The 72,089-nt window shown below is 40.7% G+C and overlaps 1 protein-coding gene across 1 annotated transcript; it reads left to right on the top strand.

Annotated features, from left to right (window-relative positions):
• Positions 1-19,707: 19,707 nt before the first annotated feature.
• Positions 19,708-66,379, top strand: LOC309673112 (mucin-5B; the record flags this gene model as incomplete). Its single annotated transcript, XM_082484826.1, has 47 exons — positions 19,708-19,789; positions 21,472-21,727; positions 23,181-23,295; positions 25,018-25,105; positions 27,070-27,203; positions 27,609-27,834; positions 28,631-28,756; positions 29,527-29,644; positions 30,840-30,978; positions 31,579-31,680; positions 32,631-32,700; positions 32,957-33,094; positions 33,797-33,961; positions 34,823-34,917; positions 36,259-36,385; positions 40,205-40,457; positions 41,512-41,564; positions 41,953-42,053; positions 42,332-42,483; positions 44,394-44,532; positions 45,260-45,370; positions 46,836-47,015; positions 47,413-47,649; positions 48,549-48,705; positions 48,895-49,023; positions 49,463-49,547; positions 49,751-49,788; positions 50,836-50,991; positions 52,199-52,291; positions 52,981-53,219; positions 54,207-54,384; positions 54,689-54,939; positions 55,362-55,545; positions 56,092-56,284; positions 56,928-57,106; positions 57,635-57,704; positions 57,858-57,979; positions 58,347-58,378; positions 58,847-59,024; positions 60,021-60,125; positions 60,793-60,833; positions 61,372-61,494; positions 62,432-62,527; positions 63,685-63,813; positions 64,720-64,759; positions 65,466-65,589; positions 66,205-66,379. The coding sequence occupies 47 exons, from the start codon at positions 19,708-19,710 to the stop codon at positions 66,377-66,379; spliced, it is 6,324 nt and encodes a 2,107-aa protein (XP_082340952.1).
• Between the last annotated feature and the right edge of the window lie 5,710 nt (positions 66,380-72,089).

The raw sequence follows: 72,089 nt of genomic DNA, 5'->3' as shown, positions 1-72,089 counted from the left end.
CAGTAATAGTCCTTGTTCACATCTCCTTAAGCACCACTGTTGCCACATTATAACGTTAAGCACATTGAAGAATTCATGGATTATGCAGTAACTAATAACGATAAATGTTTCTGTTTCTAGTGTGTTTCAGCCGTGCCATGAATTTGTCCATCCTGAAAAGTACTATGCAGCCTGCGTTTTTGATAGTTGTGTAGCTCCCAACTTAGGCCTGGAATGCTCAAGTCTGCAGATCTATGCTGCTACCTGTGCTGATCAAAGTGTATGCATTGACTGGAGAAGTCATACCAATGGTGCTTGCTGTAAGTATTCGGCCATTTATCTTAAGCTGTTAGGTAATCTTACATGGTACAGTTTCGGCAATAATGTCCTAACAGTAAGTCATATTACTTTCTGAGCAATGAAGACACCAATAAATCACACCAGCTGCTTTCCGTAATTTTACAGGTAACGTTTTTAACAATGGAAATGACAAATGAGCCTGCAAAAATATACATCTATTGACTGTGCCAGAAACATCTGTATCAGTTTTCTATTTTTGTGTACGTTTTTGTACACGGGCAGTTTTGTGTTTTGCATACATCAGCAGATCAGTTTGTATTTAGTGACATATGCAATCACAGAATCACAGAATGGTCAGGGTTAGAACAGACCTCTGGAGATCATCTAGTCCAACCCCCCTGCCAGAGCAGGTTCGCCTACAGCAGGTTGCACAGGACAGCATCCAAGCAGGTTTTGAATGTCTCCAGGGTCAGGGACTCAACAACCTCGCTGGGCAGCCTGTTCACCTGTAGTAAGAAGATGACAGAGATTAGGAATACACTCCTCTTTGAGAACTTGTGCAAAAGAGACTGAAATTATGCAAAAAAAAAAAAAAAAGTAATCAAGATGTAGACTCTTGGCTTTATCTCCTTAAAGTATGGTGTTATATCTCTATGGCTAAATTGCATAAGATAATTCCATTCAGAGACATGAGTCTGCTATCTGTTTGTTTTTTTTTTTCTCTTTGCTTCTCAAGATTGTCAATGATACATAGGAAAATGAGTAGTTAGTGTTCCATTTCTTGGCATAAGGTCATGGGGCTTTTATATGATATTGTTACTGAGCTCTTCCTCCTTTTTATTTTCCCATTCCAGCTTACGAATGCCCTTCAGATAAAGAATACAGAGCATGTGGTCCTATTAAAGAGATAACCTGCAAATCAAGGTAAATAATTCATTCACTGTTAGTTATAGCTCATACAACTGTTTTGTCATATCTAATGCATAGATGAATGAGGGAAATCAACCTCCTGTCATGTCTTAAATTGACTGTCAAATTTGGTAGCACTGTAGTCTTGATCATAAATCTGGGTGCCTGAACTGTTTATGATGTTTGGTTATACCAAACATGAACACTGACAATTCCCAAATTGCAGATGTGCAGATCACTTGTCATTCTGTCTTCAGTGAAAGGTTATTTGGCATAATGTTCCTCTGCGTGCCTATGACAGTAATGGTGTTTCTCTGAACATTTTTTCTCGTGCAGTCAACAAAATGAAACTTCAACTAAACAGGTGGAAGGCTGTTTCTGTCCTAATGGAACAATGCTGTATGACTCTGGTGTGGATGTCTGTGTGAAAACTTGTGGTGAGTTTTACTGCTTCACTTAGGTGCATGTTTATTTCCACTTTGTTGTTTTCTTCTCATGTATGCAACATAGATCTGACTGTATTCAGTACTCATACAGGTACTTGTATAGTAGAGATGTCTACTGTTATATGAATGGTAATGGAAATCTATTTTGATATTTTCACAGGCTGTGTTGGAGTGGATAAGATACCAAGAGAGGTATGCTGCCATATGTTTTGTATTTCAAGTAGAGGCTGGGGGTGGGGAGAGGAGAGTGGTCTCCACTGGTGAAGTCTTATTCTGTGGTCTCCCAACTTTTCATTTCTGTTTTTACTTCTGTTCTTTTTAATTCATAACCATGCAATCACTCACTTTATTTTCTTTAATGACAGTTTGGGGAAAGGTTTACAGTAGACTGTCAAGACTGTATTTGCCTGGAAGGTGGAAATGGCATTGTATGTGAGCCTCATGAGTGTCCCAAACAAAATAAGACCACTTGTGATGGAGAAGGCTTCTATGAGGTCAATGAAGTCAATTCTGAAGACTCCTGCTGCCCCATCGTCACCTGCAGTGAGTTTATACTTTTGTTTCCAGTCTTTCTATACCTTTCAGGAATAGAAAGGAAAACAGAACTGATTTAGCACCAGAGACCTGCAGCGAGGAGTCACAAAATAGTATCTTTCCTCATGCTTTTTAAAAATCAGCTTGTGCAGTGTTAAAATATGTTTTAATATTGCAATGACTCAGCATAACTGAATTTACAATTATGGGACATAACTGAATCTATAGTTCTTGCGTTCACAACTATACTTTATTCAAGTAAAATGCAGATAGACTATGGAATTCTATGTGGATTTTCATTTTGTGTCAGTCGACTGCAACATTGGAGAGAGTAACAGTTGTCCACTACTTGTCTGCAAAGATAACTTGGTAATTACATAGAAAATGTTTCATAAACTAGTGCAGTTCCCCAATCCAGTGCCTGGATTCACTCAGAAAAATGTGTTCTGTTTCTTGAATCTGTTTCTTTGAAGATGATCTGGACAGTTACTGAACAATGGAGTCTATCCTAAATGCTTTGATAGGTGCCTCTTTCTAGTAGCCATGATTTAGTGTACTTTCTGGCTTTAATCCCTTTTTTTTTTTTTTTTTTTTTATAGAATGCAATACAAGCTTGTGCACAGCTAAAGCCCCCAAGTGTACACTGGGATTTGAAATTCATTCTTATATTCCCAGTGGTCAGTGCTGTCCTGTGTACCAGTGTGGTAAGTGCCTTGGAAATATAATACAATTATTAGCATTATATATTAAATAATTTATCATCATACTGAGTAAGACTATGCAATAGCCTACTGAAAGAGGTAATAAACACAGTCAGATTCTACAAATTGGTTACTAATAACATTGGTTGCTACTGCTATGGTTATGACAAACAACTAAGAAATCGGATATAGCTCAGGTGGCTCAAGTTCAGTTTTCCTGGTTGTAAGTACATGTAAGAACAGCTGCAGAATTAACTGGGACAGTGATTTCAGCTTAATCTAGCAAAACGTCCCTGTAAGCATGCCCAATAGAAGATAGCTTTACAAAGTCTGCTTTGTTCTTGGTAATTGAAACAAGGAACTACTTGTGCCTGTTAAGAGGACATTCTTGGCTATGAACTGGACTGTATATATTGGGCCAAACCTTCCTCCCTTTTTGCACATGCAGTATTTGTTCTTATATTTTATATATGCCATGTCTGTTTTGAGAAATGGGGAACAACCAATGTATTTGACCATATGCATTGTGATTTATTGTGGAAGAAATGAATTTGACTACAGTGGGGTGAAGACCATTTTTTTTTCCCCTCTATGTAACCACCTAACTCCTTGCTTGTTAACAGTTCCCAAGAGGGTTTGCGTACATCAGAATGCTGAGTTCTTGGTAAGTTCCTCTTTCAACAGTCTTCTGAAAATGTTTAAAAGACCATTTAGTATACTTTATCAGAATTTCTATGAGGTTTTTTATCTAGTACAATCAATATTTTAGAAATTTTCAAATTCCTGTCAGTATTTCATCAATTTCACAAAGCCTAAATCTTTTCTGAAAAGGTTGCTGTGCATGAAAGAGACTGAAGAGTTGTTTGTATGTCAGTATCAGAGAGAGATTTGGGTTTAGAGTTAAGTGTGTATGCATTTTAAAAAGTCAGTCCACATTTACTGTCAGCACATTGTTGCCATTTTAAAACTCTGCTTTCAAAAATGAAAATATTTGTAAATAAGTATTATTCTAAACAGACTTAGATTCCTAATAAATTCTGTTGAGTCTAGTAATTGTTATTGCAGCTATTTGTATTACATCTTTCCTTTTAACATCTGAGTTTATCATTGCTATACAGGACTTCAATAAAGAAACGTGTTAAATGTAATTCAATACTTAAAACGTTGTCTTCAAAAATGGCTTGCTAAATAGCTGTCCAATAGTGTTTATGATTGTTTCCTTTTCCATTGCTTGGTTTATGGATTTTTTTGAAATTAAATGTTTGTCATACTTCTCATATCTCATTAATATATGAACCTTTTTTTTCTTAAAAATTATAGCCCAATGCATCAGTCTTTGTTGATAAATGCCAGAATTGTTTCTGCACTAATGAAGTTAATGTCAGCACTCAATTGAATATCATCTCATGTGAACGTGTTCCATGCAACACATATTGTAAACCAGTAAGTAACAAACTTAAAACAAACCAAATAAATCCCAACACACACTTGTGTGTGAAAAGCAGTTTGATTAATGAGTGGTGTAAGCAAAGGACAGGGAACAGAAATCCAGAGTCCAACTCCAGTGTGGATACCAGCTATCCTTGAGCAATCTATTGCACAAAGCTTGACTGTGTAACTTACAGTATTCAGTTCACATTGGGAGGATTAGCTGGGGAATTCCTGTAGAGCACTTAATGGAGCGATATTTAATTTTTAGGCATTTTTGTTGTAATGCTTTAGTTTATTCCATCTATAGCCTGCTTTTATTACCTGTCTTCCATCGGGTTGGGATACAGAAAGGCACAGAAACGCACAAATCTAGAGTGCACTTCAAAGCACAATCAATTAATGGGATAGTATGTTTTCAGTTATTTCTAAAAAAAAAACATCTATCACAGTGCTTTAGTTTTTAATTAATTTTAATTTCTAGGGATATGAACTTCAACCAGTGAAAGGTGAATGTTGTGGAAGATGTGTGCAGACTAAGTGTGTTATACATACAGCAGACAATTCTGAGCTCATATTGAGTGTAAGTATGCTCTACATCTTACATCTCTACTAAATTTATAAAGTTCCCTCTTTGAGAGAGGGAACATCTTGTCAGAGGTCAGTGTAAATTTGCACCTGAAAGATCAGAGGCTCACCTAAAGCAAAGCCTATCTACAATTTTTTGGCCTGAAGGAAGGACTCATGAAATCAAATTTTCTGGAAGACTCTTTTTGGAATGACAAATCCAGTACCATTGGAAGGGTTTTTCTTGTGATGTCTGGAAGCTTGGGCTTTTCTCTATTATTTGATTTTTGTGTACTGCAAAACACTAGTAAAGCCTGCAAATGAAATTATTTTATTGCCCCTATAGGGTGAAAATTTAGGATTGTTCTTAATTACCATGTAACAGTTTTGCTTACCCTAGGCAAAATCCATTGGCATGGATGATTTTGTTAATAACTCTAATATACTCCACATACCTCAGAGGGATTTTTCTTTTCCAAGGGAAATCCCATGTAAAACTGAAGAGTCTCTCGACGTATGGCATACTGCAATGCATGTACCCAATATCTGTATCTAAAACGGCTGTTAACCTGAAAATAATTGTCTGGGAAACAAGAGGAATGTCATTGCCAGAGGACAGGAAAATTTCTGTCCGAGATCTCTTCAGCTTTCCTTACTACATTTTGTATTTTTCTTGCAGCCTGGAGAGTTTAAAAATGATCTTTCCAACAACTGCACCATTTATAGCTGTGCAAATATCCACAATCAACTTATCTCTTCCACATCTGAGATTACCTGCCCAGCATTCAATGAGGAGAGCTGCAAACCTGTAAGTAAATATGGAAAACTTACCCTCTATTCAATGCTTAGATTACTTCAGCTTAATTCAGCCACCTAACTAGAAACAGGAGTAAAATTAAGCTCTGATGATCTTTCACCAAAGTTTCTCAGTCCCAACGGCAAAAGTTTCTGCTGCATTCATGCACAGACCTATGGAGTATATAAAATAAGATACCTGGGTGAGAGTTCAAGGCTTATAACTGGCAGCTGCCTCTCAGTAGCCAAAACACTGGTCAGCGCTGAGATACAAAGTCCTCACTGACTGCTTTGGGCAGGGTCCTGTCTGAACAGGAATGGTACAGAAACACAAGCTGTTCAGTCACTAGGCTGCCAGTAACACCGTGCATACTCCCCATTCAAATATAGAAGTCTCTGAGAAAACATTTTTTTGGAATTGTTTCTGAGGAAAAATTGCATGATGTTAACTATGGACTTCCTTCAAAGCATTATCTTTATTTCTAAAATCCTTTGTAAATTGGTAGATTTCAAGTCCGGAAGAGACCATTATCTTTGTTTATTCAGATCAATGCTAGAGTTTTCACGGGTTATTTCCAGCCTTTGAGGAACTGGTCTCCTCAGTTATTAGTCTAAAAGCCTCTTTAATACAGGGAAAGAAAATAATATTGTTTTTCCTGTTTCTTTGTTCTTTTAGGGAACTATTACATTCTTACCTAATGGTTGTTGCAAAACCTGTAAGTATGCAAGTGTACTTGAATCAACAATACACAGAATGAATTTTCTTCTTAAATCAACCCACTTTCCAGACATAGAGGCGTATATGTTTGTTTTTAAATAGATACTTTTATATTTATGTTTGTTATTCCAAGCATTCACTGTCCCATCTCTCTGGGAAGGTTTAAGCTGAAGCAGAAAGACCACTTAAAACAATTCTTTGAGTGCACTAGTGAAGCCCAGAGAGTGATGAACTGTAAGGAACTTCTGGAGCTGTTTCACTGAACGTACTCTGTGATCTTTCCTTAAAGGTGCACCTCTGGATAGTCCCACACCATGCTCTGTCCGTGAAAGAAAAGACTTTATCACCTATAGGGGCTGCCGTTCTATGGACAGAGTTGTCATGACTGAATGTGAAGGAACATGCGGAACTTTCTCGCTGTAAGTAAACTGATTGGACAATGAGATTTGAATTCTGCTGGCACTGAGCTTGTTTATATAAAAGGAACAATAAATAGGTAGACTACAGAATGGTAGAAGACCTGAAACTATCAGGTCCCCAAATCACAGGCACAAAATGATGAAATCTGTGAATGAACAGATGATTTGTCCTAATACAAAGCAGAAAAGTGTACTAAATTGCCTTGGGATTCAGCCAGCTATGATAAGGTCTGTTCATCCATTTAGAGCTGGCTTGTCTGTCATTTGTATCGGATCAGCTTGGCTAGAAATCACAGAAGAACATGGATTATTTCCTGTAGTGGGAACGAGCCCAGAGAGCAACCAGACCTGATACTCATAAGCTGAAAAGCTGCTTCCCAATAATCAACATCTAAAATGAAATACAAATACATTTTTTAAAGGAAGATTCAAACATGCACAGTTTTTATACAGTAAAGAAATTAAAACAAATGCTTTAGGGATGGTATTAGTAAGGTAGATTCACTGTACGTTTTTCTCTGAAATGAGAGAATCTACAAGAAAATGGCTGTAAGAAAGTGGCTAGTAGGACACCTGGTAGTGAGCTATTAAAACACTGGAAAAACATAATTCTAGCTCCCCAAAGAAACTGTCGTTTTCTGCCTATCGCAGAACATGCCACAGGGCACCTTATATGGAAAAAATCTGATCATTAGTCTCAGACTGAACCCCAATTAGCCAGTGGGTTTATTAGTATTTTGAAATACCTTATCATCTTTAAGTCTTGCTGTGGTTGCCTCTGCACACAAATAAAAGAAAAAGATGGTTCTTCACACACTTTATAGCTTGATATTTACAGATACTGCAGGTTAGGAATGGTGTTTGGGAAGCTGATGAACACAAGGCTGCAAAAAACACTTGGCTGTGAGATAGGAACAGAAAGAGCCGCTGCTTCCTCTTCCTGTTAACACTGCCTGGCTTCGGATACGTACATTGATTCATGTGATGCAATTGCAGCCCTCGTAGCCAAGTGATTGATGTGATGTCATCGTAGATGGCACTGTAGCCACCTGTCTATGCAGTTTTCTTATTCAGGTCAGGGCTTTGTCTGCCCTTAATTGTTGATCTGGTGTATTTAACATTCATAAGTGCTGGAATGATGAGAGGAATCTAAGGAAGATGAGTTCCTAGAACTCACTGGGCTTTTTTTACTAGGACTTTGATACTAATTGTTTTACCAGAAAAAAAAAAAACTCAGCAAACGCAAAGAATTTTAAAAACATATTGTTATAACCACTGCCCTGTCAGATGAGCTTAGCACTTTCATTAGCCGCAACTGTGGCTCTTCTGTGTGTTTTTCCAAACTTATCACGGGAGTTCTGTACCTGATTTCACCCTCTCCTCTGTACACTGCCTTCAGGCACAGAGTAATGTTGCCATTTTCCATGTTAACAGATACTCTGCTGAGGCTAATTCTATGGAGCACAGCTGTTCCTGCTGCAGGGAATCAAGGACTTCTGTGAGGAAAGTGGAACTGAAATGCCCCACTGGGCATTCAATTTCACATAACTATATATATGTGGAAAGCTGCAGCTGTCAAGATACTGAATGCAGCAGCTCCCAATCCAGTGAGTCACTGAGTACAGAAGAAAATGACAAGGCGACAACTCTGAACCATATCAAGAGGGCCATCAGTTTAACATCAAAATGAAGTGGAAAAAACCTAGCAGCATTCAACTAAAAGGGCTATGCACCGTTTTGATCTTCCTTGACTAATTTTGAACTTCTCTCTTCCCACTTACTGTACCCTGTTCTCTGATGATTGTTAACACTGCTCTATTTATTTGTGCACAAAATAAGAACACAAATTTGTATTCTTCTAAGTGCACAGCCTTTTGAGTCCTTTAATAATCAACTTATTTTCTCTGTTTGATTAAAAACACATTGCAAAAAACATGGGTTTTGTAGTTATTCATGTTCTGTCTTGATGAGCCTGAGTTTTAAAAGAGAAGAAAAGTTTGTTTCCAACTTACAGGAAGTCAGCTGACATATTTCCTAATTTTTTTTTTATTATTTATTTTTGTTTCCTAAAAACGGAAGTGTCAGAAATATCCAGAAATATCTGAAGGACCCAATGTGTAAGGTGGGGCAGAAGTTCATGTTGTCTGCCAGAACAAAGCCAAAGATGAATAATGCATCATGAAGTCATGCAGATGACTCAGGGAAACTCCTAGTTCAGCACCAGACCCCTTTTGAGCAGGGCTGTGTATGTTAGAACTGTTTCAGTTCATCACAATTATGTATTTTCACTAAGAAAATAGTCCCTCAGCTATGAGAATATGAAGTTCATTTACAGTGCTTGAGGGATGTATATTTAGTACGATAGCAAGAGGTCTCCAAATTCCAATGTTTTCAAAACAGATGCCTGTCTCTGAACTAGTAATTGTAGGCTTCATCTACAGGAAATGGAGAGAAACAGCATTTTTCAATATTCATTTTTCACACAACAAAGGACATATCCAAAGGAGGTTAGCTGAATTGCATTCTAAAGTGCCTGTTTATCTGATCTTACTGTAAGGGGAGCTGAAGGAGATTAGTTGAGAGATGGTCACATCTCTTGAATCATCTGAAGTACAATGAGGGTAATCGACACCTTGTGTTGTGTGTGAAAAATGCTTTTGATATTATTTTGTCTCTGTTAATGAACACTAATTGTGCTTTACCCTTCTGAGAACAAGTAACTGCTTAAGCCACAGCCAACCTGAATACAGACTTCTTTGCTACGCAAAGAATTGGGGGCACCATTTTGGGCTACTACAAGCCTTGCCAAATATGTTGCTGCTTAGCATGCAGATACTGGTAGGAATGCACAGAAAAATGAAACTCCAGAAGTTTTGCATCATTAGAATACTATGATTAGAGAGATAATTTCTGGGGAGGGGGAGACATAACTGATCTAAGAAGAAGGGGGTTTTGTCAGTTTACCAAGCAAGCTCCAGAACTAATGAAGTGGGTTTTTTGCTTTAGTATGGGTTTCTAAGGATTTCTATCTCTAGGTTCACTGTGAGATGTGACTGAGACTTTTCTCCTGGACCATTTACAAGGTCACTCTCCCCTGTGGATTCTTTGTTTAATAATTTCTGTGCTGACACTACAGCCATACTTTTCTTTGAGTCGTTTGCAAAAAAAACCCCACTTTTCTCAAAATTTGTTGACATTTAGCTGTCTTTGACATCTTAATTTTTGCAGTTATATTTAGCTGAAGTCAGCAAATAGCTTCTGGAGACAAACAGATACAAGGTGTGATTAAATCTGCCTTGCTTCCTATGAAAAAGAGAGAAAATATTCCACTGAAGATTAAAATCTCTCTTGCTTCATTTTTTTCGTTTGTTCTGTAGTTTGCAAGGGCTCTTTCTGTCCCTTCTAATGATGGGCAAACTACTAAATAAGGAAGGTAAAAGATCCTGTATAAAAGTCAGTAAGGCTGCAGATCTTGGCTTCGCCACTGCAGGGCAGTCTATGGCTAAGAATGTAAAATGACTTCAGCCACAAAAAAGCAAGCTCCCTCCAAAAAGTATCAAGTAGAGGGTTTTACCTCTGAGAAGAGTCAATGCTGGTATTTTCCCACAGACACTTGTATCCTTTTAGTAAGCACTGAAAAAAATTATCCTGACAGGAATTTACATGCATGCCAGGATGGTGTTCCTTACAGTGGTCTGAATTATAGCAGCCATTTCAGTTTTGGTGCTGGGTCAGTGCTGCTTATACGCAGGCTCCCAAGCAGGCGCTCTCAGAGAATTCTTATTTACAGGTGCTTGGCAGTTCCAGGTCAAACTGTACGTGTCAAACTTCCACCCCTTTCTGCACTCTTAGTGACCTTAGAACTTTGCAGGTCAGTTCGCACCTGTTTTTCCATTGGAACTGGATGACAAAATTGAACAGATTCATGTATTTCCAGCAGAGAAATCCACAAATAGTCTTTTGAAAGGAAAGAAACTTTAAATGTGTACTCCTGCAAAGAGAGTAGTAGTGGCAGTGAGCAACACTTTTGCTCCTTCCCACAACCCTCTTTGAAGTAAATGGAGACCTGTCCTATCTGATTCCATGGAGCATTTTGTTTCTTAAGCAAGAGCTATTGGGTCTGCAGGTCACAAGCAGAGATTCATCTGGAAAACCCAGGGGACAATCGAAAGAAATCTCTCACAAGGCAACGTCAGCCCTTTAGGGGCTCAGAGGAGCCTTCTGATCCAATTGTCTCCAGGCAGGACCTACTGCAAGGGGCACTGACAGCTTCATAGAAAACATTGGTGCTAGAAGGGAATGGACTTGACTCCTTCTGTCCTCCAAGAATGACCCCGTTCTCCAGAAATGTCCTTGTCTTCTGGAGTGTAGCAAGAAGGGAGCAGTAGCAAGAGCCCCAGCAGAGTTCAGCTGTGTGGCAGAGTGGCTAAACCACTGTCATGTCTCCATGCCTGAGTCCTGTATTCATCTCCTCTTAGACTTTAGAGTCCCACTTTCATTGGTGACAAAGACTTTCTTTTTGGTTTGTTGCTTTTGCTTCATCTCCAGTTACTTAGCGGTTTTACTTTTGCCTTGAAAAAGGAGGAAGCCTTCTTGGGAGGCAAGTGGGACTTCTAGCCACACAACCTTTGAAGGTACCAAAAGTCAGGGTCTTAGCTTTTGGTCTCCAAGAGCTGCTTGGTTTGGCCTCACTTTGTCATATTGTCCCTAAGCAAGAGATGAGCAGAGTTCTAAGCATGGGGTTTGAACATGTCCCTGAGACCCTCAAAGAAGTGCTTGAACCTGCTTGGACATTCTGGTGAACAAAAAACAAAACAAATCATGGCTTTATTGCTGCTTTCCCTAAGAGAAGAAAGGGTAGATACAGGCAGGCTGAAATTCCCAAGTACAGGTTGAAGCTGGGATTTACCTGTGGAGCATGAGACTCTTAATTTCAGGGTCGGGGATTCGAGCCCCAAGTTGGGTGCCAACTTATTACTAAAACAACTGAGGCCAGCTAACTTTGTTAGCGTTGGAGGGTCGGAAGCAGAAAAGTGTAGAGGGGTCCCACTTGCCTGGACGAGCGGATAGGACAGGTGACACAAAACTGACCAACAGGGTATTCCATCCCATCTGCATCATGCTCAATATAAAAGCTGAGGGTTCAAAGGGTCAGCCCTCTTTCTTCAATGGCCAGCGTCTGAGGAGGACTCTGTCTGTTCATCTGCCTTTGATCCCAAACCTGAATCCAGATCTGGAATCCAGTTTCCATCTGTCACTGAGTACATTCTGGGACTTTCCCAGTGCCAGCCGGTGGTGTGATTGTCATCCTGGGAGCTTGATATGGTTTTGTATATGTTTCATTATTTTCTTTTTAGTTTATTATTAATATTTAATTCAAGTAGTTTAGTTCCTTCTGAACTTGTAAGTATCTCTCTCCCTCCTCTGCCTCTCTCTTTGAAGAGGGGTAAGAGGGAGCATCTGTCGCTCGCCCAATGGCCAGTTTGGCCTAAACCACAACATATGATTATTGCCTTGGTTCCCCGAGGCTGTGATTTTGAGTCCTCACCTCAGGTTCAGGGTCTTCAAAGGCAGCTGGAAGCTCAAGCAAATCCTTCCCAGGCAGCCGCAGTCTCACAGGACAGAGCTAGCTGTAGGAGACCACTGCCAAATGCTGAAGCAAACCTGAGTGGGTTGGCTGCAGCTCAGGGAGGGTGCTGTTGCCAAAAAAGTAAAAAGCACTGCAGCAGAGAGCCTCCAGCACAGCTCTTGACACTTTTGGCCACTCTAATAAGCAAAAATAAAAAGCTCATTGTCTTATTGCATGTGTCCATTTGGGGGGACACACACACAAGTATTCCCTCAGATGCACCCTGAACCTTCCTTATGGGTAGGTTGCATGCTTCCCTAGAAGCAAGGTGTTTGTGACGTGCATCTTAACTGTGGAATTACATAGGTTTAATTCCCAGTCTTCTCCAAGGCAGTTTGAAACTCAGAAAATTTCTTCCTGATTTCCTGAAAGTGCAGTGGAAACTCAGTGTTGTTCATATGACTCTACAGTAATACAGTGACAACATTCATCTGGAGTTAAAAAAGAGTTCTCAGGAGATTTGCTGATAAAGTGAGCACAATTGTTCTATGAACCATTACTGGACAAATGTTTTGAAAACACCAGGGGCAGAAAGGAAAATGCTTGTTAGCAATATGGAAAAATCACTGCTACTATCTGAGGTGTGGCAAATGGGATTCAGAAGGAGGGGAAAAAGCCACATGCAAATCAAGAAGAACCCTCCCCAAAATGATACAAGGTAGGGATTTTTGATCTAATAACTACCTTGTTTAGTGATGTAACTATGTGTTATGACATTATCATTATGTGCTGTAGGAGAGGAAGGGTAAGATAAAATTTTCAGTATGTTTACTGTTGGACTGTACTTTGCTAAACCACGTTTCACTGAACTAAGCACATACAACTCTGCACATAAGCCCTAATGAAAGGACTTCAGCAAAGGCGAAGCCCTAAGTAAATAATCATGTAGTTACTGTGCTTGTTATACACTGTTTGAACTTGTGTAGCAAAGCAAATTCAGATACTGTGAAAAGAGGCAGAAATAGACTGACAAACTCTAAGGTCACAGGAAAGAAGATTTTTGTGAACTTTAGGTCCCACAAAAACTGAAATACATTTAAATAACTGTAACATGGATATACACTTTCTGAAATGTCATTACTCAGAAAAAGCTTTGAGGAGTCGGGGTATTTTAAGGCAGAACAAGGTCTTTGAATTAAGCAGTCCTCTTCTTAGGCCAATTTTCCTAAACTAACTCAATCTTTTCAGACTACCACAAACAACTGTATTCTTAACTGGCAACATACCAGACTAACTTCCAACCAGGCCACGTAAGCCATATTCCTATCACTTATGTAGAAAATCCTGTAAAGTTTTTTTCAGCATCACCCATTTAAAATCTGGTATGTTCAAACTGAACTTCCTTTAATGTTCCAGTTTTTCAGCATTGGTATGCAAGATTCTTGAATTCCTTTCACAAACTTGTCTTGTAGAACAGTAGAAAACACCACTGTATTTTTTTCCTCAAGACTTTGAGAAAACTCACCAAACATAGTAGAACTCATAATGTATTTTGACATTGCTTCAGTGCAACAACTTCCGTCTCAGAACGTCTTCCTGTTGCATCGTGGTTTAAAGACAGGAAACACTTTATGTTACCTTTTTCTGTGCTTTTGTTATGCCTCTCCACATTTGACATAGAAATGTGTTCTCCCAACTGCCATTGAGCTTCCTTAGTTACAGGAAATCACAGATCTTCCGGTGACAAGCAATTAATCTTACAAAGAGGGGCTTGGGAGAATCATTCTGGAAATTTGTTCCTGGTCATATTATATGCTATATTTGACGGGTGAAAACCTTCTCGTTTGCTTTGAAGGCTAAATAGAAGGCTAGTTATGAAAGCCTAATTGAGTTAGTCACACAAATGCTGGTCTTTGCACATAGAAGATACTGCCAGACCATACCAAGGCTGTTAATCTCAATATGACCTAATGATAAAAGAAGCATCACGGATTTTCAAACTGTGCAAAGTTTAGCATGTATGTGGGGAGCAAGGTGGAGAAGAAACCTCGAATACTAAGTGAAGCAACATACCTACAACTACCCTATTTGGCAGAAATCTAGTAGAGTATGGCGGAGCTGGGGTTGAGAAGGAGCACCTTTGCTTCATGCAGCTCTCTTTTAAGCAGTAACAAAAGGTAACAGGAACTGTAATCAAGCAACACGGCTTTACACGGTGCCTGTGACCTGACACAGCAGTGAAATTTCAATAGCCTGTCCATTTGGACTAGTGTAGCTGAGCACTTCTTGCACTTTGTTTGCAGCATCTATGGGAGCTGTATGTTCATTTTTCTCCTTAAAAGCACAGGGACCCTAAGATAGAATTTAAAAGAAAATTGGTATTCAGCCACCTACAAAACTACTTTGGTTTTAATGGCTACAGCATTCAAGGCGAGGCAAGCCTCGAAACTTGGATGACATAGAGAAGTTAGGTGCTAACTGCAAAATATCATGGTTCATGTTGGAAGGATCACAATCTCATGAGTCCAGTAGAAATGCTCTGACAGAATTTTAGATGATGTCCTAAATAGGGACATAGTGTGAGTCCAATTTAGGAAAAAAAAACAGGCCAAGTTTCCTTAGCTTCTCACCTCAACCTATTCTCTGCCCCATCTCTGCCTTTCTAGGTATGTAATTTCATGTAGTTTCAGGGTTATACAAACTTCAGTATTAAGTATGCAGTGGCCTCTTCTGAGTTGTCTTGGCATACATGAAATAAGAAATTGCTTTTTAATGAAGAGGTGGAATCTGCTCTAGCCTGAAACCCATAAAGCAATCATTCTTAAGGCAGAAAGTTCATATCCTTCCCCACATGGGGCCCTGGGTTCCCTTTGTTCTGTTACTCCATATTTTTCACCAGGAAGGCTGTTTAAAGAAAAATCTTTCAAGTAGAAAAAGCTCAAGGACCCAACCTCCTGATTCTATGCAGGGAGTCTTTGTTACGTGAGGAAGTGCCAATAGGTCAATGAGACCTGTGTGCATGAACACCAATCACCTGTGTCATTACTCCTTTTATGTGGATTTTGAAAAATCTACATCTTCTTAAAAAACCAAACCAAACCAAACCAACCCAAAACAAAACAGAAAAGAGCAACCAAACTGATTCCTTGCAAACAGAAGTAACTAATGCTCTTGATTAGTTCAGAAGTCAAGGAACCCTATGGTAAGATGGGAGGTTAAAGAGCTTTATGTTCATTCTAAGGAAAAATGTAAGAAAACACCCAACCATCTCCTATCAAAATGTAAATACTGAAGGCATTCTTCATGTATTTTAATTGACAATTAATGACAGAGATCCATTCCCTGCTTTTTCTCCACCTGTTACAGATCACCTTATACTTACTGCCAGCTGTTTCAGACTGTGTGATGGATGCAAACCTGATGGATCAAATAAATCTCTGATGTGAATTTCCTAAATTCTATGGGATTATACCAAGGATAAAAATATGATCCATGTTGTTCTTGAATTCTGGCAACTTAGAATGTGCAAAATAGTGTTGTAGCCATCAATTATGCAAAATATTTTGCCAAATTCACTTCAGATGTTTTTATCATGTGGATTATCAGCACAAGAAGGCTTCACACCAACTGCAAGTTAATTGTTTTCCAAGCTAACATTACCTTGTTAATGAAGTACCCGGTATTTGTCTAGAGTTATTATCTAGGTAGTACTTGTAAAATACTATTTTATAGTGAATTCACATTTTAAGAAGCGGTACCAGCTTTGCCTGAAATGAACCGGATTTCCAGGCTGAACCCCTTCAGGGCTTGGATTGACCCAGGGTGGTGTGTTACAAAAGTCTTGGTAGCCTTCATGTTTTACAGTACATATGGGATCACCTTTTGACAGTGGGGTATGATACAAATGCAACTGCCAAGCTTCAGTGCGGTAGCTGGCTATGAATGGCATTAATCCACCAGATGCCCCCAATTTGAGTGCCTCTTTACCAAGTCTGTTTCAAAAAATATGAGATGTGAGTCACTGGTGTATTACATTAGCTTCATGACAGCTTATCTCCAGTGAGTCAGTGGTGATAAAGAAGCTGAGTTAATATTTACCTATTGTATTTACTAAAATCACATACCCTTTAATGGCAAATGATCCATGAAATGGGCTGTAAAGGGGCCAAGAGGAATTGTTCTTTTTGCTAGTACAGCTGCAGCAGAGTGAAGGCCTCTTAAGCCGCAGGGCCCAATAAAGGGAAGAATTATTAATCCCAGTATGTCACTGCAGGGGGAATTGTCATAGCTTGCGTGCCTGCAATAGCAATGATTCAGTGGTAAGTGATCAACATGTTCACAAGCTCCCTGTCAGTCTGAATTTCCTTCTGAAAAGCTACCATGTATTTCTTCTGGAAACCTCAGTGTTGCCACATGAATATAAAAACTTCATTTGAATCCAAATATCCTTCCCCTGTCAGTAGCCCTGAAATCACTGCAGGGGATTGAAGCATCGAGTGATTTCTAAGGAGTCTAGCCAGCAGTGTCTGTGGAGAAGCCAGAAGCAGCAGGTCTGGTTAGTCACTGACAGGAACTCTGCTCCCCAAGAAATGGGAAAAGAATGGCAAAAATGACAGAGCAGACAAGCAGAGGTAAGAAAATGGCTAGGTACAGAGCAACAGGACTGGGTTTCCTGTTTCTCAGAGTAGCAAGAGATGTACTCTTGCTCTTCTCAGGGGAGGATCCAGGTGACTGACAATACTTTCTCTGCTGAGTGGAGCATAAGTGGAGGGTGGTTCAATGAATTATTTCTTTTATTCTGTCAGTTCCTTGGACACAGTTTGAACATATGCTGTTCACATTCTTCCCAGGCCCCTAAGTGCTAAGTGGGGCTTGCAGGGGGGAGATCATGCCTTAGCTCATCCCTCCTGCCCACCCTGGCATGCCCCTGAACCACCCCACATGTAGAAGATAGAGGGCTGAGAGTTGCAGTGGACAGCCTCACCATGTCTTTGCTACCTAAGGACTACTACAACCTGAATGGTATCTTTAGCAAGTAGTTTGTATGTGGTTCCTGCTACTTTTGCACTGCCTACTGGGAAAAAAAGGCCTTTTTTTCTAGGGTAAGGAATCATAGTCCTAGAATATTGTTCTTCTTTCTGCTTTCATACCAATATGAATGAAACAGGTGCCTCGATTGCCTGGGTGGAAATGGGAAAGGAAGAGGACCATAATTAAAAAAAAAGATTGACTGTCTCAGCAGAGTTCTGCATTTGGATTTTGACACTAGCTTTGATTTTTAGTTTTAATAGGGTTTTTAGTTTTAATAGGGTTCAGCTTTCCATCTTTACCCTCGACTAAACTCTTTGTCAGTGCCTGTGGTATACTGACCTATGTGCTTTTTCTCCTGGGCTTCACAGCCCTTCCCCACACCTGCCATTAACATTGTTCTGTGGCCTGAACAAGAACTCAGTCTGAAAGTTACCATGCTGAATTTGGGTGTTACTATTGCACTGTATTCGATTTCAGATGATTCTCATATCTGCAATGTCATAGTCTCATGGTTCGGTTTATCTACTAAATATTTTGCTGGTTTACTTTGTAACTATTTGGGTGGAGATCAGCAGGGAAGATGCATTGTGATTAAAAGGAAAAGCAGCTGAAACCTATTACTTTCACCACTGGTGCCGTAAAGCCTGTCAGTTCTGTATTCCAGCCAAAATGGCAAGGCTTCAAGAACAGACTTTACCTTCCAGTAGTGCCCTGCCTCAAGTGCGACTGACAATGGAATTAATGGGGCACGGACAGTGGGAAAGGGGTAACATGAACTCATGTTTCATGTACTGCACAATGCTCTTGCCTGCTAGTGCAGGATTTTCTAAAGAGCAATAACAGCAGCAAATCTTCATCTGGCAGACCTTTGCACCTGCAGCGTTGCAAGCCACTTGGTAAGCAGCTCATAACTGTGTAGGGGGAGCAGCTGAAAGAAGCAGTGGGCCAGCTTTAGGACAGTTAACTTTGTAAATGCTGGAAGGTTTGGTAAATCAGTGAGCAAGACGCAGTTCTCAAGGACCAGCTTACTGTCTGCCAGCCAGATAAAAGGGCATGCGTATTTCCCAGTACGTGCATGGACAGACTCAACGTGAGGACTTGCAACAAGGGTGAAACCTAAGTCCACTTTAAACTGTATTTGTGCCCACTTGCTACTGGCAATCGTTCTGTCATTAGTGTATTCCCAAAGGGGCATGGGCCAGTTGAAAGAGCAGGGATGTCTGCTACCCGTGTTTGATTTGCAGGGACTCTGCGAGAGGCTTCCTCTGTGTCTAAAGCAGTTCCCCCACAGCACAGATAAGGTGAAGAAATGCCAGGTCAGCTTGTGCCAACAGAGCAAGTAAATCTCTAAAAGAGACCCTAAAATTACTGATATCAAACATCTGTGCTGGGTATCTAAGAACTCTCCTACAGTGAAACATAGATCAGCTCACGGCTGAGGCCGCTGGATTTTTCTATGGGTAGGTGATAGGGTATTAAAGCACTCCGAGAGCACCAAGGGACCCTTTTCCCGCAGCGTAATTTAGGATGTGAAGGAATGGATTGTGGTCTATATTTTGGTGGGGCTTGGGCTGCCTTATGCTGTTTGGAGAAACCACCACCTCTGTGTGCATAAAGAATAAATTAACTTCCCATGTCTGACTGGTGCAATTAAATCCCATTTGTGCAGTAGAGGTGAGAAGTTTGCACTTTGTGGACTAATGTCATTCCTCGTCTGTTGAAGCAGTAAATCTCTGGTCTTTTTTGTAAGATGTTTTGGATACACTTCTTAAAGGACATTGCTGTCTTGCCAAAAGTTTTTACTCTAAATAAACCATACGTTATGCTTGGCCTAACAATATTTTTTGCTCTAACATTTACAAGTTGTCATCAAGCTAAGAGAGGCAACAAATACTTTTTCTTGAGGTGGGGGACTGTGCTGACGTGCAAACCAGAGAAAAGCTCTGAAAAGGGGCAATGATTGCTTGTTACTGCTCAGATGTTATGAAAAAGAAAAACTATTCTTGCCAAAGAAAAAGCAACACTGTAGGTGTGGGTGGTGGGGAAAAAAAAAAGGGAAAAAGAAGAGGACAGCTGGCTGTCTCCACATAAAGCAAGAGAGAACTGGATACCTGTCTTGTCTGAAAGGCAGGAGGTTGCTGGGTGCTAAACATGAACCACTGAAAGAAAATCGAATGAAGCTCCACCTTTCAGGGACCCTGCCATCAATGTTTTGTTCTCTTGCCAGATTCCTGGACTATAAAAATCTGCCTATAAGCCAAGAAAAAAACACTTCCCTGGAAGGATTTTCAAGTTACTGCTTCATGGCAAGATGGAAATAAAAAAGGGGAGGTCATTTTGGATCTTCTGCCTAATTTGGAGTTGTTGCAAAGGCAAAGAACCAGTTCAGATAGGTAAGAAAAAAAAATCTAATTCTCAGATTATTTGCTCACATATTGCTCTATGTAGGTGACAAATAGAGTTGTCAAATGAAAATGTGCAACATATAGCTGTAGGTGTGCCAGATACTGTTTAACATCGTACATTTTCATCCTTAATGTCAACCATTTAAGTATTTTACTTTTTTTTTTTCTTTCACTACTAGGTAGTTTATCAACTGCTTTATGTCCTAAGTGACTAATCTTAAAGAGGACACCCTCTGGATGCATCATAAAAAAAAATGGTGACACCCTTTTCAACACATTTCACATATATTTTTTATAAAAGAAGTATGTAACCATAATGCCTGCTAGGCTTGATTGATCAGTATGAAATACTGCATTAGGAGCAGTCACATTTTTTTGTGGTCTGCTGCACTGTTACTTCCAGGTTTGGTTTTGAGCGTCTTACACTTTTCCAAGTTGTTTAATACACAAACAATTGGTGTGACAGTTATTGCTGTCTTAGTTATTCTGGCAACTCCACTTCCAAGAATAGCCAAACTTTCTCATTTCCCCTCCTTATTGTGTAAAGTGCTAAATAAATTACCCCACTCCAGTGCTGTGAATGTCTGTGGCAAATTACAGTCCCTTTAAAAAGCTGTTTCTGTAAGGACTTTTTGGCACTTGAGTTTGTGTTGCACATTTCTATCATCAAGACCTGCATTTTTCATTTTTCCCCTGCTGGTTCTTTGGTAGGAATATTTAATAGTATTTTAGAGTGCATTGAATACCTTAATGACTGATTTTGATTTGAACTGTGATGGATGTTGCTATGTTGATTTTCCTAAATGTGCTACATAAACCACACCAAAAAAAATTGTCCATTTTCATTTGTCATTCTTTCAGATGGGTCTAGAAGAGGTGTTAAAAGCATTTTGTAATAAGCATATCTTATTCAAGGTGATTCACATTGGCTTTGTGCAGCTCAGTGGTATGAAAACTACTTTCAGAAGTGATGTCTTATATGCAGTGAAAGTATGTATCAGTACCTTTGATAGAGGTACAACTCAGAGGTCCAAGACATAGTTTTGGTTGAGATGAGAAACAAGTAGCTCTGAGCCGACTGCTGAAGCTGGTGGCAGCCTCAACTGCCGAGATCAGCAGCTACCATTTTGCTGTAGAGTCATGCCACCTGTGAGAACTCCTGACTTAAGACTTTGGACCAAAGTATTGCCTGTGTTAAGAAACAGGATTTCAAAAGTAGAAATGAGATTTAAGCAGCCAGGGTGAGATTCCCCTCACTTCACTTTAGGTATCTACAGTGTAACTGTATCTACAGTGTAAATGCTGAGGGGTGCCATCTACATTGGCATGCTCAGCAACCTTTAAAAACAATGGAAAGAAACATGCAGTCTTGGAGCATCTTCTTCCTAGGTAGATATGTAAGGTAGGGAAGCTGAACTTCTGCTTCTCATTGTTAACTTCAAAGGAGCCTGGGCTCATGTATTCACAACACATCTTTGGCATGGACTTCAAAGGTTCAGTGAGATGAAACTTCTTCCCACAAGATAGTATCTTCCAGGGGTTAACATTTTTGCCTTTGAAAATCTCTCCTTTAATGTTTTTCAACAACAACAACAACAACAACCAAAAAAAAACAAAGCACCTCATGTGGGGTGAATTTCTAAGCTCCCCTCCTATGACTCTTTCTTTAGTCCAGGTCTCTACTGTTAGTAGGAGTGAATGTGCCACCTGGGGCAATTTCCACTTTCATACATTTGACCATGTTAAGTTCACTTTTCCCGGAACCTGCACATATGTCTTCGCTTCGCACTGCAATGACAGCTACCAGGACTTTAACATCCAAATCAGGCGCAGTGACAGGAATAGCTTCCTGATTTACTTCACTGTCACCATTGATGGAGTGATCTTGGAGGTGAAGGAGACAGGCATCACAGTGAACGGCAACAAGTGAGTAAAGACCATACTGTTGTTTCCTTGTGCAGCAGTGTTATTGCTATGTATTAGCAACAGGTGGTCTGTCTAGAAAGTTGTCCTATTCTCTAGAGGTGCAAATGGTTGTGTACCGTATCTTCATAGCACTTTGAACTGGATGTCACGGAGACCCCACCTATAGTGGTGGAAGAGGCAAGAAGCATGTAAACTACATCTCCCAGGGATCAACACCAACATGTTAAGCAAAAGGCAATGTGTATGTTATAAAACCAGAAGGTGTAGGTTTCCTTAATGTTGCTTTGATTTGGGAGGGAGGGGTGGAGGGAAGGAGATAAAATCAACACGTTATGTATAGAAGGTTTTGATTTTGTAGAAACTTTATATTTTTTTTTGCAAAACGTTATTTCTGTGGTACTAACCCTACTGTTCATGCTGCTGTTCAGGAACAGATGGTCCTTTAGAAAAAGTTTTCTGTTTCCAGAAAGATTACTCTAGAAAATTGCACTGCTTTGCAGATCACAGCTTTCCTTGGGGTCTTCTTGCACAAAAGACAGAAGGTTCAGAGGTCAAAATCCACGCCTTTAATTCCAATCTGAAATGAACCAGAAAGCAAACTGCAAACAGAAGAGTAAAAGTAAAGTCATATGCAACTGTAGATGAAAGTTGGGCATAATTTTAAGTGCAGCCCTCATGAGAAGTACGGTGACCTGCCCCCAGCATATAGGTATGAAGGCCCAAGGCAAGCTTTGACTCTGGGAAAAACTCACAATCTTGTTGGAGAGAAAATTGCAAGCATATGGGCTGTCTTCTCTTGACAGCCTTCTAGAAGCAACCAAATATAGAATAGCATCACTCACTTGTAATTATAGTTAGCAAAGCCCAGATGTATCTTCTAAATCAAAGGGGCAAGAAATCTCATATATTTTAGCCGTTTTCTGATTTTCTAAGTTTTTCAGGCTCTGAAAAAATGAACAGTAATTGTCTTGGTGAGATGAAAAAGTAATGTAGGTCTGAGTGACGTCAGTACATGAGTAACAGAACAGACCTCTTTTCATACCTCTGCGAATCCCAGATGTCAAGGTTAGCTTGGAAGGATGATGAGAACCAGCAGTATCCTCATGTGGAGGACTATTTTCTCAGTATTGTGATCTTGCTCCTTATAACCTTTTGGGTTAGGTCTTCAGGATGTGTAAACAAACAGAGCTTCATCCATATCAGTCAAGTGGCTAATGCCGTATTGACACATTCATGACCAAAATACATTGTGTTGTGGATTAAGATTGGGAAAAGGTCACGTACCTAAGATCACTGGACAAGGTGATGTAATTTAATGCATTTTGTGGATGAAAAGAATGTCCCCATGGCCTATTTAGCTCCTTTTGACTCTAGTTTTTCTTCCTATATCTCTGAGAGTATTTGATGAGTCTTTTTTTTCAATGCAATCTGTTTTGTTCCCTCCAATTTCCAGGATCCCTATGCCTTTCAGCTTGAAGAGCATCCTGATTGAGGACACCTGTGCTTACTTCCAAGTCACTTCCAAGCTGGGCCTGACACTCAAGTGGAACTGGGCTGACACTCTCCTAGTATGAACAGCCAGTTAGTTGTTTTTCTCTTGGTGAACCTCATCAATGATGAAAAGCAGAGCTGGATGCAGGCACCGTGTTGATATAAGAGATTGTGGGGGAGAGGTATCACTATATCCATAAACTAACAGGGACATACCAAACTAGGTAATAATTTCATGGGGCAGGGGCACGGATTCACAACTCCCAGGCATTCCTAGCTAATATTATATGACAAAAGGTGCCACTCTTAACCCTGGAGGTAGCAGCTCTGTACATATCTGCTTCCTCCATGGGCCAGTGGCAGCAGCACAGCTAGTCCCTCCAGCACTGACTTGTTAGTTACCCTCTGTCTTGACACAAATCTTGTCTGGGAAACGAATCTGTGCGGCCAGTTCGGACCTCGGCCTCTCTCATTCCAAAGCCTTGCCATGCAGGAGTTCCCCTTTACACATTCACTCCAAAATATCCTCTTCTGCAACAGTGTATTATTAACGCTTTTGGGTGTGAACACTTATCCTCCACAATCAGGTCTGAGATTAAATAAATGAAAGTTGTTTGTCATGTTTTGCAGTTCAGAGACAGAGAGAGGATAGAAGGTGAATAGAGAGAAAAAAAATCAGGAAGCAATCGAGTGGTATTCAAATTCTGATTTAATGAAGTATTTGCTTCCCCCCTTCCTCTGTGCTGTTATTAACCTGACGTATTACAGGCACCACCTGTAGAGTGGACCCAATTTTAGGGTTACACAGTTGTATGAAAAGCAATGCCTTTTTTTTGTGGACCTGAGTGACGCCAGGTGTACCCTCCAAGCATGTAGGCGTGATTAGGTGCAATACTTCTATCTAGCAAGGCAATAGCGTGCTAGCTTGACTCTATTGCCCCTGAATCCAGGCAGAACAAGGTACTCTGGACAGACCCACCCCTAGAAATGCTATGAAGTCTTCCATTTAGCCTATGGACTAGAAAGAGCCTTAGAGACAGCTAAAACCTGACCAGAAGCTGCTTCTTCACAGCATCCAGCATCAGAACACAGTTATCTGACCTGCCCGGAGTGGAGCTGAGGTACCTTGCAAGAGATACCACATGTTTATGTACCAGTGTCTCTATACTGGGAAACATTGGTCCAAGGATTAGTCCAGTATTCAGCATGCTTCAGTTAGCTGTTTAGTAGGTAGGAATGACAATTGCTAGATTATCTTCCCATTTAAATTCAGCCTGTCTGCAGGTAAATTTTATGGCAGATTTGTAACAGAAAAGGAGACTGCTACAAATTGGTAATGAGCACAACTACCTGAAAGGAGGTTTTAGAGAGATGGGAGCTGACCTCTTCTCCCTGGCGACAAGTGATAGGACAAGAGGAAATGGGTTCAAGTTATGTCAGGGCAGGTTTAGATTAGATGTTAGGAAGCATTTTTTCACTGAAAGGGTTATTAAACATTGGAATAAGCTGCCCAGAGAGGTGGTGGATTCACCATCCCTGGAGGTGTTTAAGAAAAGGGTAGATGAGGTGCTTAGGGACATGGTTTAGGAGTGGTGGTGTTTTTATCAGGGTAGGTTAATGGTTGGACTTGATGATCTTAAAGGTCCCTTCCAACCTCACTGATTCTATGATTCTATGATTCTATGATTCTATGATTTCTGCTACTGTGCTTTTCTGTTGTGAACCACTCTGTAATATATGCTGCTGATGGGGGGCAAAGCCTTTAAACTCTGGGTTTCCTCTTTGCTTTTGTTTTGTAGCTGGACCTGGAAGAAACATATAAAGAGAAAATATGTGGTCTATGTGGAAACTATGATGGCAGTGACAAGAATGATTTGATTTTGGATGGTAGGCCATGAATACCGCATATTCCACATAGAACAGAACTAATATGTGACGTGAAACTTTATATTGGTTTCCTCTAAGCAGGGTTTCAGAATTCCTTACAGGCACTCTGAAATACATGAACATTTCTATATACAGGAGATTTATTTTAAAAGATTCTGGGATAATTTGGGTTCCTCTGCTGTTAGCAAACTTGCAAGTTTCAGGCATCTTTGACCCAAATTAATTGCCTGGCTATCACTCAGCAACTTTGCCAGATTTCCCACTGATATTAGCAAAGTTCAAGGAACTTGTAGTTTCAAATGAGGCACAAGTGCATTTTCTGTCCTTCCATTTTCATCATTTTACAGTTGGGCATCAAGTGTGATTATTTTTGCCTCTGTAATGACATGAAAGCATCATCACTGAGCCAGAGAGCTTTCACTGAGCATCTTTGCAGAAACCGTGGTGCCATCCACTGACACCTTTAGATATTGCACTGAACTGGAAAGAGGCCAACATAGCGAACAGCTGAGGCTAAAATCCTGCGGCAGGTTATATGAGTGAAAGAAACCTGCATCTTGGGTTATTAGTTGCAGGACTGGAGACAAAGTGACAACATCATCTGTTCATCTAATACCTGCACTTCTTAAGTCATCAGGAAAATGTTGTCATCTACCTGAGAATCCTGAGATTTGATTAAAAATACGACTTGTAGTGGTAGATTTGGGATTCATTTTTATATTTCATATTAAGATTTTTGGATGCATTTAGTCACGTTTCCACTCTTTATTTCACAAATGCAAGAGGTAAAAACTAAAGCCAGCTCAAATTTTTCTGAAAAAACAGTTTCCTACTGAGAAGCATTGCTCTAAGAAAAACAGGCTCTTCTTTTATGCATCTGGTTCCACAGATAACAGGTTCCCACACCCAGTGACCAGGTGGCCTCACATGTCCCTCTTTTCTGCTCTGAACACATCCATCTCCCTGGGCTGAGCAGGCAACAGTCAGCCTGCCTGCCCAGGCTAAGATCCACTGTATATAAAGGTCCAAAATTTCTTCTTACTTTCAGGCTCTTTTCTCTTGAGGAAAAATTTATCAGGAAGAAAAATCCCATTTCTGCCTGCAGTAGCTCTTCTTGAAACTTTATGCTTTATATCCTTTAATGTCAATTGAGATCCTTGGCAAATCACATGGCTCCAAGAGCTCAGGGCTTTAGAAGGACTTCTGTTGCCAGAAAAGTTAGTGGTAAAGCACCTGAAAACAACGCTTCTGTGAAAGTCATTCTCTCAGGCCTGCACTTAGTTAAGGGACTGAGCCACTATAGGAGAATAGATCTGGTTAGAAATCTGTCTATTAAACCTTTAAAAAAAAATTTAAAAACTCATAGAATGACAATTTATGCGTACTCTTCATAAAAATATATAAATTTCAAGCTTTGTCAGAAAGATCTCTCACATCCAGGATCAAGTTTCTGGTAATGCGTTAAATTACATACATGTATTGTGTGCCTGTCTTCCTCCTGCTCCCTCTTCCCACCTTCTCTAGCCTGTAAAAACTAATAGATTTCCAAATGATTACAAACATATACAACTAAGGCTGTACTTCGAGTTGTGACAGTAGAAGTCAAACTAAAATGTATGATCATTACACACGCAAATACAAACCCCTGCAATATCAAATACACCCATAATGAACAGAAGTCTTCGGCAGCAATGAGGTGCAACAGAAAGGTCAGGAGTCTCATGTGATTATAAATATGCAGGCTGACAGCAGGCCTTGATACAAGTGTGCCAGATTCCTGGCTCTAGCTTGACAGAAGTTGTATCAGGCTGTCAAGCTCTATAACATGGATGCTGTGGTTAAATTTGGGCATTTGGTGAAGAGCATACTGTCTCAGAACCCAAAGATTAAGTGTGTCTTTATAGCCCGTTAACTGATCTAAAGAATTGGAGGCAATTACTCAGATGCATCTGGGGATTTTGCAGGGTATAAAATGCATCCAAGGCAGTTTGGGAACTTCCACAAAGTAGAGGATCCATCAGAAAAGTGTGCTGATGTGAGTCCAGATGACCACACTGGAAGACATCCTAGGAGGGAAAATGACAGATGCAGTAAATATGTAAGTATGCGTGGCCAATAAGTATAAACCCCCCTGAACTATAGCTCTGGAGAGACTGTGTTGAAACAAGTGTTAATTGCCGAGCATGCATTGAACTGAATTTTTCATGAGTCTACCCATGAATCTGAGCAAAATGTTGACCTTATAGCTGAAAGGATATCCTATTACTGTGTTAAAGAAATAGATAGTGGGAAAATTGAAAGACAGCTTCCAGTCCAACCAAAAGAACCTCATGACAGAAAATTAGACTGTATAATCTCCCAAGGTCCCTTCCAATCTGAATTATCCTGTGATCCTAGTATTGTGTCGTCTGGCATGCACATCCATAAATCTGAAAGTTGGTAAAATGTCAAGTATTGCTATTCTTTTCCTTCTTTTCTTTTTTTTTTTTTTTTTTTTTTACAGAAAAAAAGATGCAAGAAACTTATGTCCCGTTTTGGAAACTGCCCCAAAGTGGTTGCATTTGATGACTATGTAGAGACCTGTGCTGAGGATATGTGCCACTGCGCAGTTAATTCTTCCCACTCTGATTTGGTTTCCAGCTGCATATGCAGCACTTTAAACCAGTACTCTCGAGACTGTGTCCTCAGGAAGGGAGACCCTGGGGAATGGAGAACCAAAGATCTTTGCTGTAAGTAACTACTGCTCTGGAGATTTCTTTCAGGTTAGATATATACGCATGTATTCTGATCCCAGCAGAGCAAAGCTGGGAGCTCTGTTAAATACTGTGAATCAAACTGTAGAAGTATGTTGACAGAAATGTTGTTAATGGAAAAACTTCTACAAATTTAACTGGATTTTGCTCCTTAAATTAGAACTATATTCCTCCTCTTCCTTATGCTTGTTTTGTCCAGTTCTTTTTTTTATTATTATTTTACTGTGCACAGTTAACTCATAAATAGCCTTGTTTCAAATGTTGACATCTAGTCAGAAGTAGTCACTGAGGAGTCTAATGTATTTGCTCTTAGCTTATCCTGTGCTTTCATACTCAGTTGTCACAGATACTGAGCAGAAAATCACTGTAAATCCAGGGGGAAGGCTACAGGTAGTTCTCCCAAACTGCTGGTGTGGATTGGGATAGAAAATTAATGCCAGAATGACTGACGCTTCAGGCAAAAATAAACTATTATGACTCCATGAATGTTTCCAGTGTCCTTTGCTTGTGTCATGACTTCAGCCAACCTTGAGCTAGTAAAATAATGTGAAATAACTCATATTTCCCAGTGGTACAGTTTTCTCCAAAGATGAAGTAAAAGTGACCGTAAAAAGTTCCTTTAGGGGTTAAACAAACACGACACTTCTGGATAGAAAGTTTTGCAAACAAGATGTGAGGGACAGGAGGAAGAAGGAGTTGGGTAGCGATACGATAATTTGAGAGCTCTTATAAATACATCATTAACATACCCCATTTTAATTTGGTCTTGCAGATCAGGAATGCCCAAACAACATGGAGTACATGGAATGCGGAAACTCGTGTGCTGACACATGCACTGACCCAGAAAGGAGCAAGATTTGTAAAGCCCCATGTACAGATGGCTGTTTCTGTCCTCCTGGTAAGGCAATTCACTTCTTCCAATGGGTAACATGTATCAAAGGCCAAAGAGGGAGGTTGCTTCCTTTCAGTTAGTGGCATTTTTTTTTCTTTAACATTTTACACTAACACCACTGAATAAACTGTTTCTTCTAGCATAATTTGACAAGTTTCTTCAGGGAAGAACCAGATCTCTAAAGATGCAAGATCCTGACACTGGGGTGGGGTTGGGGGGTGAGGGGAGATTTCTATACACTAGACAGAAAAAAAATGGTACAGATGTGGAAAAAGGAGAAGTGTTCTCTAGACAGTAGGAACGCAGGTGACGATGTCTGGTGAGGTGCCTCCCTGTTACAAGGCTAGATCTTGTTGTAGCTTAAGTCACAGGTAATATAAATGCATTGCCAGGTATATGCATGTGTAAGTTTGCACATAAAGTAGAGACTAAGATGAGGGTCTGATTTCTGTTAGATTCACTATCAGAAAAGGATGGAAACTGCCTCACATACTTGCAGTCTGGCACTCGATAATACACTGGCTGACAGTGACAAATTCCAGTAACATGCAGAGATATCCTTTGGGTTTTGCATTGCTTTCATTTAAGGTCTAGTAAGAAATGTTTCCCATCCATTAACACCTGGAAGGGCCTCATGTGGTATTTTCCTTAAAACATATCCCATTCATTTACAGAAACGCTGAATACTCCAGAGTTTTTTTCTTTACTCTAATCTTCCTTGATAGTGTTTCCCAGACTCACGAAAGGAGTATTAACTAGCCAATGTGTCTGAACAGGAACTATCCTTGATGACCTCGGTGACAAAAAATGCATCCCCAGAGACAGCTGCCCCTGTATGTTTCAAGGCAAAGTCTACTCATCTGGAGGGACTTACTCCACTCCCTGCCAAAACTGGTACTGTTGTGAACTTGATTGCACTAACAAGGCAGAGACACTTATTTCAGAGTGTTGATGAATTGCATTCTGTTCTTTTCTCCCTTTTTTTTTTTTTTCCCTATCCCTAACATTCATCTTAAATGTTAAAAAAGAATGGGTTTGAATTTCAGCAGTACAGGGAAACATAGAGGTAGTCCTCAGCCTCATGTTGTTACCACCGTTACTTGGAAATGCCAGCAAGAGTCAGACCTTTTGCTGGTGTTACTGAGTTACATTTCCAACCACCTCTGGATCTACAAAAGGCTGTTTCAAGGCCTGGATCTCAAAAGCCCTGATGCTTGAGAATTATTTGATTTAGAAAAAAATCCTGTAGCTTGAACCCATCTCCGCTCTTCACTAGTGAAAGGTGGTAAGACCTCAGGTATATTTTTCTCAAAACAGTTTTATTTCTTACTGTGATATCCATCTCGTGAACTAACAGTAATATGTGTTATTTGAGTTCCTGTGACACAGAATTGTTTCCTGACCATAGACCTAACCTTTACTATAGGGAGGAATGAAATACTCCGTGGTGCATGGTGGGGTAGGCCAGATGTTCTAAAAACAACTGTGGATCAAATATTTCCTGTTTTTTGAGGAAATACTTTTCAAAACCCAACATTTTGAGGAACTGAACTTGGTGGGCTCTGGATGGTTCCCACCTAGCCACATCCTCACTTACTCCTCATGAAGCCTGAGCTAGTGTGGCTGGACTGTTCTCCTCTTGTGTGCACAGCTCTGAGAATTTTAACTGCTCATTATCTCAGGTCCTCCACAATTAGTTACTGTAATGTTGCATCAGCCACTTGCTGAAGAGTTGCATCAGTAGCATAAAATGTTGCAAGATCCTGCCTGAAGAGGTTCGTTCTTTCTTTAAAAAGTCAAGTAAACAATTTAGGCCCTGAAAAGCATTTCTTGCTTGACCAACTCAGTGTCTCTCTGAAGGAGCTAGTTCAAAGCCCAAAGCAGGTAACTCATTGAGAGGTATTCAACCTTCACACTCTAAGGGCCTAATAAAAAGTCTTCCACCTACAGGGATTTATTAAGCAGCTGAAAAACAAGCTGAAAAGACAAAGAGGGTGTCATCTGTGCAGATTCAGGCACAGATGTTATCTCGTCTGTGCTCCTTTAAAGCTATGTTTATTCTAACTGCTCCTTTTTGGGTTTTGTACAGTACTTGCAAAGGAGGTCACTGGAGCTGTATATCTTTGCCCTGTTCTGGAAGCTGCAATATAGATGGAGGATTCCATGTAACAACATTCGATAATAAGAGATTTAATTTTCACGGCAATTGCCATTATGTTTTAGCCAAGGTATGAGCAATCTCTCATTTCACTCCTGAATCTCCTGAGTAGCATGAGGCACTAAACTGTGCTGGAGCTTTATATGAATTAATTTAATGAAATGGCACCAATCCAGCAAAGCACTTCACTTGCGTGCTGTTTTAAACACCATAAATTTTCCCATTTGAAATGGATTGCAAGTCAATTTCTTGATGCTTATCATCAAAGTTTTAGAGCTTCAATATAGTTTTACATCTTTTTTTTAGTGAAATAATTTTCTTATTAGATGCATTGGTATAGATTTAAGCACTTCTCCTGAAGCTTTCTTCATGTATGACTGTCAAATGGAAGTAGATGAGCAAAAATTCCTGCAAAAAGTTTGAATTCCATATGACTGTCTGGAAATACATGAGCCACACAGATTGATAGCAAGGAAAGAGACTGTAGGGGAAAGTCAGTGAGCATCATTGATTTTGGCAATGAAATATAGCAGTTTGCAGTTAGAGATTAAATGCCCCAGTTATTTCATTATTCTATTTTAGCCTTTCAGAAACACCTTTTTTTAATTCTAGCTCCCTGCCAGTAATACGCTAACAATGTCTGCACATTCCTTTTCTCACGCCTTTTCAGAATACTGATGACACATTTGTGGTGATTGGAGAGATCATCCAGTGTGGGACGTCAAAGACAATGACTTGCTTAAAGAATGTATTAGTCACACTAGGAAGAACTGTAAGTAACTTGCTTTAATAAGTGACACATAATATTTCACTTTCATTTAGGTTCAAAGATGGGATTTCTCTAACACTGTGGACTCATTTTGGTCTGTTGCAGTTGATGATGTGGTCCATGTGTTTATTGGTTTTGTTCTACAAAAGTTATCCCAGTTCTTTTGGATTCTGGCTTTTCCATTTTCTTTAGAGGTAGACGGCTAAAAATTATCTTTGTAGACTCTCTTTTTCGTGACTTCAAACTTTTTCACTTGAGTCTTTTTGAGAGATTGAGATTACAAGAAAACATCCCCTTCTTTTTACAACAGTTCTGAGTCCTGAGGTTTTTCTTAATGCAATGAACAAAGTAGCAGAATTTTCCAAATGAAGGCCAGAGGCTTCTCCTACTGAAGATTATGCCATGATTCAAACTGAATTCAGTGGATGCTGAGTTAGGGCTGGTATTTATGCACTCCTGAAGTTATACAGATTCATTCTGTTGACCTGGTATTCAACTGGTGCAGTCCTAACCTTATTAGGAGATCCAACATCCTAACCTCCTTCTATAGTCAATAAAGGAAGATGGGGATCTCCAAAGTTCAAGTCAACCCACCTAGAGTATAAGGTGTTCTTCTGGAGGGGCCTGTCTCCCTCCATTGACTACTGTGGGAGTTTGAGTCAGACAGCTCTCATTTTGAGTATGTTGCATTTCCAATGAGATGGATCCAAACCTACACGCTGCATCTCACATGTGGTTCTCAAAAAGATAACTAACCTCTTAGGTATCTGAAAGCACTCAATCATATTTTCTCTTGTTATTGCCTAGATATTTGCTGTACATTGCTGTATGGCATCCAGACATTGAAGACGCTACTTCTTAATGCTTAATGAAGCCTGTCAGCTTGCTATTGTCTGTCTCATGTCATATGCATTCACTACTGTGTGCTTTTTCTTTTTTCTTTTTTGCTGCAGACTATAAAAATATGTTCCTGTGGAAATATCTACATGAACAACTTCATTGTCAAGCTGCCAGTAAGCAAAGGTAAATGTCCTTCTTCACATCTTCCTCACACAAGCCTACATCTATTTACAGAGGGATTTCTGCTTCTGTCTCTGAAAAGAACATTACCCAGCTCATTGTTAGGTCATCTGTCTTAGGTCGATACTAGGTCTGGGACTCCCCAGGAATTCTTGCGTTACACTGGATGCACTGGTAAACGGAAGTTCCTGATTACTCAGCTTCATAAAGATTTGCAGGTGCATGCATCTTTTTTTTTTTTTCTTTATTTCCTCTTCAGATGGCATCACCATCTTCAGACCTTCTACATTTTTCATCAAAATCTTGAGCTCAACTGGAGTACAGATTCGAGTGCAAATGAAACCTGTAATGCAGCTCTCCATAACAGTTGATCATTCTTATCAGAATCGCACATCTGGTAGGACACACCATGCTCTTTCAGTTTGCTCTTAAACTGGGTTATAGCTGATTGTCTATCACTTTAAGTGAACAAATTATTTGATTTTATATTGACTTTGGTATGTTAGAACCCCTGATTAAATATACAGCCTTCCTGAAACAAAGCATTGGCTAAACCCTTCAATTTGCTGAAGAAAATTAGATAAAAGTGTGTGATGTTTAGTGTGTGCAGGTCTCTTAGACTCTATATGTAAAAGCAGGTCTTCATCAGAGACTTGCAAGATGTAGACTATGTTCTTGGTTTTGCCACCAATCTCCTGTTTACATCATTTAAGCTCTTTGTGCTTCTGTTACCTATCTATGTAATGGGATTACATCCTGTCTTTCTGACCTGTTTTGTTTTGCTTTTGTGATTTCCTTTGCTTGTAAGCCTTTTGGTGGAGGCACTTCTGTGTCTGCCAGTGTTTACTGAAGCACATTTAAGCAGCTTCCAATCTCTGTGCTATCACTAAGTGCTACTGTAATGCAGAAAAATAATAATTACACTCTAAAGACAGGGTCCTGTCTGATTTGTGGGAACATCAGGAAGTCTCTGAAGGAAAACGGGCTTTTCTCAGGCGAGGTCCATTATAGAGCTAAGAGTGTCCATCTAGAAGCCATTCCTTTTTCCGCTCATGTAGTGATTTCTTTTTTTTTTTTTTTCCCCTGCCACCCACACAAGGCCTTTGTGGCAATTTCAATAACATCCAGACTGATGACTTCAGAACAGCCACTGGAGCTGTGGAAGATTCAGCTTCTGCTTTTGGCAACTCATGGAAAACTAGAGCCAGCTGTTTTGAGGTTGATGACAGCTTTGAAGATCCTTGTTCAAACAGCGTGGATAAAGGTAGCAGGCTTTTCATCTCTGGATTATCAGTGCTAAATAATTTTCATATGACAGATAACTAAAAAAGCTTTAGAAATGTCATAAACATCAAAAGCTAATGCCTTTGAGGCTATTACTAGAGAGAATTGGGTTTTGCAGGTCTTTAAAGTGACAGCTTTGTTTTTAAAACAAAAAGACTGCACTGCTGGAGAAAGAGCCAATACCTGATGACTTGAAAAGCACACACAGCATCAATGAGAACAATTTAGGTTTAAGGCAGAACATACTTGGTTTCAATACCTGGGCAGGACCTTCGTCCAATCTAGATTGAGACAGCTGTGCTGAAGTCAAAATGAATGAGTTATCAACAGTACTGACTTGAGCAAGCATTGTACTGTACTAGATGCGCTGTCTGGTTTCTCATTTTGACTGGGTTGGGATATATATAGGATTCAGACTGTACTCTCCTCAGACTGTACTCTCCTAGGTATTGCCACATGTATTTAAAACTGCAGCTCATAGCCACACAGCTCACTAATTGTTACATGCTTGATGTTATTGCTTGACTATAAAGAATTGCATGACTGTAAAGAATTAGGAAAGTTTGATGGAAAACGATGAAAATGGGGAGTTTTTGCAGATGTTCTGCAAATCCAGCCACAGTAATAATGTTAGTACTTGGAAAGTGAAACCTTTCCTTTGGGGACATGGCTGGTCACCCGTCCAACTATGCTTATCACCTTGATATGTTAATGCCCCTTATTTCTTTCCGGCATTATCTGAACACTTCAGGACATTCTAGTTCTAATCTGATAAGAATATTGATTCAGATAGTAATGTGGTTTAAGTGACTATGAATAATAATATTTTTTCCTACTTCAGAAAAATTTGCCCAGCATTGGTGTGCACTTCTGTCTAACACAAGCAGTGTGTTTGCTGCCTGCCATTCTGTTCTAGACCCTTCTGTGTACATCAAGGTAAGGCACTGGTCTAAATGGGAGGTTTAATCCAGTTCAGAGACTGATCTGCCATGAAGATCTGGCCTAGGGGAGTGAACTAGGTTACAGTAATGCCTGTTTGCAAAGAATTTCACTGATGCTGATAAGAAAAATAACGAAATGAGAGTTTATGCAAGATACGATAGGCCTTTTTGGCTGAAGCCCTGAGAATATTAAGTGACTGCCATCACTGACAGTTCTGTTGCACGATCCAGAAGAAAAATACTGTTCTTGAAAACTGTTGACTCTTAGAAAAGCCAGATCAGTGTTTCTGCATGGAATTGAGCCGACTTGGTTTAAAATTCACGTCTAAGGGGAGAATATATACTGTATTTACATTGTTTATATCCCGTTTATTACTGTGGAGTCATGTTAGTCTCCTCATATTTAGAATGCCCATAAGTACTGTTATTCTACAGTTTTTTGATTTATTGTACAGATTTTTGCCTAAAATTTAATATGTCTTCAGGTACCTTAAAAAATATGGCTTTACCTCTCCTCAGTTTCCCTCAGAAAATATGTCTGCTTGAGAATTCATGTTAACTATAATTAAAATAGGAATTTGCAATTTTCAGTTAAGGAAAATTAATAACCAGTTTCTTATGGATATGTCTGTTACTCCTGCTGATCTGATCAGATTTATAAACCATGATTCATGGAAACATTTTCCATGACATCAGTAATGGCAGGATAAGTCACCATCTATTCAGTGTGACCCTACTGCTCTTGAGTGACTGGCTGTATCTGGGGTTCTTCTGTCCAGCCACTCAATCAAAAGAACTTGAGCTTTAAATCCCCTTTATACTTACCTAACTAGTTCTTTAGATGTCATTACATATCATTCCCTATTAAACCATCTTCTGTTATGCGCCTGTCATTTAATCGGATTTGTCTTATCTACACACTAGATGGATGCACAAGTGCCATCATCGCTGTGCAATATTTTCAGTTCTGCATATTTTCAGATGACGTATTTTGACATGTATGAGATTGTACATCCTCATGAGAGGCTGGTGCAGACATTTCTTAGTGCTTTTAATGAACTATAGGTGGCCTTATCATTCTTACTATTCATTTATTCATGGGTGTTAGACATAACGTCATTGCAGTTACATGACAGTAATTAATTTCCTGTTTCTCAGGTTTACATAATATTCCGTTAGCATACAATTTCTATTAGCGATATTTCAAACTAAGCTTTACTGGTAACAATACCTTTGCAAAAATATATTAGCTGACTACTTTTTGAATTGCTATATGTTTCCCTGTTTCTTATGTGAGCTGGGTACAATAATACCCATGTCCTTTTCTGTCCCCTAGAAATGTATGTATGACACCTGTAATGCTGACAAGAGTGAAGTTGCACTTTGTAGTGTGCTTTCTACTTACTCCAGAGACTGTGCTGCAGCAGGCGTATCCCTGAATGGCTGGAGGCAGGGCATCTGTGGTATGCATCCTAAAATACCTTGACTCAGTAAGGCCAAGTGCAAGGTCCTGCATGTGGGTCAGGGCAATCCCATGCACAAATACAGGCTGGGTGGAGAATGGATTGAGAGAAGCCCTGGGGAGAGGGACTTGGGGGTATTGGCTGATGAGAAGTTCAACATGAGCTGGCAATGTGCGCTCGCAGTCCAGAAAGCCAACATTATTCTGGGTTGCATCAAAAGAAGCATGGCCAAGCAGGTCCAGGGAAGTGATTCTGCCCCTCTACTCTGCTCTGGTGACACATCATCTGGAGTCCAGCTCCATCCAGCTCTGGGCCCCCCAAAATAAGAAGGACATGGACCTGTTGGAGCAAGTCCAGAGGAGGGCCACGGAGATGATCAGAGGGCTGGAACACCCCTCCTATGAACACAGGCTGAAAGAGTTGGGGTTGTTCAGCCTGGAGAAGACCCCAGGGGAACCTTATAGCAGCCTTCCAGTAGTTAGAGGGGGCCTACAGGAAAGGTGGAGATGGACTCTTTATCAGGGGTTGTCATGATAGGAGGAGGTGTAATGGTTTTTAACTGAAAGAGGGTAGATTTAGATTAGGTATCTGGAAGAAATTCTTTACCGTGAGGGTGGTGAGACACTGGAACAGGTTGCCCAGAGAAGTTGTGGATGCCCCATCCCTGGAGGTGTTTAAGGCCAGGGTGAATGGGGCTTTGAGTAACCTGGTCTAGTGGAAGGTGTCCCTGCCCATGGCAGGGTAGTAGGAACTAGATGATCTTTCAGGTCCCTTCCAACTCTAACAAGTCTATGATTCTACGATTCTATGATATGGGGGAACAGCTTCAGGAGAGCCCAGTCTGTGGCAGTCAGTATCTTTTGTGCTTAGTCATCAAGTTAGTGAGTCCTTGAAAAAGAAAATATGCATATATTCTACAAAAACTTTCTGCCTGCCAAAATCAGTTCATGTCCACTTCATATTCTCATGATGCATGTTCCTTGTGTAAAATATTATGTGAATTCAGTACTCGGAGAAGCAAAAGAGTATAAGATATCTTAATCAAATCACAACAAGGACTTGCAATTAGGTTAGTTTTGAACACATGGGCCTCCCCATGCATTTTAATTCTGATACCATTTTTGCAATTTGTCTCAGCCCTCTCAGACATTGTCCATACAAATGGTATCGCTCTCATTAACTGTATTTTTCTATCTTACAGTAAAATAGTAAAGGTTTTTAATAAAAATATTTTGGTGATATCTGAGAATGTGAAAGTGTTTAAAAGCATTTTCAGCTCAGGACTATCTAACAAATGAATAAAAGTTTCTTGGACATGCACATTGTCACTAAATCCTAGGTTCGGTGTCCACATATGTATATGTCTTTCTTTGGCACTGCCAGAATTTATTATGAGACGGCATCAGAGCTGAGAATAAAATTCGCAAGCCCCAGCTTCTGAATTTTACTTCAACATTTCTATTTTTCCTTTGACGATCAGATAGTTTGAGATTTGCCTATGTCAACATGAAAACAGATGTATGGGTTTCTTGACTAATAACATATCTGAATGGGATATTTAATATGGACAAAAAATGTAACTGGTATGGTGCTCTGTCAAAGGCATGTAAGATTGCAGTAAGAACAATTTAACAAACCTGTGCTGAAATAATTCAAAGGGAACACTGTATAGTCCACAGCAAATTATCCTAGAATCATGCAGGTTTATGTCCTAGACACAGTCCCTGTTTATTGAAAGTTTTGTTATTGACATAGAATTACTGACATTTTTTATTACAAAAGCGAGACTGGTTTGCAGCATGGGTTAGACTGAAATCTGTGGACTCATGGCACAGTAGGTAATATTGACTCAAACAGTGCAGTAACCTTGGGAAAAAAATGCTAATGGCTTAATCAGCACAATCATTTTAGGTCTTATTTAAGAAGAAATATAATCTTTCAGGAACATGCCTGTGATAAGATTGAAGGTTGTACTATTCATGAGTGAAAGAATAAATGGGCCAGAACAGTCAGTCTTAATGGTCTGTCCCATTGCGGGGGTTGAAAAAGCTTCTTCCAGCTCTTGCAGCTGTGTCCAGCTGTGCCAGGCTGCAGGCAGTATCCAAGGCTGGTTATAACCAAGGCAGGTTATATCCTAAGGAGATGTCTACATTGCAGTCAGTAGAGTGCATGAAACAAGTAAACCCTACTAGCTAACTGTTGGCAGTGCATGTATGTGACATAATCTTAGTGGAAGCATGAACCATTACTGGAGTTACTGGTTACCCAGAAAACCATTGGGGTTAGTAGCCTCTGCTAAATCAGGGCACTGTTTTTTTAGCATTCCTTGTGCAAGCTAGCTTGAAGCTATCATTGGTATGCTCATGTTCTCTGCACTCATGCCTCCAGTTGTAATGTATGTTATCTCAGATTACAAATCTGTGACCATGAGTACTATAATCAAATAACCTTTTTCTTACCAGATCTCATTTTACCAAAATTGATCTTTTTCCTTTATGAAAAATTAAAGGAAGAAAGTAAACACATTATTTTATTGCAGTCATAGCTAACAATTGAGACATCCATTCAGGTAAATCTGATGTAAACCCATTTTCAACATCTTTATTAATATCTTTCTTATTTCACCTATTTTGATTTACCAGTACCAGTTGCTGAATCTTTATAACATGCCTATAAAGATGGAGAATATGGCCTGCCCATTTTATACACAGGATATCGTGACTGCTCCAGCTAAGACTAGGAAGCCAACTGTTTTTTGTTGGTGAAGGTGGTGGTTTTGAACGTGTACACAAACCTAGCATACTAGCTAATCTAAGAAAGTGTACTGTGGTCATGGATTGAAAAACCATACAGGGTTCTGTTTAAGCATGGAGTCTACTGCCGATATGGTGATAACATTGATGCAAAGTTGATTAGTAAAATTGTCCATGAACAACTCCCCTGTACCTTCTAGTACACCTGTGTGTATTTGAAAAACAGCTGTGGGGTTAAATCTGCAGATGGGTTAGAAAGAGGTCCAAGATGACTAGATCCCCAGTTCTTGTTGAGTTTCAGAGGAATCTGGCTGCCAGACTTTCTTGAAAACTACAGCCTTAATTTGGGTGGTATTTCCTGTCAAAATTTTGTGTCATCCCTATGGATCAGTACAGCAGATTTTACGGCAGAGTTTTGGAGGTGCTGTTTCTTGGTAGCCTGTGAAAATTAACCAGCATTTCACTGCCTTACGGGGTCAGTTGAGCTCTTTAAATTTTGGTATTTAACTGTTTGGTCCACCTAGAGGTCTTAGAAACTGTAGTTTATCATTCCCCCAGAGGATGACAGCAAGAGTTTTCCTCAAGACATCTATGAGAATTCAAACGCACTTTCTTTCATAGTATCAAATGATTAGCAGTTACTTGGCACTGCCCATTTAAAGTCAAAATTTACCCCTTACAAAATATGCTCTTTTCTTAAATTATTCCCAGACATAGAAATCATCAGTAAAGGAGAGTAAATTAATTTTTAATGACAAGGATTAGTCAGAAGTTATTTGTTTCAGTTCTTGGTGTAAGATAGAAATGTAAATTGTACAAATTACAAAATTCTACTCATTCCCTTATTCATTCAAGATATACCCTGCTGAGTATTTCAGTATTCAGTGTCACATAGTTTAGGCTATGGGCAGACTTCCCCCAGACAACGGGGAGAGACAAAAGAGACAAGGTCTTCTACTTTGAAAGAAGCTCATTTATGGCTCCCAGTGTGCAGAAAGCTGCATTAGCTGTATGAGTGATGATTGCACCGAGAAGACCATACATCCATTTTATTTCTTTTGCAAAGATCCCTCTGAGGAGTGTCCTGAGACTATGGTTTATAACTACAGCGTGAAGTACTGTAACCAGTCTTGCCGCTCGCTGGATGAACCTGATCCACTGTGTAAAGTTCAGATCGCTCCTATGGAGGGCTGTGGTTGCCCTGAAGGGACCTACCTCAATGACGAGGAGGAATGTGTAACTCCAGATGACTGTCCCTGCTACTACAAAGGCAAGATTGTTCAGCCTGGCAACTCCTTCCAAGAGGACAAACTGATGTGGTAAGCTGCTCGAGGATGCAAACGCTGCATACCTGGGGTATGTAGCGCAGGTACGTCAGGGCTCACTGGGGAAGTCCCTGCTCTAATCCCTGAATGGTGTCATTTTACTGTAAGGAATAATGACAAATTTCTCCTAGATTGTACCAAAGCAAATATTCCCCTGGCAGGAAGTGCAGCCACAGCAAAGGTTAAGATCCTATATTCCTGCTAGCAAACAAGATCTTGAAAACATGTTAAGTAGAGTAATGTTTGCAATCTATCTCTATGCAAAGTTCATTGTTGTGTAAAAAATATCCATATACAGTGGGAGCAAGTTTTCTAGAAGACAGGAGGCTTGGGGAAGTTCCTGGCTTTGAAGTGAAAAAGTGAAGATACTGCAACACACTATCCTGCAGACTATTTAAAAAATAAAAAATGTCCTGGGAAAAAAAAAAAAAAAAACAAACCACAAAAGCTCAGTCTTCAAGCCGAGGTTTTTAAAAAGAGAGAGAGAGAAAAAGATTTTGGGGAAAATACTAAAAATAACATAATTAGTTTGCATCTGCAGTGAAAAAGAAATATAATTTTCTCATTTTCAACCAGTTCAGGACAGCAATGCAAATGAACACCAGGAGAATGCTGTTTTATTCAATTTATTTGTATCTCTCAATGTCTACATATTCTTTCTTTCTCTGTCTTCCAAAGCCTGTATTTTTTTTCTGAGTATTCTAGACTATTTTGTAAATACAGATTCATTTAGTAATTTAAGAGGTCTCTTATTTAACATAGCATTAGTCTCACCTTACATAGTGAAAGATAGAGGCTTAGGAAAAACTTGATTTGGGGAAAACACACAAGAAATCAGTGGCAGATGAAGGAAGAGCATTTAAGAGCTGGCTATCTTAATATTTCTTCTGGGGATGGTAACTCATGTCTCTGAACCTGATAGTTGTACCAAATATTCATTTTGATAGAAATTTGTTATTTGCATGTCTAGTGAAGCTTTGTAGTGCCTTTCTAGTGAGAGGGAAATGTGCAAAGAGCTGACGTGTTTCATTTTATGGAATCTCTTTAGCAAATGCATTCAAGGAAGATTAGACTGCATTGGAGAAACTGTCCTGGTAAAAGGTGAGATTTTGTTAAATAATAGCATTATGGTGTCAGCTAGTATTTATAATGTTTTTTCTGTGTTATCTCTCACTTTCTGTAACATTTTAGTGTTCTGCAGTTTTTTGCCTTCTCCCTGAAATATGCTGGTTATTGATAATAGTTGTCTTTGTAAAAATGTCACCAGACTTGCTGAATTCTTTAAAAGATGAAGATATTTCCCAAAGCTTAGAAGTTATCTGCCTCCTTCTCCCTGAACTGTTGGTGGGCAGAAGCAGAAGCTAAAAGAAACTGTAAATGAGAGACACATGCTGCCCTCTGAAATGCTGTACTCTGTTTTACAATTGCTGATTGCATCTTTATTGCTTTCACTAAATTGCCTTCCTAAAATATTTTCTTCCTCTTATAGATTGCCCAGCTCCTATGTATTACTTCAACTGCAGCTCTGCGGGTCCTGGTGCAATTGGATCAGAGTGCCAGAAAAGTTGTAAGACGCAGGACATGCACTGTGTAAGGACTTCACCTCCTAGCAGGAGCATGGGACAACATGATTATGCATGTATGATTGTCCTTAACAAACGCTGACGGTAACGTGTTACACTGTTCACAGTCCAACTACTTTACTGATAACACAGAAGCTATAACTACCAACGTAGTTGTGATACTTGTAGTTTGATTGTCACTAACTTACAGTTAGGGGATTTTAAAATAATCAAAAAATTTGGCATCCAGAGCTAGCACTTCTGTGCATTAATGAGTTGCTTTGTGTTGTATCTTCATATACGCAGTATGACACGGAATGTGTTTCTGGCTGCATGTGTCCTGATGGGCTGGTATTGGATGGCAGTGGAGGATGTATTCCCAAAGATCAGTGCCCATGTGTCCATGGAGGACACTTTTATAAACCTGGGGAAACCATCAAAGTGGACTGCAACACATGGTATGTTATACCAGGGAGCCTTGTTTTATAACAAAAACCTTGTTTTATAACAAAAACCTTGTTTTATAACAAATTTATAAAAAAATTTACAACAAAATTGTCAGTGCATAGCGGGCCCGTGAGGCAGGATGTATTTTGAAGCCTTCCTCTTCATCATTACAGCCATCAGGCTTCTAGTAAAAATAAAAGGGGAAACATTCTATGATTCTCTGGTTTCCTCTCTGTGACATAGTGCACAAACCTGCACTTGGGGAGAACAAGTACCAAGACCTTCTGTCAAATGATTTCCATCCTTCTGCAAACTGTTTCCATACAAACTTTAGACCAGCCTCCTCCAGGTTGGTCTGTGGCTGGTCATTCTACAAGGGGAAATTGAGTCTGTGTCTGTTGGGCACAGATGAACCCCAGAAAAGGATTGAATTTAGAGGAGAGAGGAAGCACAATGATCTTCCAGTGATTTGCAGTGCTTCCAGGCGCGTAGCTCTCAAATAAGATAAATGAATGCTCTAGTTGCTCCAGTTCCTCCAACTGGCATAACTCTGCTGTAGACTTCACTGTTGTTACTGATTATGGCGGGTAAAACACTTTGAAACCTTACCCATCATTTAGAGAGGATGAGACTGTAGACTCCTGCCAAGAGTTGTACAGAAAATAAGAGCCAGAAACTCTCTGGTCTGATCAACACTGGTACAAGCAATCAAGTTTAACATGTGAAGCCAAACCCTGATAAGCAGTTGTTGATATCACAGAAACCATTACAAAGTTTTATTGCATTGAGGGTTTTGTTTTCTTATGAGAACAGGACACACATGGGAAAAAAGATGCAGTCTCTGCGTCAAGGGTATAACTAAGATTTTCTGTCTGTGGTCCCCCTCAACTGGAGATAAAATTTGTCAAGGTGTGGTGGATTAACCTGGGCTGGACATCAGGTGCCCACCAAGCCGCTCTATCACTCACTCCCTCAGCAAGACACAGTGGGGGAGAAAATAAGATGGAAAAAACTCGTGGGTCAAGGCAAAGGCAGTTTAATAAGGCATAAGCAAAGGCCATGTGTTGAAGCACAGGAAAACAAAAGATTTATTCTATACTTCCCATCAGCAGGTGATGTCCAGCTACTTCATGGGAAGTAGGGCTTCAGTACATGCATTGCTTCATAAGACAGATGTAATAACGAATGTGCCTTCCCCCCACCCCCGCCTCCCCCTTCCCTTAGCTTTTATTGCTGAGCAGATGTTATATGGTATGGAATATCTCTTTGGTCGGTTTGGGTCAGCTGTCCTGACTATGTCTCCGCCCAAGATCTTGCCCACCCACAGAGAGCTGGTGAGGGGGGGATGTTGAAGAGACAGCCTTGATGCTGTGTAAGCACTGCTCAGCAGTAGCAAAAGTGCTGGTGTGTTATCAACACCTTTCTAGGTATCAATAAAGAAGCACAGCACTATGGGGGCTGCTATGGGGAAAATTTACTCCACCTCAGCCAGACCCAATACGCAAGGGAAGACAGGGATAATATTGATTCACACTGTAGTCAGGAACAGAACTGACCACATGGTACCTCACATTAACATTCAAAAATGGTTGAAATATTCAGTTCTTCACCTTGAGTTTACCTCCTAAATCCCCACTGTCTGCTGCCAGGCCTTAATGGTTTAAAAGATATTTGAAGGATAAAGTAGAATAAAAATAAACAAAGTTCAAATGTGTCTTGCTAGTAACTTTCTGATTAGTAAACCTTCTCAAGGCATGGTCTCAGAACAGGTGAGAGATGGTAAACCTGCAAGAGTGAGAGATGATTGCTTTCTTTGAAGTACTGCAAAAGACAAAACTTTGAATTATTCTTCCCCTGTTTATGGTTAAGGAAAAAACACACTTCATACAAAGATTGTGATTCTTTGCATTTCTCCTCCCAGCACCTGTAACAAAAGGCAGTGGAACTGCACAGACAATCCCTGCAAGGGAACCTGCACTGTGTATGGGAATGGGCATTACATGAGCTTTGATGGGGAGAAGTTTGATTTCCTGGGAGACTGTGACTATATCCTAGCTCAGGTATCAATTTTTTTTTTCACTTTCCTACCCATATGCATTTCACAGCTTACACTGTAGGGTTCAGTCTGGGTAACTAAAGGGCTGTCCCATGCAAAACAGTCAACACTGAAGAGCAGAACCTACTGCCCTCCTCTTGTACCTAGAGCAGATACAGTGAGATTTTCCCTATAAAAGCAAAACAATTAACCCTCATAAGTGACACAAGAGGGCACTCTGTGATCCTAAACGAATAACTCCTGGGCTGGACAGTCTTTTCCTGGTGTAATTCCAGCATCTGCAAGGGAAAGGAATTGGTGTGGTGTTGAAAAACTGTTTTCTCTCAGCCATCCAAGGGGGACAGTATTTTTGTCGTGACAGAAACACGTAGAGGTTAACGTGCGAGTCTCATGTATATGACTCAGTGAGACATTTTGTCATCCCCAAATTACAGATGGTTTTGCTAATTTTAACAAAAAATATTTTTACCTTTTTGGCTGTGCAGGACTGGTGCTGTGAAAACACACCTGTTTCCTTAGCTTTTCTCTTGGAAATTCCTGGTCAAGTATGAACCTGCCACGAGGTCAGCTGCCACCAGATTCTTATAAAATGCCCACAGTTTTGGTGAATAAAAAAGTGACAAAATAGCAGAAGTCAGATTACAGTGTCATTCATTTATGGCTCGTGAAAATATTTAAGACTGCTTTAGTGGCCTGAAAAGATCTAATACAATGTTATCTATTTTTCTAAGGATTTTTGCCCCAATAACATGGATGCAGGCACCTTCCGAATTGTAATTCAGAACAACGCCTGTGGGAAGTCACTCGCCATCTGCTCCCTAAAGATCACACTGATTTTTGAGGTTTGTCTATAATTGGTTATAATTGAGGAGCAATAGTCTTGATTTTGTAGCAGTTAGTGTAGTATCCCCTTATATTCCAACTCAATTGCTGCTAGAGAGTACCTGTGGAAGTCAAACACCCAGAAAGCAGAGGCAGGCAAGCTGGGAAAGTTTTCAGTAATTCCTGCTAACAGGGCTGGACACTTGTGCAGGTGAGGGGATAGATGCAGGGAGTCAACAGCACACTATGTACGTGCATGTGTGTGTGAGTATTTGCACCTATGACATTAGTGGTATAAGAGTGATGGTGAAGTTTTCACAGTAGCATGTTTCTGTAACATGGTTTGAGCACAATACAGATGTAACTACAGAGAGAAGGGTTTCTTCCCTCCAGCTCAGGCTTAGCATTTCCCCAAAGTGTACACAAAAGAGATTTCTCCCATGAGGGGGGGTGAGGGGATGCAGAAACAAAGCAGCATGACAAAGGGTGTTCTAGCATGTGCGCTAGGGAGCTGCTATGCCAGCAGAATAGATTTCATCTAGAATGAGGATGATCTACTCTTGCAGACCAGAAAGCCAAGCATATCCTGGGCTGCATCGAAAGAAGTGTGGCCAGCAAGTCAAGGGAGGTGATTCTATTCTAGTCTAGTCTAGTTTAGGCTAGTCTAGTATATTATTCTATTCTATTCTATTCTATTCTATTCTATTCTATTCTATTCTATTCTATTCTATTCTATTCTGCCCCCCCTACTTTGCTCTCATGAGCTGTGTCCAGCTCTGAGTCCCCTAACATTAGAAAGACATGGACCTGTTGGAGCAAGTCCAGAGGAGGGCCACGGAGATGATCAGAGGGCTGGAACACCCCTCCTATGAACACAGGCTGAAAGAGTTGGGATTGTTCAGCCTGGAGAAACCAGGCAAACCTTATAGCAGCCTTCCAGTAGTTAGAGAGGGCCTACAGGAAAGGTGGAGATGGACTCTTTATCAGGGGTTGTCATGATAGGAGGAGGTGTAATGGTTTTTAACTGAAAGAGGGTAGATTTAGATTAGGTATCTGGAAGAAATTCTTTACCGTGAGGGTGGTGAGACACTGGAACAGGTTGCCCAGAGAAGTTGTGGATGCCCCATCCCTGGAGGTGTTTAAGGCCAGGTTGGATGGGGCTTTGAGTAACCTGGTCTAGTGGAAGGTGTCCCTGCCCGTGGCAGGGTAGTTGGAACTAGATGATCTTTTACGTCCCTTCCAACCCAAACCATTCTATGATTCTATGGACTTCTGTGGCCATGAGGTAAGATTTGTCATGCACGAGCAGAGGTTTCCCATTGAACTCAGTGGGTCTTCTCTGTGGCTCACATGTCTAGCGATAGACCAAGATGCAGTGGAAAGACTACAGAAAAATAAGTTGAAATAGAAGAGGCAGAATATCACTGCTGTTACACTAGATTTTCTATTTTATTTCCTTCCATGTAATGTATCTGTTCCTTGCAGAGCAGTGAAATCAGGCTTTTGGAAGGAAGAATTCAGGAGATAGCCACTGATCCAGGAGCTGAGAAGAATTACAAAGTGGATCTCAGAGGAGGTTATATTGTGATTGAAACAAACAAAGGGATGAATTTCATGTGGGACCAGAAGACTACTGTTGTCGTTCACGTGGCACCATCTTTCCAAGTAGGTATAGGAAGGACTGAGAATTATGATATCAAACTCTAAGTTACGCATCCAGAACTGGAGCCCCAGTTTGAAAAGTAGGGCTTGGAAGAGTGTTAAGATCAATTGACAAAAAGAAGCAAGCAGGCCATGTCTTGTGTTTTATTTCATTGTTCAGTCAGTATGAAACACTCCAGAATATTTGGTACTAGAAGTAGAGCAAGATACTTTGCAGTATTGGAGGACTAACACAGTGATCTTGTCACCTGAAGTCCAGCTTTTTCTAAGTTGCATTTTGATGGCTGTTTAGAAATTTGCTGCTATTTTGCCTTGGCCTGTTCTGTAGTTTATTTCTGTCATACAGTGGGCTGCACTCAAAATAACCAAACCATTTACTATGCCTACGCAAATTACCCAGGGAAAAGTCTGTGGCCTTTGTGGGGACTTTGATGGCCGCTCAAGGAATGACTTCACAACCAGAGGACAGTCCGTAGAGATGAGCATCCAGGAGTTTGGAAACAGCTGGAAAATAACAAGCACCTGCTCAAATATCAACAGGACGGACCTATGTGCCGATCAGCCTTTCAAGTCTGTCCTAGGACAGAAGCACTGCAGCATCATTAAGAGTAACATCTTTGAAGCCTGTCACAGTAAGGTAATCCTGTTCCCTCATCCTCAGTAGTTTCACATGAGGTATTTGTTGCTATTGTGCAGCACATTTGCACACAAATTTTTGCTATTAAACGCTATTACACAGCATCCTCGAGTACAAAGGTTACCTCTCTCAAAACCTCACTCTAGAGCTATGCCAGTTGAATCCTGTTGCACAGTATCGAGGAAACGGCAGTGCCTGTTTTGAGCAACTGAAGACAAAGAGGATAATAGTTGGCCGCCAGAAGTAAAAAGTTAGGTATCAATTTATAAAATCTAGATATAAGTTAGCATAGGACTGTTTGTATGGGAATCCTTGGGAAAGTTTATTCAAATTACCTCAAGAGATTATTTGGTTTATTTTAGACACGAATTGAATGAATCTAAACAGAAACAAGGCTACGAATTCCTAATTATAATGTCTATACAAAGCTTCAGTGCAGTTTAATGTCAACTTGGCTTAATTTCCTTGGTTAGCTCATATTGGCACAGGTTAAAACACAAGAGACATGAAGTTCAGTGGAAATAGGATTTCCTTTTATACTAACTTAATCACTATCTCTCTGTTAGACAGTGCACACACTATGTAGTCGTGCTAACCCAAAGCAAGGTAGTTCTGCCCTGCAGAAATTACACTGGAAAGACATTTTGAGCATAAATACCAGTATTACACACATGAGAATGAAAAGATTTAGAGTCCAATTCTACCAGGCAGGTGAAAATAGAAAACTACCTGTTGTAAATTACCATACCTCCTTCACGACAATCCCAGTCTGTCACAGACTCAGCCTAGTTCTGCCAAAGAAGCTGCCAGTGGATGGAAGATGTTCAGAGCCCTTTCTCTCATTGAAATACAGTACAACAGGTACATCTGTGGTAACAGATCTGTTGGTATTTTGATAGGTCAACCCAATACCGTATTATGAATCTTGTATTTCTGACTTCTGTGGCTGTGACAGTGTGGGAGACTGTGAGTGCTTTTGTACCTCAGTTGCTGCCTATTCAAGAAGCTGTAGCAGAGCTGGTGTCTGTATTGACTGGAGAACACCTGCCATTTGCCGTAAGTATTGCACTGAAAATGCACACAGAAAAGCAGCACTCCATGTGCTCAGGAACATGGGAGATCAAGAAAAGCAGAATTCTGACATCTCTGCGCATGCATGACTTAGCAAGCTTTTGTTTACAAGATTCAGAAGATAACCCCTGCCCAGTGTCTGAGACTTGGAGTTTTGTTATTCTTCTGTTCCAGCTGTGTTCTGTGATTATTACAATCCACCTGACAAACATGAGTGGTTCTATAAACCCTGCGGAGCCCCTTGTCTAAAGACCTGCAGGAACCCACAAGGGAAATGTGGGAACTTGTTGTACAGTTTGGAAGGTAATTCTTGCTTGAGTTTGATGCAATTTATGGGAGTTGAAGCTCTTAGTCTGGTTTTAAACGTCTTAAGCATCAAGGTTGCTGAAAGGCTATCCCATTTGCCCCAGAAGCTCATTGACCATGCCTCTCCTGGGCTAACTCCCTGTGTGATGGTGCCATTCATAGCAAAATTTACCTGCTGTCTTTAAATTTGGGGGGGAGATAAAAGGTTATTCAGTCTAAATTTGCAAAGAAGAATTGTCTGTTGGCAGAGTTGGTTAAAACTTTTGGGAGAGAGGGAAAAAGAGGACGTGGAAAAATAATTGCTAGCATAAAGAACATTCATACTGGGATCACATTTATTTTGGGATCAAATCTGCATCTGATAGAGGTATTTGTGTGTTTTCCCTGAATCTATGTAAAGCAGACTAAGAATGCTTTGTTTACCTTAACTTTCCAGGCTGCTACCCAGAGTGTAGTCCTGACAAGCCATATTTTGATGAAGAGAGCAGGGAGTGCGTCTCCCTCCCCAACTGCACTTCATGGTAGGTCAGTTGATGGTGAGAGAGGTAGAATAGGACTGGAAAGGACAAGCTGGGCAATGTTTGGCTTATGTTCATAGGCGGTGGCAATTATTAAGTCCTTCAGGAGTGGACTTTTATGTAACAGTAGATACTGTTGCAGACACTGTTATTCCTCATACAGATTCAAGTCAATAAAACAAGTCTCCTTTTCTCTTTATCTTCAGTGATCCTGAAGAGAAACTATGTACTGAAGACTCCAAAGGTAACTTTTTACCTCCCTCACCATTCATTGAGTGATGATGATAGGATTGAAACAACCCAGCATCACGCGTTACTGCAGGCATATTGGTAATAAGACTCCAGCTAGCTAGGTCAACAGGTGGATGCGCTGCAGTACAGATATACTTTGATAAGCAAAACGCAGCCTTTGACCTGAAGAACTGTCTGGAGGATAATCATAGGGAGGAAGGAGAAAGGAATGAAATGTGGGATTCATCTCATCCAGGTAAATACCACTTCTCCAATTTTACACTTTCCTTGGTAGTCAGTGAAGACAGAACACAGTCTGAAGCAAGCCATTCATGGTACCTGTTTTATCAAGCACTTTTAGAACAGGGCAAATCTTGTAGAGGTGATATTTCCTCTCCACTAATTTCATAATAAGCCTAGACAGCTAGCTTATGAGAGACAAGTTCGTGTTCCTAAAGGACACTCTTGCTTAAGGTGTGGTATCAGTCCATTTCCACATCCCAAAATGCAGGGTGACCCAGTAGAAAACACATCTTCAGTTTTGTTGATTTTGTTACAGTAATAGATATATTCCCTTGGGTTCCTGAATGTACAATCTCCAAAACCTGGAGAGCTGCTCATATATCTAAATGAAATTGTTTATGACTGCATGTTCCGCATTAGTGGATGGAAATGGCTGTGCAACACCTTCTGAGCCAGTGTTTGATCATGCAGCAAGGCAGTAATCCCAGTCACATTCCCTGCCAACAGGGAATGCACCTTTGCTCCAGGCTGTGTGAGGACAGTGCCAGTTCTGATGCTTTCACCAGCCAGTAGTAATTCCTCTATGCAAGCTAACTCCAAGAAACACCAGCAACAACAAAAATCCAACCCACTTTAAATAAATGAGGTAGACTCCTAGTACAACTTCTCGAGTAGAAAATGAGAAAGTTTTTCAACTAGGTAATGTTTAATGATACGAGCTACAGAACGGTAAATCCAGAGTTTGGTTTTCTTTTCATTTGTATGTATATTACAAGTATCCCCTGTTACCACGGCATTTGCTTTTTTGGTGTCTCAGATTGCCTTTGCTGCTACAACGGAAAGACCTACACCTTAAATGAAACTGTATACAGCCAAGTATATGGGACTGAATGTGGTGATGCTGTCTGCGGCCCTAATGGGGAGATCATTAAAACACTCGTGCCTTGCAGAACACCATCCACGGCAGCACAAGGTACTAGATTTAGAAGAGTTTTGGTGGTGGTTTTATGAAAGTCTGCAATGGTAATAAAATTCCTTCATCTTGGAAAAAGACTCCTACTGCATGTCTAGGATACGTAAAGAAATTAAGGCAGTTGAAGGTTCAGGAATGAGGGGTCAGAGCTTGAGGATCTCATGGTGGAGACCAAAAGTGTTATTTTTATAGATTCTGTCAATGGGCTAAAGAGAGAACAGAGAGATTTGGCCATTTTTCAGTGTAGCTTTTACAATAATCTTGGGCATACCACAGTTGACACTCTGGTGTTGTTAGTCTCAGTATTTCATACTTTGAAACCTTGTTTTTCTCCTTATCGTCACCTATATCACACTATGGTTCTTATTGTACTGTTTTCTGCATTGGAATAAGTCAGTCTCAAATGGGTCACTGGAGCAAGAAAATAAAGCTGCCTGGTGGTTTACTCACTTCCCAAAAGAGAAGTTGCAGGGTGAAGGAGATGCAAATGAACAGAAAATAAGAAGTAAAAAGAAATAAAGAAAAGGTGGAATTTTGCCACGTGATTATAGCAAAGAAAAATAAATGGGTAAAAACTGTGTACTATCCTTGTAGCAAATTGTACAAAGTGGACAAGGAAAATTAAAAGGTAGCTTCTCTACTCAAGTGAGTGAAAGGCCTGAAGTCTCGATGGTGAGCCTGTGTGTTTGGTATTTACTAAATGTGTTAACAAGTGGTATAAGAATTATAACGGGGAAATAGCTGGGAAAGGAAGGACTATTGAAAGCAAAGTGGAGGTGCCATAGCAAAATGTCTAAATGATCTGTCCGTATTTAAACCAACAGCTTCTTCACAACAAGGCATTAAAAGCCAAAATGGAGCGCCGCTGGAAATCACCTCTCCAAAGTCAGGTGACGTCCTGCAGGATTAGATAGTTCAAAGAAACCTTAAATTGGAATGGATAAGCAACATTTAAGGGTGGTTTATTGTATTCTATATAGAAAAAGTAACTACAAGGGGGCATGTGTGTGTGTTATTCTAGTAGCATACAGTGGAACAGAGTGTGTGTAAATACAGAGAAGGTGGTTTTAGTGTGTACATGTATAGAATGCGATGGGGGTATAAAAACTATTATTTTTTCCTCTTTTTGTGATTGTAGAGAATGTAATAGGTGCCATAGGGCTTGAAAGTAGAGGACTTGAATATTCATTGATTTCATTTTCTGCAGAACCACGTATGCAACCTGTAACGTCTGCACCTCCATCATCAATGGTAGCCACTCCCTGCTTCTGCAATGACAATGGACAATTGATACAAATGGGTGAGAAACCAAGCACTTTTTTTTCTGCACCATTGATGTGGGAAGATTTACTGTTAGATAAAGGTGTTTCAGCAAGTGCTCATTCAGCCTGCTGCAGTTACACATTACCACAAGTTGTTATATCTTTGAACTGTAACTAACACCTTTGGAACTACAACATATCCTATAACTTTGTTCTGGTTTGGATATCCCTGGTATAAGGAAGCTTATATCAGGTGCTAACTTTAGTGAACTCCAGCAGAAACCCTGAATCGCCAACTGCTTAACGTGGGCTTGTAATACAGAGTCTTATTCCAAAAGCAGAGGGAAGACTTTTATTCATCTCAGTAGCTCCTGAACCACCTGTCGCCTGCTCTTTGTGAAGACCAGATGCACTCAGTGATGTATTCAGTATTCTCTCCTCTTGCACTCATTTTCAATTCCTGCTAATGTACTTAGGAGCAGAATTCCAGATTCTGCTGGGCCTGTGGCCCTCCCTCAGCCTTTGCCATTTGGATGAACTGAGCTCCGATTCAGTCGCTGAATTCAAGGAGTTGCAGATGGACAGTCACACCTGACCAAGGCCATCTGGTATAGGCAGACCCAGCTAGTTAAATGCAGGGCTGAGCATGTGGCTGATCTGTGATGCATAGGCCTTGAGAGTTACCAGTTTCATGCACAGCGCTAACAGTCGTGTTTTGACCTTTCAGGAGAAAATGTTTCTCTGCCAGTGAATATATCAGGTCATTGTGCTTACTCCATTTGCAATGCATCGTGTCAGATTGAACTAATTTGGGCAGAGTGTAAAATTGGTCATACGGAGGCCAAGATCTGTGATCCAGGCTCCAAAGCCTGTCTACCAACATCTGCTCCCAGTGCAACAAGCCAAGTTCCTGCTTCCACAAGGACTCCTGTGAGCGATTGCCTTGAGCTCATTCCTCCCAGAAAGGTGAGACACTTGAAAGAAGATCTGTTTCTTCAGCTACAGCATTGTCTGCAGCCAAGAATTGGTGTTCTCCTCTGATGCTGGCAACCCCCACTACAGTTGGATTGTAGATGTGGCAGAATTAGATGATTCAGAAGTATACAGAGAAGGGCTACAAAGCTGGTGAAGGGTCTGGAGGACAAACCTTATGAGGAACGACTGAGGGATCTGGGGTTTTTAGCCTGGAGAAGAGGAGGCTGAGGGGAGACCTTATCACCCTCTACAACTACCTGAAAGGAGGTTTTAGAGAGATGGGAGCTGACCTCTTCTCCCTGGCGATAAGTGATAGGACAAGAGGAAATGGGTTCAAGTTATGTCAGGGCAGGTTTAGATTAGATGTTAGGAAGCATTTTTTCACTGAAAGGGTTATTAAACATTGGAATAAGCTGCCCAGAGAGGTGGTGGATTCACCATCCCTGGAGGTGTTTAAGAAAAGGGTAGATGAGCTGCTTAGGGACATGGTTTAGGAGTGGTGGTATTTTTATCAGGGTAGGTTAATGGTTGGACTTGATGATCTTAAAGGTCCCTTCCAACCTCACTGATTCTATGATTCTATGATTCTATGATTCTATACCAGAAGACCCCAAATAAATGAGGGAATAAGCTGGAGATTATTCTGTTCACCTGAAACATCTAAATGATTGCATGTAGGCAGAGCTACCTAAGGTGAACAAAGGCTAGGAAACCACATCTGGCAGTGTCCCATCATCATAATTGGTCAGGAACTTAATATTGAGTCCTATAAAAATGCGGTAGAATAGAAGTAGATATCAAGGCTCTGTTGACTGTGATATGTTTCACATTGCCTCGCTTCCTGAGAAAGAACAGACAGCAAATAATGCCGTGCTAGACAATTAACTGAATGGAGCATAGTTGCTGTGTGCAATTTTAAAGATTTTGTTACATTACTTTGTTATGTGCCTCTCCTCTTCTTTTTCAATCCATCAATAGTTTAATGAAACATGGAATTTTGGAAACTGCCAGATTGCCACGTGCCTGGGAGAAGGAAACAATATTAAACTGTCCAGCATGACTTGTCCTCCTCAGCAACTGAAACTGTGTGTCAATGGTTTCCCATTCACAAAACACTATGATGAAAATGGTTGCTGTGAAGTCTTTGAGTGTCAGTGTAAGTACTGTGGCAGGGGAATTCCTGAAATTTATGTTATGTTCAGCTGGGCCTCAAGAAAGATAAGTCTATGTGGTCACCATCTGTATTACATTCACATTAATTCCGTAGGTTGTAATAGAGCAGAAGTCCCATTTAAGACATAGGCTGTTAAGAGCAGATAAAAGTGTCCTTGCAAGGCTAATTTTTCTTTATCAAACTGGTTATTTCAGCTCTCACTGAAAGTGAGTGAAATACTTAAAACCGTCTTTTACTCACAGGAAGTTCAGAAGCCAAACTTGAAGCCTGTCACTCTGTCTTCCAGGTATTTGCAGTGGATGGGGAAATGAACATTATGTGACTTTTGATGGAACGTATTACCATTTTAAAGAAAACTGCACCTATGTCCTTGTGAAGTCAATTCAGCCTGATTCTCACAACTTCTGGATTCACATAGACAACTACTACTGTGGTGCCACTGATGGAGCAATTTGTTCAATGTCCCTTCTTATTTTTCACTCCAACTCTGTTGTTATTCTGACACAAGCAATGGAACACGGAAAAGAAACAAACTTGGTAAAGTATCATGTTAAAATGAATTCTCAATATTATTTTGTTGTAGTTATTTTACTGTACTGACAAATATCCTGTCACAAAAGAGGGTGAAGGTTGTAAAAAATGGAATGAGTAGGAAATGTAATTGCTTTCTCTCTCTTTTCTACTTTGTGTCAACAAAAAATTATAATATTCTAAAAACTTGGGAAACTATCACATAATTGGAAGTTGGTTTTTTTTCTTCCTGACATGAGTATTCAAATATAAATTACAACATATTAAAAAGGAGTCACAGAGAACTGCTTAAATGACTGTCCTTTACAGACTTCATTGGTGCATCTGAGGTCTGAATTTGTGCTGCTCTATTTTCCAGTTGCACAAACTGCATACCTTAATAAACAGAAGGATTTCTATTAGAGACATTGTGTTTCTCTTCTTTTTAGATTTTGTTTAATGATAAGAAAGTTGTTCCAGACATTTCCAAGAATGGTATCAGGATAACCAGTTCTGGCCTTTACGTCATAGTTGAAATACCTGAATTAGAAGTTTATGTCTCCTACAGTCGACTTGCATTTTACATAAAACTCCCTTTTGGAAAGTTTTATAACAATACCATGGGACTGTGTGGTGAGTGTCCTCATCAGCTGACAGTAATGAATGCAATAAATTTTCCTCCTTCTTTCTCTTGTCCCCTTGTAAACGTCTCTAAATGCTTGCAACTCCACTGATTTCTATTTCTCACAACTTTTAACAAATTTATCTCTACTTGATGGAAAGACACTGTCAGGAGACAAAGTTTTAAGTCACTTCCTTTCATTCTGTTCACATATCGGTGGATGGAGACGGGGTCTTTCTAAGCCTCTTAATCATATCTACTCAATACGGGAATGTACGAAATCTGAAGAGTCCTGTGCTAGACAGAGCCATCTCAGTTGCTTTAGCCACCAAGATAAATGCATCAACCAACACACCAGCTCTGGTTTTCATGAGTAACTGCCAAACTATTTCCTTCTATTGCCTTCTCTTCCTACAAACAGTTCTTGTGAAGTCATCCAGGACCCCATGCGTTGTTACCTTCCCACAAGGAGAACTTCCCTCCAGGTTTTCTCTAAAAGCAGCTTCATCAACATCAACTGTCCTTGAACTGCCACTTTGCTTTTATATTGCTACCAGGAACCTGCACCAACCAGAAGTCTGATGATGCTATGAAGAGGAATGGTGAGGTTATCGAGTCCTTCAAAGATATGGCATTAGACTGGAAAGTCCCAGATCCTACCAACAGATACTGTAGTCCAGGTGTCTCAAAACCAGCTGAGATTGAATATCATCAGCATTGTGAGCCTTCCAATCTGTGTAAAATCATCTGGTAAGACAACTCCCAAAAGTGCCAGAAAATTAAGTCCACAAGATAATTTTGTGCTTCACTACATGACGTGGGTGAACTGCTTATAGGACATGATGAAAATATGAAGTCTAGCATACCTTGAAAAACTGAGCAGTGAACTGATGTGTGAATGTTTCTGAATTTGGCAGATATTTTTCAGCTGCATCATGAAACTTCCTTAATATTGCCTGCTGTTTGGCACTCCCTCTACCTGTCAGTTCTGGAGAAGTCAGCCAGGAGCTAGCTATAATTCAGTATCTGAAAGCTCTGGACATAAAGGAACACAGTCAGATTATAGCAAGCCAACGTGTGTGTCTGTTTTTAAAATAATCTTGTGGTTTAAAACAGGATTGTCAAACATGTTGGCTTTGAAATACCGGCATATAGAGTTATAGCCATGAGCTGTGCAGGAGACTGTGCAGGTATCAATCAAACATAAACTTTCTTCCTTTCAAAGCATTGTAAAGAATGGGAGGTAAAACTCATCCTTAATTAAGCTGTGTGGGTGTATTGCCTATCAGAACAATTTGTAGTTGAGGCTTTCCTGGGCGAGGACGGGTTTGGTTCTGAGTTGGAAGTAGCCCAAGGAAGTGAAATGCCGTGTCTGCCTTCTTGCTTTGCGAAGGAACCTGACCGAGTGCCACGGTGTGGTCCCCCCACAGCCCTACTATGAGGCGTGTGTGGCCAGCGGGTGCTCAAAACAGCACCCCAGCACCGAGTGCCAGAGCATGCAGACGTACGCAGCCTTGTGCGGGCTCCACGGGGTGTGCGTGGACTGGAGGAGGCAGGCGAACGGGCAGTGCGGTAAGCCTGGGAGAGACCTGCTGGGGGTGAAATGACTCCAGTCTGTTCTTTCCTCACCTACACGCCTATTTGTGTTCCTCCACATCAGAAGGCTTCAATCTTTCCTAAGCTGCTCTGGACCTGAGAAAAAGCAGGAACAAATAAAAAATGTTGTTCCGGTCCAGAACTGGTGCAAAACAAGTGGGAAACAGGCCCATAGCCTCTCCTGAGCAGCTCAGCTGAGGAGCCCTCTGCCTTACCTAGGGCTTGCTCACTAGATGGCAATACATAGCTTCTCTCTGCGTGCTTTGCCCTGCTCAGGGGTACCCAGTGATTCGGGGGTAAGCACGACTAGTACTGTCGCAAGTACCTTGCTGAATCCATCGATCCCCTCTTGCTGAAGCTGCAGGGACCCCCTCGCTGGGCAGGAGCCTGGGCTGTGCGGACCCGTGGGGAGGGCTGCGTTGGCGTGTGTGGTTCGGCCGTTGTGCATTGAAGGGTACGCGCGGGTACACAGCTTTCTAACCTGTGTCTTGTCATGCTCCGCAGAGGCCAGCTGTGCTCAGGATCAGGTATACAAGCCATGCGGGGAAGCGAAAAGAAACACTTGCTTCAGCAGGTGGGTCATTTCCTAAGGCGCTTTTCAAGTCCTTAACCTGAAAATTGCCGGGGAAGGCTGGAAGTTCATATTCCCCTGGGATTTAGGTGTCTGATTTGCCCTGGGGCGCATTTATGCCTGTCGTTTGTTCCTGTTTATATTTTAATTGTGCAGAGAGGTCGTTATGGACACCTTCCCCTCCCAAAATAACACACCAGTGTTTGTTGAGGGATGCTACTGTCCTGATGGAAAAATTCTGCTGAATGATCATGATGGCATTTGTGTCTCCGTCTGTGGTAAGAAATAATGTAAATAGTGGGATGGGAAGCAGGGATAAGACCCTGACTGGAAGTGCACATTATGGGGGGTGTTCTGGGTACAAAGCGGATGGGGGAGACCTTGATACTGACCCTTTCTAGTTAGGCTGGAGATGTTTTCTGTTGGCAGTTTCTGCCTGCTCTTATGCAGAAAGTGCAACTTTAAAAAGAACAAAGAGGAGGATCTTCAAGATGTTTTGTGTATACAACCTGTGATTTTGCACTCTGGATCTCTCTTTACGGCTGTTTGACACATTTCAAGACCTATGTTCTATTTCTGTCCTCATGCTTCTGTTGTTTTCCCTGGTTCCGTTATCATTAAAGGAATCTGTAATTCATTTTATAGGTTGCACTGCAAAAGATGGATCAGTGAAACAGGTAAGAAAAAGGAAAATACTGTCTTTATACTATAGCTGGGTGCTGTGACCTCCTGTAAAAATGACCGTATGAGTTACTTCTTTTAATTCTAAGCTTAAATACCAGTGAATTGCAATGACATTGGGAAAAGAAAAAAAAAAAAAAAAAAAAAAAAAAGAAGCAGATTTTAACTCCAAAGCTTTATTAATCACTTGAGGTACAGAAACAGAAACAGCAGTTTGTGGAAATCATTGTTTCCTGGTAGAACTACCAGGCTTCCCTTCCGGAAACAGGTAAACCTGCGAAGGGAGGTGGCAGATAATAGTATTTTTTCTTACTGTTCCCTTCTCCTCCCTCTGGGATTTGAACTCTGGTTTTCCTACATAATACATTAGGGCAACCCAGCCTTACACTTCTTGCAGCAGGTATTCATTAATACAATGCTTCTAGTTTTTGCTCTCCAAACTACTATCCCTATTGTTTTCACAGCCTAGAGAGACTTGGGAGCATGACTGTCAATACTGTGCTTGCGACGAAGCAACCTTGAATATCTCTTGCTTCCCCCGTCCTTGTGCTAAATCTCCACCTATCAACTGCAATAAAGAGGGCTTTGTACGCAAAATAAAAACACGTCTGGATGACCCATGCTGCACAGACACAGTCTGTGGTGAGTAGATAATTCAGATGTCATAATGGCAGATCATTTGCCTTCAGCAGCAATCCTCAAGTGAGATCTGGTACCCCACAGGTACCAGATGCACATAAACGTACTGGAGTGGTCATTTCTTCCATCTGCATGTCAGAAGCTCTTGCTATCAGAAGAGACCTCCTCTGGTCCAGCTTGTATTCTAAAATAGAGATACTTAGATCAGAAAATCTCCCACAGACCATTGGGACCACCAGGTGCTTCCATAGGATCCTCTGGCTCTTGTCCCCTCTGAGATGAGAGGGTAATTCTTGCACAGAGATCCAACCAGTAAGGAAGGATGTGCTCATCTTCCAGGTTCCCGAAAGGCCTCCGATGATATATGTTTGCCCTCATCTTTACATTTGCATCCTTCCAGTCCCAAACGCCCACCACAGCACAGGACCTCCTCATCAGCCTGCTCTTAACCCTGGCCATTCCCAGCACCTGTAGGAAGATGCAGGACAGGGGATCCTGGCAATGGTGGTGGGATGATTTTCTGTTCCTCATCCCTTCATGCTGCCAGGCAGTGGCCCAATAGGTTCCTTGGGAGCCTTTAGGGAGCAATGGGCACTATCAGGGTTCTTTGCCTTGCATGTCCCAACCTTTACATCTACCTTTACATCTTTGGCTCTCATCCACTGCCTCTTCAGTTTTTTCGCTCTCTGACTCATTTAGCTTTACCCCAACTTATTTGTCTGTCACTTCTCCGAGACAAGGGTGTTTAGCTTTGTAGAGATGACACCCAGTGGGGAAAGAGAAGGAGGAACAAGAGCCAGAAGTACATGTCCAGGGAAGAGCTATACGGTAGAGCAAGCTTAGAGATACTTCACCTGAGTATGTCCCAAACTCCAATAATGTGTGGGTCAAGAATAATCTATTTCTAGATCCAACTTCTTGGATATTCAAGCTGTAGTCTGCAAGTAACACTGCTGGACAGGATGCTTTGGCTTACTTTATTTCTGTTGTCTATTGCAGAATGTGATATAAAAACCTGCATTATTAACAAAACAGCATGTGACTTAGGCTTCCAACCAGTGGTTGCTATATCTGAGGATGGTTGTTGTCCTGTTTTCTCCTGTAGTAAGTACCATATTTCCTTAAGATGTTTTATTTATTCCTTGAACTCTTTTATTTATTCTAAATGAGTCAAAATCATAAGCAGTAGCCTCTCCCCTTCCCTCTCAGCCTTTACAATTGGTGCTTTTTTTTTGGAGGTGGGGTAACTGGTGCAGGTTCTCTGTAGCTAATATTCAGTGAGTTAATTTATTGATTAGATACTGAATGTTGGTTACATTGAACCCATCCTGAAGCTCTGCTGCTAAGTTATATTTCCAGATTCATATACCTGACCTTGCTTCACATTGGCTCAATTACCAGCAAGGTGGTTACAATAAAGAAAACCTGAACTAATTTCAAGTATGGGTAAAAACCCATGAGATAAATAGATTTTTCTATATGGAAAATACCAAGATATAGAATTACACCCTATTTCATACATAACATCTGAGCAGGTGTTACATGTGAGCTTCTGAATAAAAAGCCAACATAATAATAAATAATTAAAAAATAATAAAAAATAAAATTAACACCACACACTAGTTACTTTTTCCCCCTTTTATGCAGGTTATTAAGGTTAGTGAGTAAGTTCAGTTTTACTCTTTGTCTCCTCTAAATCATTCACAATACAGAGATGAGTTCAATAACTGTTTACATCATTCCATCCTTTTCATTTTATTTTTTCTTACAGTACCAAAAGGTGTATGTGTTTTTGAAGGAGTTGAATTTAAGGTAAATCTTCTTCCAGACACTTGTTTCCACAGGTTAATGCTGCGTGAGCCAGAATTTTCTGAAGTTGTTATTGTCAACACTCACATAAAAAACAGGATTAGAACAGCCCATATCTTTTCCCTGCTAGTAGTCTTAAGTACTTTTGAAAATGTTTCTGAATAAGTAACACTAGAGACTAGTAACTTTCTTACTAATGAGATCTTACCTATGTTTTAGATTGAAGAAGTCAGAATTGTGATTGACTACATATTCTAAATCTCATTGGATGTTGTAAGATTAACTACTAGGTCAAACCAAGTGAAAATTGATGCACAGAATTTATGAGATAACATAATAACTCACTTAACACGATTGATGCACTTGGGAATGTGATACTGACAGTTGGAGGTTTAAGATATCTGGAGGTATTCATTTCAGGAAGTTCTTCCAAATATAAATCCCAAGCATAAACAGTCATTTTTGATAGTCCAGGGGATGTACGTTTATTCTAGAACCCACTGAACTGTTGCCACAGCCTGTCTCCTCTCTATATTTCCAGCCTGGGGCAATGGTGCCTAAAGGCTCTTGCGAGGACTGTGTGTGCACAGATGAGCAGGATGTTGTGACACGGACCAACCGCATCCAGTGTGTTCCAGTGAACTGCCAGACCACCTGCCAGCAGGTCAGTGCTGCACGCTCAGCCTCCCTGACCATGAACAGTGGCTGTTGAGGGGACGTACTGTAAAACTGGGATAGTATAACCGCTTTCTCACTGAAAGATAGCAGGATATAATCAATACTATTAGATATTTTGTAAAGTCTTTTTTAGGGTGCTGGTTATTTTTGCTCTAGCAAATTTAAGAGGTCACCCTTGGAAAGATGCCCTGAGGGAGAACGACTGCAAACCTGTTAAAGAGAAGTCTGATTGCTGAAAGATGTTTTTGCCGTTCTGTTCATGTTGCCTGTTGTCAGCTCAAAAATTAAGATTGTAAAGAATCTGCACAGTGGTTTATATGTTTCCAGACACTTCTCAGTACTTGTGAGCTGAAAGTGCATACAAACTGTTCAGTCTATTACTGAATGTAAGCAAAGAGTGGTTTCTTTTCCATTCTTGTCCAGACAAGGCCAGACCTACCACCAATCCTAAAAATTGATAAAACCACCATCCTTTATCCTGAAGCCAGCCACACCCACCAACAGACCAATGGATACCTGAAACACAGAGGAGAAAATAACTGATGCATGATCATCACATATGTGACAACAGCAACTTTTGTGGATAATCATATCAGACCAAGCACTGGTGGTAGATTGTACGAGCAATCATACGCTGAATTAATTTATTTGGCCTGACTTGTGTGTAAGCCCAAAGAAGAATAGCCAATGACAGGGTCTTCATGGTAACTGAAGTGCCCAGAAGTCATTATTCAATAAGGGAAAGAAATTGTCAGCTTTGACTGTCAGGTTTAAAGTGGTTCCAGCGGGTTTCTAAAGATAACAGAAATGAAACCAGAAGGTTGGCTCAATTCATCTGCCATCTCCAGTGGGGCTTTGATCCAAAGGTGCTTCGTGAGCAAGACATCAGGTCACGTGGCTAAATGGAAACTTTATTCCCACAGGGTTTCCGCTATGTGGAAGAGGAAGGCCAGTGCTGCAGCCAGTGCCAGCAAGTGGCATGTGTGGCAAATTTTCCATTTGGCAATGTGACCATTGAGGTAAGCACTCCCTTGCTCTGCACACAAGGCTGCATTATCAAAAAGACCTCAGCATTTTTTGAACCAGTGTCAGACATTTTGAGGTTAGGAAGACCTCTAGGAGGTTTTAAAATATGTCTATTTCCAAAGTAAATGTAGGTGTTTATACAGCTGCTCTCTGCTGTGTGCATCTCATACCACTGTCTTGAAAATTATGCATTTCTGGCAGGAAACGGATATCATGTTACCACCCCTCCTCCTGACATGCAACAGAGAAAGAATTTGGAGGGGATGGTGACAATGTGTAATACTGCTCTTGCAGAGATACGTGAGCTGGCTTCAGATCATACTGCTTGGATCTGGAAACAGCGTCATTACCTTGTCCCGCAGATACAGGGCTAAACAGTGCGAGCGAGCTGATATAGCTGCACTACCACTAGTTCTGAATCTGCGGAGGCAGAAATCAAAAGTGGCACAGCTGCTGTAGTGTAGTGTGACTCAGTAACACACGTAGGTAATACATCACATCTTTTGAGCATAGCAATGTGCAGACATGGGCTGAGCCTCAGGCTAGCTCTTTGGTTTTACTACAGCCTGCTACTCCTGTGAACAGTTAATGATGCTGTCTCAACCACTGACTATTATCTTACATGCTATTGCTTCTCTGGTAGGTCTTGTGTTTTGCATCTTTTCTATTTCATCCTTTTATTCCTTGACAATTTATCTTGCAAGCTAACTTCTCCTGTGCCAATCTACAATTTTTATGTTTCCATGAGGAGGCTTTGCATTTATCCATTAACATCTATTATGAAGACTTTTCTCCTCTTTTACACTTTTTGCTTTTCTTCCATCTATTAGAAAAGTGTTGAAAGCCTTTAAAATAATTATTTTTCTTTTGTGTATATTTGATTCCACATACATTAACACACCTACCTTCTGGTATTTCTGTTCATATCTCAATGCTCATTCTGCCAGCAGCTTTTGATTCTTTCCATCTAGGTGTCCACAGAAGGTATCTTGCATAGCTTGGTACATGATTTGCAGATGTGTGTTCCAGATGTCTCAGCACTTTCAGAGTGATATGAACAACCCAGACCTCCTGCCAGTTCATTGACTGTATTACTGTTTTTATTGCTATACTATATCGTTTTGGGGTTTTTTTTCCTGTTTTTATTCAGGTTGGAAAGAGTTATAAAGCTCCATATGACAACTGTACTCAGTACACGTGCACTGAATCAGCAGGCCAATTTTCCTTGACTAGTACAGTAAAGGTCTGCCTACCATTTGAAGAATCAAACTGTGTCCCAGTAAGTATCTTAAGAGCCAGAAAAAAAAAAAAAAAAAAAAAAGCCTTTTGGAATGAGCCCTGCTGCTGGTCTGGGAGTTTTCTTTACTGTTTTGAATGAGCCACTTCAGTAATTCTTGATCTTTCTGAACTGATCTTCCTTGTTTCCTGCCATTGAATGAAATGTGCTTTTTCAGCCCCGAATGTGTCCCATGGAAGTAAACCAAAACTATCTGCAAACAACCCACACATTTTACTTGTTGTGGGATAAGCACTAGAACTTGAAAGAGAGGAGTATTGGGGCAATAGCAAGGTGGGATTTTTCATCACTCGAGAAACACCAGCCTTACCAAATGCAATTGAGCAAATGTTAACTCACCATGGACCCCTGGGGGAACCAATGAACACAGTGTCTTCTGATGCATGGTGCATTACTAAACAAAGAAGTGGTACATGAATGAGCAAGGGTTATCATTCATGCTCTGGCTTTCAGCAATTAGTGATTTCCAGTAACTTTCAGAAGCATTTTGGGACTTCAAAGAAGATTTGAAAACCAAAGCAGGGACAACGACAGCCATTGACTTGAATTACCCTTGGGGTAGGTTCTGCACAGGTCAGGCTGTCGAATTCCACGAGCAGCTGTCATCCTCTGGGGCTGGGGTTTTTTTCTCTTTTCAACATAAGGACAGCCATGTGTTATGTGACATCTTACCTGGCTTGAGAGAATATATAATTTTAAGAACATTCACTCCCTTCCTCGCTGGATTTTTTTTAAGCATTTTTATAGATAATCGGTACACAAATAGGTCTGAAGAGGAATCTGTGTTGGTTAGAGATGAGGGAATATACCTGAACTCTCATCGTTGCTACTAGCTGCTTAACAATATACGCATCTGAACTGTTCTGGTTATGTTTGCTTTCAATACAGGGGACAGTTGATGTGACTTCAGATGGCTGTTGTAAGACATGTGAGTGCATTAAATCACTCTTTCTCTATTCCAATACTGTTAGGTTCTCTCCTGCTTGTAGTTCTGTTTCTGCATGCACTGACAGCAGTTTCCAGTGACTGGAAGACTGTTCTTACAGCAGCAAAGTTGTTTTGTACCTCACAGCTGAGGCTAAAGATCTGCCTTATTCTTCCAAAGGGGACACTAAAATTCTTTGATCTCCTTTTCTGTGTTTTTAAATAACTGAAATACTGTTAGTTTGAACTATACTCCTGTTAAGAAAATTTGTAGAAAATATGCTCTATTATTTCGTCTGGAAATTGCATGGAAAAAGATCTTTTTTCTGTAGCATCCACCCAGAAATCATAGGTTGTTATAGAGTAATAAATGTCATTTATAAGAATTTTTTAAAAAAACAAATCCTTCATGTCTTCTTTAGGTCTTAGTTCAAGAGCGTCGTATATATGCACGTATAGATGCAGTATATATGTACGTATACGTAAATCTTCATTTAAGCTAGTTCACAGGCAGAAAAGTGACTTGACCAGCAGGAAATTGTTTTGTTGAATTAGTGCCTCTTTGCACTCTCATTTGTTTTTTTTGGTTATGCATTTGAACTGTAAAAAGTTTCAGTAGGATGATCTGCCCTTGGTTTCCTAGCAGATGCCTTTCAAAACTTTTTAGTCCCCAGTCTGAAAAAGTCTAACAAAAGTGTTCGCCTACACAGGTATTGACCTGCCACATAAATGCAAACGCAATATGAAAGAGCAGTACATCGTCCACGACAACTGTAAGTCAGCTGCTCCAGTCCCAGTGCCCTTTTGTGAAGGGACCTGCAGCACATACTCTGTGTAAGTAGGAAACGTTTCCCTGTCCTCCCCCACGTCTGGTCTTCCTGGGTTCTTTTCACACACAGGCTGCAACTGTTGTCCCTTTCCCTCTGTTTAAAAGGACCTGGTTGGGAAACTGGATGTGCAGAACAGTAGTCATTAGCAATGTAAATAAATGTCTTTAGTGTCCCAGGAGTCCCTTATCTTAGTTAGGAAAATTGGTCCCTTTGAAAAGACATCAGCTAAATTTATTAACTACCTGTTCTTAAACGTGTCCTTATGTGGTTTTTGAACAGCTCTGGTTTTTAGTGGAGTTTTTTCCTGCTCTTTGGTCTCTGCAGGAATTGTTCCTTTCTGCCTTGCCAGAATGGGCCTAATCCAAAATCCACTGAAGTTACTGGGATTTTCCCCATTGATGTCAGAGGATCTGGCCCTGTATGGCTAGTAGCGTCCTGAGAAAAGACTGTTATGAATAAGGAGAAAAATAGACAGGAAATTTTGCTTCTCTGCTTCTTAGAAGTACCTCCAAATTTTGCTTCTCTGCTTCTTAGAAGTACCTCCATATGGAGCAGCAAATATGAATTGCTTTGGGAAGACAACAGGCAGCAGACTGATGTGCAAATCTCATTTCTGTAGGTATTCCTTTGAGGCCAGTGAAATGGAGCACAAATGCATTTGCTGCCATGAAAAAAGGAGTCACAAAGTGAAGGTGGAACTGGTTTGCTCCGAGCATAAGACAGTCCAGTTCACATATGTGCATGTAGATGAATGTGGATGTGTGGAAACAAAATGCCCAAAGAGGAGGACATGAGCATAAACTAAAGGAAATATTTCAGCTCCCGTTTAATGCTTTCTTAGCAAGTGAGTAGTTTAGAAAACATCTATGAGTAACCTTCAAACCATACTTCTCTCTTGTGCTTTTTCCTTCTGGTATTATATGCAGTTACGGAAATTAGCTAAAAATTTTACTCTAAATGTTTGTAGAATAAACTGCATTTCAATGAGGACTTGTTCTCCTGTTTCAGTGATGCTGCTAATGGTGGGGCAAGGTGGATAATGTCTTTAATCCCATAGTAGTGTATAACCCAAGGTTATTACACGACACTCTGGAGACAGCTGATGCCTTTCAAAAGTCCTGTCCGAAGAAAGTGTACAGTGTAAAACCATAACCACATACATCACTTCATTTCCCTTAGAAGGGAAACAGCAACCACTTCCACAACTGCGGTTCAGTCAAAGAGGCAGGACTCAGCTCAGGGGCACAATTGTGTTCTTCTTCCCAGTGGTCCTGCACCTACTTTGGCTGTGACTCTGGGTCACTGAAGGAAAGCAAGGTGCTTTTTTCCTTCTGTTCGGTGAGCACTACATCAGGAACGTAAAAATGTGGTTTACATATACACTAAAAGTTTCCATATTTGCACCCTTATTGTAAGTCCTTATCTCACTGGTCTTTTCTATTATTTGCCATCATCAAATGCTGACCCGTGTGTCAGGCAAGAGACTGATGTTCAGTCTCATTACTGATTACAGTACTATGATTTGTGTCATAAACGATTGACTCCCACCTAGCATGCCCAGTGGTACTGGTGAGAGTACCTTATGTGGATAGGGCTCAAAATGGTCCAACAATACCTCCAGAGTATGCATGGAAAGCAGATGTTCCTGCTACTTGAGCAATTTGGTCTTTTGTGACCTGAGAGAGAACTGAGGACTGTGACTTTCTTAGAGTGTAGTGGCCTGCAACCTGTTTTGTGGGGCTTGTGGGAATTGTTTTGAAGGGAATGCTTTTGAACTGACCAAATAGATATGAAGTGCATTAACCTTTCGCTTTCCATTTTAAAATGCTGCAGCTATTGAGCACCAAGTAATCTTTAATTTAATTCTTTTTCATAATAAATAATTTCAGCTGATGTCAGGTTACTTTCATGTGTACTGTTTCCTTATGACATTACTGATCTTAAAATTGTTGGAATCCTTGACTTTGAATAGGCATAGGAGTTAAACGGTACATGTTTTTCTCAGCTCTCACCCGAGAGTCCCCATGCTTATGGGGTCATCACTGTGATGCAATAGGGCAGTCCGCGTTACGCCTCTGCAAGATTCAGCTCAGATTCTTTTAACTAATCTGTTCTCCAGCCCCTTTCTGGAATGATTTGTCTTAGCCTAAGACTGGTGTATAAGAGCCCTTGGGAAGTTATCAGTTTCTTAGCACTGGGTATTTTGAGAGCCAGGGCTTCGACAGCTGAAGTCAGAGGAGGTGAATTTCATCCTTCATTTTTATTCTGTTTCCTTATAATCAATAAAAGAGACTCTGGGTGTACCCAACGATTACAGTGGGAATAGGTGCGCTGCAGGTATCTTTGGAAAACACGAACAACAAAATCCAACAAGGTGTTTGTGCTGAAGTAATGAATTATAGAATCACAGAATATCTCATAGAATCATTTTGGTTGGAAGAGACCTTTAAGATCATCAGGTCCAAACGTTAAACTAGCACTGCCAAGTTACCACTAAACCATGTCGCTCAGCGCATCTACATGTCTTTTAAATACCTGCAGGGATGGTGACTTCACCACTTCCCTGAGCAGCCTGTGCCAATGCTTGACAACCTTTTCAGTGAAGAAATTTTTCCTTATGTCCAACTTAAACCTCCCCTGGTGCAACTTGAGGCCATTTCCTCTTGTCCTATCACTTGTTACTTGGGAGAAGAGACCGACACCCACCTTGCAACAACCTCCTTTCAGGTAATTATAGAGAGTGATAAGGTCTCCCCGCAGCCTCCTTTTCTCCAGACTAAACAACCCCAGTTCCCTCAGCTGCTCCTCATAAGACTTGTTCTCTAGACTGCTCACCAGCTTTGTTGCCTTTCTCTGAACGTGCTCCCGTACCTCAATGTTGTTCTTGTAGTGAGGGGCCCAAAACTGGACACAGTGCTCAGGTGAGGCCTCACCAGTGCTGAGTACAGGGGGACAATCACTTCCCCAGTCCTGCTAGCCACACAGTTTCTAATACAAGCCAGGATGCTATTGGTCTTCTTGGCCACCTGGGCACACTGTCAGCTTATATCCAGGTGGCTGTTGACCAGCCCCCCCAGGTCTTTCTCCACCAGGCAGCTTTCCAGCCACTCTTCCCCAAGCCTGTAGCATTGATGGGGTTGTTGTGACCCAAGTGCAGGACCCGGCACTTGGAATTGTTGAAACTCATACAGTTGGCCTCCCTCCATCAGTCCAGCCTGTCCAGATCCCTCTGTAGAGCCTCCCTACCCTCACGCAGATCAACACTCCTGCCCAGCTTGGTGTCTGTAAATTCACTGAGATCCCCTCATCCAGATCGTTGATAAAGATATCTCAAGTTGGAAGGGACTCATAAGGATTGTTGAATTGAACCTAACTCTCATTCCCAGCCTCTGAACTAGTCAGTGGACCAGTTTGTTTCCTTATAAATGATAGGAATCTCCAAATAATTCAGTTAACTGTCAGTGCAATGCAACTCCCTTGGAAGGCATGTGTTGTAATTGCTTGACACTGAGGCTCATGTACAAATTTCACATTAGCCCAGAAAACAGTTCTTACTGATACAAATCAAGTGCACGCATGCTTTTACAATGCAAAGAACAGCAGCAAAAAAGGACATTCCTTTCTTTCCTCCTTGCCTTTCCCTGAGGGGGAAGAAATCATTCTTGAGTGCTGTTGTTATCAGAAGAGTAAACAGTCTCTGTAAGTAGTCAGATACACACACATGTAAACCCCGCAAATCAATCATTCTCAGGAGGATGGCTTAGCAAGAACATAATCAGAAACCTTTCCCATCTCTGCATTATCTTCAGGTGGGAGAAAATCGTACAACACAATTGAATCTTACCAGGTATACTCAGATTTCTGTTCTCCTATGTGTTTTAGTGACGATGAGATACAGAAACTGAGAATGGCATTGATTTAAAGGTATACTTTCCTGTTCATTTTTTGCATGCACTTTGCTTTTCAGGCACGTGAGATGCTGGAACAAAAGGCATGCTCCCATCTCCAGAGTGCTTTGGAACAGAGGGTGATATGAAACCTCACATGCTACTTGCCCATTCCCAGTTACACCTGGCACTTCATTTACTTTCTCAGTCCAGCATCTAACTGGCCTATGCAATACTATTTACAGCTCTGCTTGCTGGGAATTAAAGAGAACTCGTTTGTCCTCTGTTCACAGGTGCAGAGTCCTATTCAGCTGAGATGCAGCCAGCAAGGCGAAGTCTCTTTAATGAGAACTTTCAGCTTCCTCATCTCAGAGACAGTCAATGGGTCAAACATATGCCCCCACCCACACATAGGCAAATGCATAGAAACAAAAATCAGCCTGAAAGCTGCTTGATCTCGGGAAAGTGTTACACTGGAAGAAAATAGATATAATGACCCACTTGCAAGCTGGCCATTCTTGCTGAGTGGCTCTGCCTCTGCATGCAGCAGCATTGCCGTCTGCAGAGTAAGCTGGGCTGCAGCTAAAGTCTGTGTGTCCTTCTTTAGGCTGCTGTCACAAGCCACCCACCAGGATGGGCAAAGTTGAACACAGGCAGCTCTTCCAGGAAAAGCTTCCCTGTGAACACTTGACTTGACCATGATCCTGCTGCTGCTGCTATGTGGCTGCTTCTCACGTGTGCATGGTCAAGCCCTCATCTGTAGCCCCAGGCCATCTCTACTAGTTAGTGATTAGTCTCTGCAAGACAAATATTTCCCTGGCGTAACTCAAGAAAAATCAGTGGCATTGCTCCAAGTACTGTTTCTTCCTTTTGCGTGAATTCTTTACACCTGCACCCACTTCAATAGAGTAACCCCAGGAGAACCAGCCTTCAGCTGAGCCAGTTGAGCCAGGGCTCAGCTGGTTTCAGCCTGTAGCCATTCTTTTCTTATCATGCAAGGATGGTACTCCCACTTACTGAACAGTTCTGAAGCAACACACCAGGAAGTACTGCCCCATATTGCTAAAATAAATATTTGCTGGAGATACTGCCTTGTGTCAGGTGAACAAGTCCTAAAACACTTTATCATGTCACTGGTGTGCACTGAGCCTGGGTTGCCATTATGAGATGAACTCTGACTTGTCCATTGGTTTGTGTCTTAGAAAGGTCAGTTCCCAACACTACTTTGACGTAGTTTAGCTAAATTTTTGTTTGGCTTTTGTCACCAATTATTGGTGTTTGCAAGGAGGAAAAGAAAATTAAAGGTGTACTCTGGGTTTTTATTTGGGGAGAGGCACTGTTCTTTTACAAACTTTTCCACTGAGTGGATCCCCTGGCTGGGGAATAGGACCTCTAGTGTTATCTCCGGTGTGCTGTATTGATATCAATCTATTCTGGTATCTAGAATCTCGAGCTGAAAACAAAGACTGTGAACTGTAAATGCCCTCTAATACAGAAGGGATTGTTTAAAAGAATGCTGCACCTATTTTGTTTCAGCGTACCGGTTTAACAATTAGAATGAGAAAGTTGCAATGTAAACATGAAAAATTTGTCTAAATATCACTCAGGAAAGTTATCTGATTAGTAATGAACCAGAAAAGAAAATAATCTGGCAAATTCGATGGATTGTCTTGCAGGTAAAAGGGAGACCAAGCATTAGGTGGTCTGAGAGCTGTGCCTGACTCTTCTAATAATTTTCATGTTCTTGGCCTTGTTTGCATTTCCTTTCTGATCTCAGATAAGAGTAAAGGTGGGCCTTTGGTTCTTTTATGTGATTGTAACATTTAAGTTCATAAAGCCTTTTTGCCGTGGTATATAACATGGTATTTGCAAACCTGAAGAGGCTACACTCACTTTTTTTCAGGCATTCCAAACATCCTGTAGGAGAAAGAACTTCGACAATTTTCCAAAGACACCAAGACAAAAGTATCAGTTGTGAAAATCTTTCTGGCTTTTACACTTCAAACGATCTGATTATTCAGTATCTTGAGGGCAACAATGGAATCTCAATTTACCTTGTACAAGACCATTCTCACATCCATTTAATTCTTTGAAAACGGCAATCCCTCTCTCAGGAAAGCAACCCCATCAGCGGGGTGCCCAGGCAATTGGCTTTGTGTCAAAAGTAAATCAGACCATGAAGCTACGGGAGAGACTGTAATTTCTTATGCACTTTATGTTTCTCTAGGTGTGAAGACCCAGTTTTCAGTAGTCTCTAAGGCAGTTTAATTGATACTCACTGGCTTTGATTTAATGATTTTTCTAATTCAAAGGGAATCTGTCAAGTGGCTTCCTGTAACTGTAGGTTGATGCCTTTATTTATAGATATTCCTATTTCACTCGAGCTTGCTTTCTGTGAAGGCCTGTTTTAAAAATATCTTCTTTGTTGGAAAGAAAATTATTGAACTCCTGATCCTCCAGAGGATCCAGTCCAGTGAGCTCTCCCAGTGGTATGAGTGAAGACATCAAGGAGGACTGGGTGGGTAGGCTCTGGTTCATCCCATCTACCAAAAAAAAAAAAATGTATAAATGAGGACTTGAGGCACTGTAATCTTTCTGTGTAATTACTGGAAATTGC

This window comes from Vanellus vanellus, assembly GCF_965231255.1.
Source record: "Vanellus vanellus genome assembly, chromosome: 6".
In the NCBI taxonomy this organism is placed as follows: Eukaryota; Metazoa; Chordata; class Aves; order Charadriiformes; family Charadriidae; genus Vanellus; species Vanellus vanellus.
Note: the sequence above shows the minus strand (reverse complement) of the source record. Positions and strands in the feature narration are given on the sequence as shown.